The 72,089-nt window shown below is 36.2% G+C and overlaps 2 protein-coding genes and 1 non-coding gene across 4 annotated transcripts; 2 read left to right on the top strand and 1 right to left on the bottom strand.

The window, feature by feature from the left end:
• Window positions 1-31,469: 31,469 nt before the first annotated feature.
• On the top strand, window positions 31,470-40,778 carry LOC133822756 (mediator of RNA polymerase II transcription subunit 25). 2 transcript variants are annotated; one of them, XM_062255197.1, is made up of 15 exons: window positions 31,470-31,751; window positions 33,813-33,843; window positions 34,621-34,681; window positions 34,789-34,919; window positions 35,383-35,592; window positions 35,693-35,758; window positions 35,920-36,130; window positions 36,666-36,730; window positions 36,854-37,699; window positions 38,227-38,280; window positions 38,675-38,703; window positions 39,366-39,434; window positions 39,530-39,614; window positions 39,784-39,870; window positions 40,109-40,778. In XM_062255197.1, exons 1-15 carry the CDS (start codon window positions 31,654-31,656, stop codon window positions 40,607-40,609), a joined length of 2,544 nt encoding a protein of 847 aa, XP_062111181.1. In that variant the 5' UTR covers window positions 31,470-31,653; the 3' UTR covers window positions 40,610-40,778. The 2 variants fall into 2 exon arrangements, with proteins under 2 accessions (XP_062111181.1, XP_062111180.1); XM_062255196.1 differs by having other exon boundaries at window positions 34,618-34,681.
• A 1,572-nt stretch (window positions 40,779-42,350) lies between these two features.
• Window positions 42,351-45,276, top strand: LOC133822757 (lysine histidine transporter-like 6). The gene is made up of 8 exons (XM_062255198.1): window positions 42,351-42,506; window positions 42,637-42,782; window positions 42,908-43,291; window positions 43,381-43,774; window positions 44,299-44,404; window positions 44,613-44,704; window positions 44,803-44,871; window positions 44,983-45,276. The coding sequence occupies exons 1-8, from the start codon at window positions 42,477-42,479 to the stop codon at window positions 45,079-45,081; spliced, it is 1,320 nt and encodes a 439-aa protein (XP_062111182.1). The 5' UTR covers window positions 42,351-42,476; the 3' UTR covers window positions 45,082-45,276.
• A 16,673-nt stretch (window positions 45,277-61,949) lies between these two features.
• Window positions 61,950-62,056, bottom strand: LOC133827978 (small nucleolar RNA R71). Its single transcript, XR_009890625.1, has one exon. It is a non-coding gene; the product is annotated as a small nucleolar RNA R71 (small nucleolar RNA).
• Between the last annotated feature and the right edge of the window lie 10,033 nt (window positions 62,057-72,089).

Below are 72,089 nucleotides of genomic sequence, written 5' to 3'. Positions count from 1 at the left end.
AAGATATTTGAAAAAGAAAATTCCATAAACTTTGTTGCACAAAATGGGAAATCAACATACAAAATAAATACTATCTAGTTACGTATTGTTTCATCATCACCTTAATAATCTTATAAAGATTAGAAACTCATAACTAAAATAGCAAATACAAACTAAAAATTACAAACATAAATAGGAATTTGGAGGAGAAACCCCCAAATTTTTCCTCTAAAAACACATAGAAAATTTACAACAAAGAAGAAGAAGAAAATTGAGAGGTCTTGAAAGTGTAGAATGTGTAGTGTGGTAACCTCCCTTCCAAAATTAAGCACCTCAAATCCCTTATTTATAGCCAAAAAATGAGTATATTAAAATAATCAATTTAAATTAATTAACTTAATAATAATATGGAAAATAGAGGTAAATTATAGGGTGTAATGATGATGTTTTGGGGTAAAATGTGTAGAAAAGTTTGGATAAAAAAATTGTATTTTTGGCAAAGGGGACAAGGGTACAATTTGTGCCTTTGATGGGCTCAAGAGAAAATAAAGAGAAAAGTGGCTGCTGGTGGCAGGAGGTGCAGGCGTTTGGGCTGAGTGGGCTTCGCTGGCGTTGGTGAGGCTGCTGGGAGCAATTGGGCCTGTGTGTGATGGCTGAGACGTGGAGGCTTGTTGGGTGCTGATGGGTGCTAATGGAAGGTTGATGGGTGCTGATGGAAGGTGGTGCACGGCTGGGTGAAGGATATGGCGAAGCTGGAGTTTCAAGTGGCTTCGTGGGCCTTGGTGGTGGCTTGAATGGCTGGATGGAAAGGGCCAGGCAGGTGGGCCTTATTTGGGCCTAGCTTTCCAGAAATGCCACTTTCCTTCTTTTTAAACTTTCTATCATTTATTCCACTTCAAGCACGAAAATACAACATATTACCTACACAAAATAATATAAATTAAGTCATGATAAAATATTTTCAATTATAAAATAAATCATATTAATTCTTTGAAAATATTAATTACAACTTAATTTAATTTAACATTTAGTTCCAATAAAACACGCATTTTTTACTTCCCCAAACACAATAACTTAAATAATTAACTACCATATTTTACAACAAAATAACTAAAAAAACACACAAAAGTCTATAAAATTAAAATAAGTCTAATAAATTCAAAATTACTTAAAAATTCAAGAATTAAGCAACAATTAGCACATAAAAAGTGGTAAAATAACTCTATTTTGTAGAGTTATCACAACCCCAAACTTAATATTTTGCTAGTCCTTGAGCAAAAGAAAAATTAAAAACACACATTTTTTTTTAATTGGTGATGCCAAATGTTTTCGTAAAAAATTACATAATGGAAATAGTTCAAATAAAATCATAAATAAAAGTAGAGCTTATGTAATTAATTAAAAAGTTAAAATTGTTTTTAAAATAGATATTTAACACAAAAACATCAAATCATCATGTGAACATTTAAACAAGCTTATGCAAACAAAAATAAATTAAATCTCAAGAGATAATAAAAAAAAAAAAATTTAGAGATTTAAAGAATTTAATGTTTAAATAAATTATATCCAAATATCACAAATTCAAATAGAATAGAAAAGTGACATATTATGACAAATATATATTTAAACAAAACTAACTTAGAAAGTAAAGCCTAATAATTATTTATATTTTTCTAAGAACTAAGAACAATTTCAATCATAATTCTTATAATTAGGAAATGAAAATCACCAATATTTTTTTTTCAAACAAAACAAAGAATTTTTTTTTTTTTTTGAATTTTACAACAAATGAAAAACATGCATAAACACAATGAAAAACACATAAACACAAAAAAAATACATACACATTACCCCCAAACTTAAATGAAACATTGTCCTCAATGTTTAACAAAATGGAAAAAATTAAGAACTACTCCCTTTGATAAATGCTTCCTTAATTTGGCTATTTTGTTGTCTTCTCTTCTTTTCTTTTTGGGCAAGAAGTTTCCTTCAAGTTTTTTGAAAAACATGAAATAAAACCACACAACAAAAGTGAAATATAAAATGAAACATAAAAGTATGGGTTGCCTCCCACAAAACGCTTTAGTTTATAGTCTTTAGCTCGACTATAATTTTTTTTCTTTTAACCCACACCCAATCGATGGTGTAGAATTTCATTAGTAGGGTAAGTTATGACTTTGATGCAAATGCCATAAATAATAATTGATAACATCATACCTACAAGAAAGTTAAATATATGCAATTTTAAGGAAGTATCAAAAAAATAAGAAAATTGCATATTTGTATTAGACTCCTTTTCATTTTGAGTAAATATACAAATTTGTTCAATTATGGGCTCGTGAGATACAATAATATCCTTTTCATTTTCCTCATGAGCCTCGAAATTTATTTCATCCAACTTTTTGGTTTTGTTAGGGGGTTGGATGTATATTACAAGTTCTTCAATAACTTCATTCTCCTTTTCATTTTCAATTTGACTATTTGGATTGGGAATGGGTTGGTTGGGGTAAACTTGTTTTTCCGACTCTATAACAGTTGCAAGTTGTCCTACTATTGTTTCAATTTTTGAGATCGACTGAGACTGGGCTAGTAAGATTTGGTAGGTTGATTGCATAAACTGTTGTAGGGTATCATTTAAAGATGGGCTCGTTTCTTGTTGAATGGGATATGATAGGTCGAATTGGGCATGACTTTGATTATGCATGTTGAATTCATGCCCTTTTGGAGACTGGGTATGACTCCATGAAAAATTTGGATTATAGGTGGGGGAAAAATGGATATCAAATGATTCATGCATATCATACATATCATTAGTTTCTCCATAATTTAAATTTGAGTGCTCATCATAGTTGTACTTAGAATTCCAACTATAGTTAAAATGATCCATATGGTAAACTAAATGACAAAAAAAATTAATTTTTTAAAAAAAATGACAATTAAGGTAAAAAGAAAAATAAAGTAAAATTAAGAAAACAAAAACAATGTTAAGATATTAAATAATTACACGATAATATAATAAAAGATAAAGAAAAATAAGATAAAATTAAGTAAGATTATCAAAAATTAGGCAAGAGTAGGAAGGCATAGCATGTCATCAACCATAACAAAATTAAGGTAAAAAATTAGGAGGCACAAGTGTCATCAACTAAAACATAAAATAAAAGACTAGGAGGCAAAATTGTCATCAACTAGTAACTTGCAAAAATAAAATAAAATAAAAACTACAACAAGATAAATAAAGAAAATTACAACAAAGGTTAGGAGGCACAAGTGCCGTCAACTAACAAAGAAATACAAGGAATAAAACTATAACAAAATTAGGAGGCACAAATGCCATCGACTATAAAAATTAAAAAGATAGATAGGAGGCACAAGTGCCGTCAACTAAAAAAACAATAAAAATAAATATATATATATATAAGTAAGTTTTTTTTATGGGTAGTAGAACCGTCCCAAATTTTATTTTTATCTTTTTTTTTTAGTTTTTATAGATATATATTTCTTTTTTTTTTCTTTTTTTTTAAGTGCAAGAATTAAAATAACTAGTAGAAGAATTTACTAACCTTGAGATAAATTTCATTTCTTTTTTCTTGCAACTCCCCGACAATGGCGCCAAAAACTTGATGGATCCAAAACGGGTATGTTTTAAATATTTATAACTCGCAAGCACACGAATCTTATATGAAGTATATTATTCGTGTAAGCATGAGATCGAACCCAAAGGAGTTGTCTAAAATCGAAAAGAAAACTATTTTAAACCAAAATTATTAAATTCTAACCTAGCTCCAAAGATTGATGAGATTTAATGTCATGAACATAAAATAAAAGATTTAAAATAAAGATATTAAAGACAATATATATTACTAAATTAATAATTGTAAACAAGATGGTAAAATAAGATTATTAAGGATTAGAATCCACAAAATATAAGTTCAATAATATTTATAAGTACATTGATTCCCAAGTTTTAGTGATAGTTAAAATAAATCAAACTATCATTTTCCAAATAGATTTATAATTTTAAGCACAAATTACTTCTAAAAAGATAAGATTTTTCTTCACTTTTCAAAAGTATAATTTCAAAGCATTTAATGTAAATCAATCTGATGAAATAACAAATAAATCAATGAACATTATTTATAAGGCAAAACATAATATTTTTGTTCTAAGCATGGATGTGTACAATTTAATGACACATCTTACACAAAGAATATTATGTTTTTGCACTAATGAAGAACAAAGTGTAAATATGTGCTAACAATCCAAAATACATGATATTTAAGATGAAAGAAGATATTTGAAAAAGAAAATTCCATAAACTTTGTTGCACAAAATGGGAAATCAACATACAAAATAAATACTATCTAGTTACATATTGTTTCATCATTACCTTAATAATCTTAAAAAGATTAGAAACTCATAACTAAAATAGCAAATACAAACTAAAAATTACAAACATAAATAGGAAAATTTGGAGGAGAAACCCCCAAATTTTTCCTCTAAAAACACATAGAAAATTTACAACAAAGAAGAAGAAGAAAATTGAGAGGTCTTGAAAGTGTAGAATGTGTAGTGTGGTAACCTCCTTTCCAAAATTAAGCACCTCAAATTCCTTATTTATAGACAAAAAATAATTATATTAAAATAATCAATTTAAATTAATTAAATTGATTAAATTAATTAACTTAATAATACTATGGCAAATAGAAGTAAATTATAGGGTGTAATGATGATGTTTTGGGGTAAAATGTGTAGAAAAATTTGGGTAAAAAAATGTATTTTTGGCAAAGGGGACAAGGGTACAATTTGTACCTTTGATGGGCTCAAGAGAAAATAAAGAGAAAAGTGGCTGCTGGTGGTAGAGGTGCAGGCGTTTAGGCCGAGTGGCCCTGGTGGGCTTCGCTGGCGTTGGTGAGGCTGCTGGGAGCAATTGGGCCTGTGTGTGATGGCTGAGACGTGGAGGCTTGTTGGGTGCTGATGGGTGCTGATGGAAGGTGGTGCACGGCTGGATGAAGGATATGGTGAAGCTGGAGTTTCAAGTGGCTTCGTAGGCCTTGGTGGTGGCTTGAATGGCTGGATGGAAAGGGCCAGGCAGGTGGGCCTTTGGGCCTAGCTTTTCAGAAATGTCACTCTCCTTCTTTTTAAACTTTCTATCATTTATTCCACTTCAAGCATGAAAATACAACATATTACCTACACAAAATAATATAAATTAAGTCATGATAAAATATTTTCAATTATAAAATAAACCATATTAATTCTTTGAAAATATTAATTACAACTTAATTTAATTTAGCATTTAGTTCCAATAAAACACACATTTTTTACTTCCCCAAACACAATAACTTAAATAATTAACTACCATATTTTACAACAAAATAACTATAAAAACACACAAAAGTCTATAAAATTAAAATAAGCCTAATAAATTCAAAATTACTTAAAAACTTAATAAATTACTTAAAAACTCAATAATTAACCAACAATTAGCACATAAAAAGTGGTAAAATAACTCTATTTTGTAGAGTTATCATACAACCTCCGCCTCCAACTGCACAATCTTCTCCTTCATTGACCTGTTCATTTCCTCCAAAAGACGCTTGTCAACATTAACTGAGAAAATCTCATACTCTTTCTCCTCCAACCTCCTCCTCAGATCGTTAATGTAGTCGATATGTTGTGGGGGGAGGCTTGTAATTTTAAACTAAGTGAATTCATCCCAGTCGACGTCATCTAATTTTGTTTTGGGCAGGTCGTGAAGGAACTCAAGATTGCATGAATTGAGTGAAGATTCAGAATCCATACCCGTCGCGGTAGCAATAAAAATTAGATATCAATAGTTTGTAAAAGGAAAAGAAAATTTATAGCCACTGATAAAGGTACAGTATAATGTCAATTCAAGCTCCCCCTATACCTAAAAGAAATCTATGAAAATATATTGTTAAAAAAGATGGAAGTAATATCACGTGGGTCCACCAAATACATGAGAGAAACAGTGTCCCTTAAAGCCACACGCAACATTCAGGTCAACTGGACTAATATAAGGGTTGTAGGCCAAAAGTTAATAGTTGGTTTAATGGAATAAAAATGGTAATAATCAAACACAGTTTAATATATATATCACGGGTCCCACTTTTTAATTTAACCAATCATTCTTCATCTCATCAAATCATTTGGTGAAATTCCTCTTACTCCAACTTTAAATTTATGACCTATTCCTGTGTGTGGAGTGTATAAAAATAGATTATTTATCACCAAAAGTCAAATGTGAATTGTTTCCCCACTGAGTTTGGCATTACTCGAAACATGTTTTTCCTGAAATAGGGTACAATTAGTTTGGCCTTACCACGTTCCTATTAGGTGTCCAAACGTAACTTCTGACTTGCGCCACATTACTACTGATTTAGTGATATTACACTTATGCATGCCTTTCTAATTGATAAAAATATTTAAATGATGTATAATTGTCATTATTTTTAAATGACATTGCATTAACAAATTTAGCTTGTCCAGAAGTAACCCCCATCCACGTACCCCATCATCTCCTCCTACTTGTCTTATATAAAGACATATATTGATGTTTTGGAATTCACCACATATGCACAAACTAAAGTCAACATATTGAGGAGCTACAATGAAGCCTACACATTCGAAAAATCTTGTAGTTTTTCGTTGTCCAAACTTTGACGAGCTAAATGTTGACTAAATGCAGTACATGAACCACATTGCACAAGAAAACCTTAGGATTTCCACCGAGCGGAGTGATATACAGAACCAGTTATGTGCCGAGCTCCTTCATAACACCACACTCAACTCTGACGTGCAGTCCATGAAGGGGACGTTGGAAGATATAAAGGACAATTTTTCGACGTTGGAATCATCAGTTAGAAGGGACCTCAAAGCTATGGCATGTGCCATCGAGGAACTCCGCAACGACTATATCACCATGTACACGTTGTTTGCTCAAGCTCCAAAGCCACCAACTCAGTAGTATATTGTGTACTTGTAGAAGATGTGTTTCTAATAACTTATGTATATCAGTAAGTGTATAATGAGTCAGAGGTTGTGTGCTTATAACCAAACCTCGATCATGGGTATGTTCTTTTGTGGGTGGCCACTCCATCTGTTTAATATCTTCTTTATAGACTACATGCCACTTTTGTCGTGTTATATTATGTGTATCGTCTCTCTCTCTCTCTACATATATGTATATATATAAGTGTATGTCTATGTATCGTGTGCTATGGAGGTCTAGGTTGTATTAGCTGACATTTTTTTTTTGTATGAATATATATTATCGTACAGATTTAGCATAATAATTCACCTCTATCTTACTTTGTGTTGTTACCTAACAATTTTTTAATCTTGTTCAATTTACCACAATGTGAACCCTTAGAATATCTTATTATGGTTGTTATGTCCCTTTTTCTTCATTGACTTGTTCAAAATATATAGAAAATTAAATCCAAAATCAACCATGCATATAATACACCTAAGTAACTTCCTAATGGTAGAAAGACAAATAAAATTCCTACATCACAAGTTACATAAAATGACAACTCCTCCATAGGAAACAGTAATACTATTGACCCAAATGATAAAACGAACCTTCTATAAATTAACCACTGTAAAACTATGTGATGTTATTAATGGCGAATGCTCATTAAAGAAGGATGTGATGGACAAAAAAATAGCATAATTAATGCTATCAAATCTTCCCACAACAAACCTGAACCTAACAATAAATGAGGCAAAAGCCACTTTCTTTGTATATATATAAAAATATGGGTGAAACTCAAACGTGGTTTTGTCATAACCAACAGGGAAATCAGCAGAAGGAGCATCACTCCCCAGGTTTCAATTATAAGTTACCAGGAGCCATTAATTTAATCAAGGTTCATTCCAAAATAAGAGTTTCACGAGTTAAGGAACAAGGTAATTAAATACATCCCATGCAAATCTGAAAAATTACTACTTATTGTTTGTACCATTTGTTTATCAATAATCATCTAATTTTTTCTTAATTTTACCTAAAACACAAAGCTTTTGGTACCTTATTCTAGGATATCCACTTTGAATATGCTTTTTTCACTTGGACTTTGTGTGGTATTGGTGAGAAAGTTTGGAGTTGGTGAGAAAGTTTCATAGATCCTATGTGTCTTGGAGCATATGCTTCATCTACAGGTGAGACAAACCCAAGTGTACACTACTCATCCTCTACCACGTACTAGCAGCCCAACATATCCAAAATTTATTAAGTTGGGCATTCATTGTTAACTTCAGTAAAGCGATCTTAGTTTGTTGGGGGTGATTGTCATTTATGTGGTCATTCTTTCATTTATATGCTTATTCTTTCATTTATTTCACAATCTTTGACATTATATTACGTGTGATCCCATCTTTTTTTTTTGGCGGGAAATTTATAACTGTACTTGTCTATCTCTTTCTGTACATATATATATATATATATATATATATATGTATAGATATGTATGTGAAGGTCCCTCATTGGTACCCAACTTTCTAACCCCCTTGATCGAAAACTTCACCATCTCAAAACCATTTTTACCCTTACCATGTCATCTTCCAAGTTATGTGTCAATCTATTTCCTAAAGAATATGAAGTGAAAAAAGACTTGGAATCTTTAACAAAACAATTTCCTATACCATTCCCTGTGGACTTTCCCCTAACTCCATCACCACCAACTAACAACAACGAAAAGACGACCATCCCTACTCCTTCCTCAGTAACTAGTTTCGCAATAGCCTCCTGTAGTGATAATGGGAAAAAAATCCAAAAACTAAGCCTGGGTTTCGCGGCAAGTGCAAAAATTGTATGAAGAAAGATGTGAAGATTGAGAAGCTTGTGGCTTTCAAGCAAGTTGTTGGTAAGAAAGCAGCGACTTTAAGGATGAATTCAATGGATATTAAGTTTTGTCTTTTTGACCAGCGCCAGATTATGGATCATGTAGGGACTATGGTGAAATGACAAGAGACAATTAGTGGTGAGTTGTGTGTTGAAGCTACGAAGGAAGGACCGACCAAGGAGATCATATTTCTTGACTGATTTTACTTTACGATTCTCGTGTCATGGGTTTTCATTTCAGTTCTTGTATAAACTAGATGATCCCATGTGCATGTACGACTATTAGTGGTACTGTTGTTTACTTTAAATACTAAGAACCAGTAAGTACAAAAGTTACCTTAAACTATAAGTTAAGGGTAATGGATGTACCTACTATTGGTATTTTGAAAGACATAGTGTGTAGCAGGAGATATATCTCCCTTAACCATCTATCGTGTAGCTAGACATTATGTATTGATGTGTTGTTTATCCTTAATTAATCATGTTTATGTTGATTGTGGTTGTTTACGTGCCTACAGTGAATTTATCAAATAAAATGGGATGCCTACAAAAACATGATAAACCCATTAGAACTAGCTAAACAAATATATATATATATGTTAATAAAAGGTATAACTGAAATGCTTGCCAAATCAAAAGCAATTATAGTAAGGGTAGTCATATGCTTGAAAAGGTTAAGTTGAAAAAGGGTGGATGTGTGGGCAGTTACCTTACAATTTGTTAATACTTGAGAAGAATGAAGAGTTGTTCACAATCCATCCCTGTACATACCAAAATGAAACTCACACTATAGGTAGAGACATACACGGTAAAAGTACCAACCTCACTTTCAGTAGCTTATTAACCATTGCATACCTAATCCAAAGCTAAATTCCAAACCCATTGGTCAAAGAAAATGAAGTGCTGGAAAAAAATAATCTTTTTCTGGGTTGTAACTTGAAATGATATACATAGGGTGGCAATGTTATTATATATGGTATTGTTCAAATTCTTGTTTCTTTATTATCCCACCAAAACAAAATTGAAATTTTTGTGGAGGGAGAAACACCCCATTTCAAGGTGGGTACTTCAATTTTGTTAGATATATATCCCTGCCCTTCCCATTGGTAAGTTGGGTCTAACATAAACGATACCCTCACTATTTGTACATAGTTTTCACTTTAATTATCCCTAATTACTTTTGTTTTCTAATGTTTCTTTTACCATACAATAAATAGTGATTTAACATAAATATGTGCCCAATTTTAAATACATGTGAACATTTACTAATGAAACTAAAGTGTCAAGGGTGATAAACATAGACATTCAATTGCATTTCCACTCAATATAAGATTGATTTAGGTTTTTCCATCAAGCCTTATTTTGTATTTGGTATTTCTTTTCATTTCTAACAACTGTTTGTTTCGTGATCAGGAAACAAAAAACTAATTACTCAAGCAACATGGCGAATGACATGTTGGAAGCACTCGCACAACTAAATATTTCGAGCAAGCTTCCTCAACAATTAACAAAGGAAGACATTATAAACAAACACCTACCCACGGTTGGCCACTGGGAAGATTTTTACTACAAATACTCTCAGTCGATGGGGTTTAGTGTCAGAAAAGAAGATGTCCATCGAGACAATGAAAATAAAGAGTGGCAAAGAAAATGGGTTTGCTCTAATCAAGGGTTCAGGCGAAAAAAGTGGACAAACCTAAGGAACTGCAAGAAAAAACCTAGGGTTCTTACCCGCACAGGGTGCCTAGCACTACTATGCGTGAAGTTCGACAAGTTCGAAACAGTTGGGTGGTGAAAGACTTTAACCCAACGCATAATCATGACCTTGCTTTGAAGACAGATATGCAATTCTTGAGATCTAATCGTGTTGTCCTAGATTGTATGGGCGCCCAAGTAATGTCAATGAGACGGTCGGGCATACAAACTTGCCACATATTGAATCACCTTGCTGCAGAAAGAGGAGGACATGAGTATGTTATGTTCCTGGAGAAGGACCTATACAATTGGATTGGACGACAAAGAGAGTTAGAAGAGGAGGACGAAACCGATGCTGAGGGTGCCTTGGGATACTTGGAATGTCTTGGGTTACGTGACCCCAATTTTTTTTAAACACACACGATCGACGCAGAGTATAGGCTTGCTAACTTGTTCTGGGTCGATGGAATATCGAGAGATGACTATGGACGTTTCAGGGAGATCATCTCATTTGACATAGACCCCTTCTCCTATTTGTCGGCGTGAATCACCACTTCAGAACTGTTGTATTTGCAGTTGCATTGCTTTACGATGAGAAGGATGACACATACATTTGGTTGTTGGAAGAATTTTTTCAGTGTATGAACAACAGAGTCCCCCAGGTTGTTGTCACTGACGGAGATAAAGCTATGGCAAAAGCAATAGAGAAAGTCATGCCTCATGTTGTCTATCGTTTGTGTGCGTGGCACCTTCAGAAAAATGTTACCATTAATGTCCCTCACCCGATTTTCAAGACAAGGTTTAATGAGCTCCTATATCAATATTGTACAGAGGAAGAGTTTGACGAGACTTGGAGTGACTTGGTTTCAGAATTTCAGCTACAAGATAGCCAATGGGTAGCCACAACATACAACAATAGAAGGAGTTGGGCAGAATGCTTCCTACAGGGTAATTTCTTTGTGGGCCTCAGAACCACCCAAAGGTCGAAGTCAATGAATTCTTACCTGTCACACTTCTTGACAAGCAAACTTAAACTTAAAGACCTTGTTGGGCAAGTTGATAAAGCCATACAGAGCATACGACACACAGAACACGAATATGACTTCATCAGCAACAACACATCACCCCAGTTCCCTTCCAACATTCTTCAACAGCATTACCAGCAAGTTGCTTTAGTTTTGACGAGAAACATGTACGATAAGGTCACACAACAAATTGACAATGCTCTTTCATACTCAATTGATTTGACAAGTGTGGAATTTAGGTGCAGGGTTTTTTCCCTAACTCATTTCCGTAGAGGACTGGTAAGAAGTTCAGTTTGCTACCTAATTGATCATGATTACTTTGAATGTAGTTGCATGTTGTTCCAGTCAGAGGGAATCCCATGTCGACATATGTTTGCGGTAATGAAGCACTTGAACCTACCTTGCATCCCGAAACCTCTGTTAAAGGCACGGTGGAGGAAGGATGCCAAAGTGAGAGGTGAATTGAGTAGCGCTCCCCATAATAGGGTCCCTCATGATGTGTTATTATGTACCCGTTGGGGAGCATTGACATCATGGTTAAATGCAATAAGGTACTATGCCACACAACGTGATGATACATATGAAGAAGCATTAAACGAAATGTCCCGTTTGGAGGAAAAATTTAAAACAATGTGTGGTCAGCGTAATGATGAGTCTGAATCGAGTCATGTTGTACATGGGGACCACCGATCGCAACAACCACACAGAGTAATTGGGGACCTGACAATTGTGAGAACGAAGGGGAGGGAACCAAACAAAACAAAATCAAAATACAAGGGCATGGACAATGCGACCCCAAGGAAGAATAGGTGTCGCAACTGCTACCAATTAGGCCATAATAGGGCGACTTGCAAAGTTGTTCCAGAAATGGACAATCAAGCCATGGAGATAGAAAATCCAAGATCTTCCAATTGTCCAATCTACTATACTCCAAACGTGGACCACATCAACTTGCCTAAGTCAAAAGAGTGAATGAAGAGAAGATAATGGCACAAGCAAGCAATGGCATAGTGACCAATGGCCAACTATTTCGAAACATATTTTGAATCCCTCTACAAATTGTTACATCCTATAGTCGTGCGAATAGTTTTATTCTAAGGATTTACGCAGGGTTTATAATTAGTTTGAAAAAAATTTCATGAATTATGTGTAATGCTTTGTATGTCTCATTTTTTATCAGATGTAATCTTATGGGCGTCATGCTCGTTTACTAAGTTTTACCATGTGGTATGCTCTTACTATGCTTTGTAAGAGTGATTTATGGATGGATCGTTAAAGGGATGCTTTGTTGATAGATAAATTTAAGAAAATTTGTGGAAAGAAGCCTAGAATAATGTGTTAATAACAAAATTGAGGCTTAATTAATTGAAATTGAGGTTGTTTAGCATCAATATAGATGATGTTCCTCGGTATATTTTTTTAGTGTGGCCACATTACTACTATCATGTGAGGATAAATTCTTTGGTATATTATTAGGCCCCACTTGTCCAAACATTATGTTAGTGAAATTTTACACGGTATGGAGTAAGTTGTTCATGATCTTGCCTAGCCTATATCATCATTAGGAAGGTGAGGGCAGGTGTAGATTGAGTGAAACAAGCCATTGCGTGTATTTATAATTGATGTATAGTACGTTCACTATTACACATTATGCAAAAGTATGATTGGATTGGAGACATATGAATTGATTAGTACACATTATGCAAAAAGTATGATTGGAATGGAGAAATATGAATTGATTAGATCTATGATTTGACAAACCAGCTGAGTTGCTCAATGTAGAATAGTGGAAACAAATATGGTTACTTACATCTTGCAATTAATAGGACTCGACATATATCTAAAAATTTGTAAAAGTTAATTGCTACTTTTGGAGAAATAATAGAACCATAAATTTATTCTTTATTTAAATAAAGTCTTCATTAATCAATGATTCGTTACAAACATGTTTAAACCCTTAATAAACTAAAAAAAAAAGAGAAACAAATTGCACCACTCATCTGTAAGGTCAATTAAGAACCACCACGCCATCGCACTACAAGGCTTCAGATCTTCATGTACTTCTACGTCCAAGTGGAGCAACATCACCAACTATATTGTTAATTTTTTTCCTTGAGGTAGTCATCGTATCTACTCACTGCTTCTGCCTTAAGTTCCTCTAGTGCTTTCAACACCCTTTCATAGGCTGCCATGAACGCCACATCCCTCAGTTCCTCTAATTTCTTAGTCTTCTGTTCAAGCTCAGTTTCCAGCTGCATTATCTTGGCTTTCATGGAGTCATTATGTTTCTCTAGCATGCGACAATCCAAATTTCGAAAGTACATTTCTTCATCCTTCCTCTCTAATTTGAACTTGAGATTGTTTATATAGTCTATAGGTTCAAGGGGGAAGGTCTTTATGTTGATGTTGGTGAACTCGTCCCACTCCGGTCGGTTTACTTGATGGTGGCCCCTGTCAGGAAATACCTCAATATTGCATGAGTTAAATGAGGAATCTGAATCCATGAGGTATGGGTGGAAGGAAAAATTATGGGGTGGAATGGATGAAGGAAGAGATGGCTGCCAAAGTTGTTGGTAGTGGTTTGTGTGGTTTGTTGGTAGTGGTTTGTGTGATGGAGAAGTTGTTGGGGGGAGTTGTTGTATGGTGTCTATATTTGAGCAAGGGCCCCCCATATAGAGGACATTTTTTTGATAGTGTGACATGCCAAAGTTCAATTTGACAGTGAATGCTTAGACATAGAGTATAATGCCTTATTTTTTGTACAAGGTATAATTCCTTGTCTAGGGAATGAAAACATGCCAGCTGGTATGAGAAAGTGAATAACTTGAGAATTCTATTTGAATTGGGGATTGGTATGGAAAAAAAAATGGGCCACAATGAACCACAATACAAAAAACAAGATTATTGATGGTTAAGGTATATGTGTACTTGTCAAACAAACTTAAAAAATAACCTATATGTGTAAATTGTCATGTCATCAATAATGGAAGCACTTCAAACAACTATAAAAGTTCATTTATTAGGCAACACAATTAGTTTATGTTCCATGACCAAATATATTATCTCCCTATTTTGTACTATCAATGTAACGTCCTAAATTTGCTAATAACACTTAGTGCCTTCATTGCTGTGTCTAGAGGGCATAATTGGATGTCGATGTGTTAGTATAATTTAATTGTGATTATTTATGTGAATTTTATGAGTTATATTATAATGTGACTACTTATGCATGTTTAAGTGTATTAAAAATGCTTAAAGGGTCGTATCTGTTAAAAATGGTATTTTAGTAATATTGCCCTTCTAAGGGTATATCTGTAATTTTATGTGCTTTCTGAGTAGGATCACATTATTATGTGGATATCTTTGAGATGTATGGTTGGAGGTGATCCTAGTGAGCAATTTGGCAGAAAGTCGCATTGGGGATTACTACCCAGCTCGGGTTGAGCCTACATAAAGCCCTAAAGCCCAATAAGATTTTGGGCTTAGTGAATTCAAAATCAACCTAGAGAATTAGAGTTTGTTATTTTATAGTTAGTTAGGATATTTGTGGATTAAATTGTTATTTAGATAATTAAATAGAGTTTTCGTAACTTTAGGGTATTATAACTTTGGACCTATTTTTAACCTAGTTATGTTATGATTTTTGAAAAATATTATTTCTAAAAAGTTGTAGATAATTGAATTATCTTTCTAACGGTACATATATTGTTGAAATTGGACTTCTACAACTATAGTTATGTTTATATTACTAGAAGTGAGTCTACAATTACGAGATTTAGGTAGTTAGAGGTTGGGATATTTTTCCTAGTTTGATGTTAGATTATTTTTTCAATTTTTTAATAAAAATATTAATAAGATAATGTAGAGATATTTTCTATAGAAGTTAGGATTTTATTTTATTTAAATTAAATTTTGGATTATAGTTAGAATGAAATTATGATTTTTGAGAGCCTATAAATAAAGCTCATTCCTTCTCATTTTTCTCTCATTCACTCTTGCTCTTCTTTAGACCCTCACACACTCTCTTTAATGCCCCAAAATCTCTAATGAGGTTTATGGTTGGATTAGAAGGCCAGGAGGGTCATAATTGATTTATTATGCCATTAAATGATTATATGCATGTTTATGAATTATATTATTATATGATGATAAATGCATGCATGTGGGTCCACATTTTATTATAAGGGCATTTTGGTAATTTGGCCCGTTGAGGGCATAATTGTATATTTTCATGCATGTTGGTGAATAATTGATGAGGCCATATTGTAATGTGAACTTGTTCGAGCTATTCGGCATGAGACGATCTTTGAATACTAGTTAGTGGTTTGGTCATAACGGGGCTAATTTCGGGGCCCGGGGTGAGTCTCGGGGTAATTTGATGATTAGTACATTATCGGGAATTAAATGGTAATGGGATATGATTCATTATCATTTGATAATATTGGGAATAACGGAAATTGGAGGACGTTAATTATGATTAACGGGATTAGAGGAGAAAGGACGGTTTTACCCTTGGTAGCCTTAAGAGGGAATTTAATGACCTAGGGGTATTTTTGTTGAAGCTATAGAAAGCTTAAGAAAAACAGAGCTTGTTCCTTCTTCATCCGATCATCATTTCTTCTTCTTCTTCTTCCTTTGGATTTTTGAAGCCCTAATTGAGGATCAAGCTAGGGAATCAAGCCTTGAGGGTCTAGGGTTGTGTTCCACCATTGAAGAGGGTTCTATATTGAGCTTGAGGTAAGATTCTAACCATAGAAACTCTGGTTATGCTCTGTTTTCCTTTTGATTTTTAGTTGGGATTTATGTTTTGGATAGTGAGAATTCAATGGAGTTTTTGGCAAAGATTGATTGGGTTATGATGCCTAGGACTTGTATGTTGGGTATTTGGGTTCATTTGTGAGTTTGAATGAAGTTTGTAATCAAGTTTTGAAGGTTGGAAAGTAGAGAAGTCGAATGGGGAAAAACCAGGGCTGAATCACCCTGGCTCTAGTGCTACAGCGCCCAAGGGAGGGCGTTACAGCACTGTCCAGGGCAAGTCATCCCTGTTTGTAGCGCTATGGCGCTAGGGGGGCAGCGCCACGTCGCTACCCTATTTTTTCTAGGGTCCTATTTTGGGCACTTTTGAGGGTTTTTTGCTCGGGGTTTCAATTCCTAAGGCTCGGGATCGAATCTACTAACTATTTGGGTACGATTCGAGGTCTCGGGAGTGAGGTTTAGGTCAAGAACCTTTTATTGCTTATTTTCATTGATGGGAGTTATATTTGTTTATGACTAGGTGACCGCTAAGGAATCAAATGATCGATCATTCTCAAGGGTTGCTCTTTTAACTTGTTTCACGCTCGAACCAGAGGTAAGAAAACTACACCCAGTATGTGACATGCATGGTTATTAATGAGGCATGTTGAGTGTTATGTATGTGGACATTGATTGCATATTAAATGCTTAGAAATCTCGCTTATCTGTGAATGGCACTGACCTATGAGTTAGGAATCGACAATGGTGTCAGTACTGACTGTGAAGCTGTAACTCATTAGTCAAGTTCGACGGTAGTACTGGGCACTAGTCGTATGGTATTTACTTATGAGTCAAGAATGGTATTAGAGTGTTTAACGCAAGCCGAAAAGATTAGATATAATCGACATAAGCATTATCATCATAAGCATGAAATGCTTGACCGACCTTAAGTTCGATGAAAACAAAAGCGCTTGTCTAGTCTAAAGGCTAGTTACTTAGAGTCAGAGCCAAAAGGCTAAGGTGATCGACATGTCACATGGCTTAGGGAGCGGATCCCCAAAGATGGACTTATTAGCCATCTATTTAAGGAGCAGAACCATAGAGATGGACTTATTAGTCATCTATACAGGGAACATATCCTTAGAGGTTGACTTATTAGTCACCTGCCCAAGGTTATGACTCCATAATCACTCATCTGATTAGGATGCAGAGCCTTAGAGATAGTGTGACACCCTAAACTCCAGGGACCGTTACGGTGTGCCTTATAAACAGTGCTAAACTCGCTAATCAAGTCATTTGGCCAAAATCGTGTAACTAAGTATGATTAGCGATTTAGGGATTAAAATTTTTGGTTAAGATGTAATGTTTCATTATAACATTTACTGTATACATTTATGATCCCAAAAATATAATTTAAAGGTCTATTACAAGAAAATATTTACAACAGGCCGATCTAAGTAGCAAAACAGGGTTTAACCCTAGTTCCTTTTTCAACCCTTGGTCGTGGCGGTCGAGCAGCTACATATGTACACATCGTCACCTAAGTTCTCCAACTCAAGGATGGTCCAGCTTTCTTTTGCCTTTACCTGCACCACATAGCACCCGTGAGCCGAAGCCCAACAAGAAAACTCAATATGCTCATGAACATTCATATCATGATATCAAATTATATCTGGCATGCCTAGCAAACATAGCTCTATTCAAGCATGCAAGTAAATTCAAATAATTATGGGGAATCTAGGATAAGAAATCCTGCCATCCTGATTGGATGACTATCAAGTCAATCCTAATCAGATGAGTGATTTAAGACTTAAGGTTCTGGTAAACCATACTGAGTGACTGACAAGCAAGTCACCACGGGGCTCAGTACCCAAAGCCATGAAAATGATGATCAGAATGATCATACAAAGCTTATAGCTCTGAACAGATGAGTGAATATCACTTTGTGGTTCTGTTAAACCATAATGAGTGACTGACAAGCAAGTCACTATGGGGCTCGGTGCCCATAGCCATGTAACAAACCCGTTACCTGGGCTTTCCTGCAATGGCTCTAATCAGATGAGTGACTGATGGGTAGTCACTAGCTTAAACAGATGAGTGACTGATGGGTAAGTCACACAAGCGCTTTTAGTTTTCATCGAACTTGAGGTCGGTCCAGCATTAATGCTCTTGTTGAGTCATCTAATGCAGATGTCATTAGATCTAATCTTTTATCGGCTCTGTGTTCATGACGCTTATGCCGTTTCTGGCTCCCAGGTCGGTAACACACGACCAATGCCAAATCTGAATGCTCAAGGCCATGCACAAGTAAGCAATGCTACCAAACATATATCATATGTCAAATATCGAAATACAGGGCATTCAACATGCTTACTTAACAATTGCTAGCATAATTGGAATCACGCATAAACATAGAGACTCAAGCTTTGAACAATCTCATATTCAATATTCATGGCATGCCTTATTCACATGTTTCTCATGCATCACATTTGAACATCCAACATGCATCAAGAATAACCATGCATGTCATATACACAGGGTGCAGTTTTCTTACCTCAGATTCGAGCGAGAAATAATATAAGAACGACCCTTGAGAACAATCGATCCCTTAATCCTTTAGTGGTCACCTAGTCATAACCAAATCCAATCTCTAAATAATGAAAATCAACAAAGATAGGGTCTTGACCTAAACCCCACTCTCGAGACCCTGAAATGTAACCACACGGTGAGTAGATTCGATCCCGGGCCTTAAGGATTGAAACCCCGAGCCAAAAACCCTTAAAAACACTCAAAATAGGGTTCTGAAGAAACAGGGTAGCACTACCCTCCTAGCGCCCCAGTGCTCTTCACATAACGAAAACCGCCCAGCACCTCTTCAGGTAGCGCTGTAGCGCCCCTACTAGGCGTTGTAGCGCTACCTTTAGCTAGAAATTGCCCAGAAACCTCTTCATTCAATTCCACCATTTCCAACCCAAACCAAAAGCTTCCAAACATCAAATTAAGTCCCAAATGAACCCAAAAACCATCCCCACATATCCTAGGCACCACATCCCCAAGAACCCTAGCAAAAACTCCAATAAATTCCCAACTTTCCAACTCAAAAACCAGCTGAAACCCAACTAGGAAAACATAGCAAAAACAAGAGTTCTAATGGCTAAAAACTCACCTCAATCTCAGCAACACACCCTCTTCAATGGTGGAGCATAACCCTAGCTTATCACAGCTTGATTCCTTGGCTTGGTTCCTCAAAAAGAGCTTGAAAATTCAAAGAGAAATGATGTATGGGAGAAGGTGATTTTGGTGCTCTGTATTGAGAAGGTTTCTACAGCTTTCTAAGCTTAAATGGCTGAAACAAATCCTTTAGGGTGAAAAGACCTAAATGCCCTCAAGTCTAAAATAAACCTTAACAGGCACCAAGGGCACAATCATCCTTTCGCACCTATTTCGTTAATTATAATTAACGCCCTCCAATTCCCGCTATTCTCAATATTCTAAAACACCAATAATCCATATCACGTTACCCTTTAACTCCCAGCAACGCTCTAATCATTAAAATCACCCCAAGACTCACCCCGAGCCGCGAACTTAATCCCATTATGACCAGACCGAACACTTGCATTTCATGATCGTCTCATGCCGAAAGGCTCGAAAAAATCCACATATAATGTGGTACCATTCATAACTCACCCACATTCACAAATATACACAATCACGCCCTCAACGGGCCAAATTATCAAAATGCCCTTATAATTAAAATAAACCCATATGCACGTGTTTATCATCGTATTATAATATAATTCACATAAACATGCATATAATCATTTAATAACATAATAAATCAATTATGGCCCTCCCGGCCTCCTAATCAAGGTCCTAAACCTTATTAGGGATTTTGGGGCATTACAAATAGACTTATTAGTCATCTATTCAGAGTATGACTTAATAGTCACTTATCTGATTAGGGCTACACACCCCAGCATGATTATTAGAATCTCAATATTATCTGATTAGGGCTACAAGCCCAGTATGATTATCATAATCATCATTTGATATTGTATACATGCAGTAATGAGTTTTCTTGCTGAGCCTTGGCTCACGGGTGCTATGTGGTGCAGGTAAAGGGAAAGAAAAGCTCACCCAACCTTGAGTGGAGAGCTTAGGTGGCGATGTATACATATGCGGCCGCTTGACCACCATGGCCAAGGTGTTTCTCAGGGGAATTAAGGGTTAACCCTATATTTTGCCGTTTAGGTCAGCAGGTTGTAATTTTTACATTGTAATGACCATTTTGAATTGTAAATAACTTAGTAAATGCTTTTATGGGCCCATGTACGGTTTTATGTTTTAAATAAAATATATCATTTCCTTTTGATCGAGATTTTTCACCTTAGCCTATTAATAACACCTAGATGCACGTTTATAACCAAATGACTCGTTTAGCAAGTTAAGCACAGTTTAAAGCTCATAGTAACGGTCTTGTAGTAACCAGGGCGTTACACTCTCTCTCTCTCCCTATTGTTGTCGTGCACCACCATCAAAACACAAACCCTAAGGCCAAAATCATCATCACCATCACCTCTTCAAATCTCTAAAGTGTCCACACGACCAAGGCTATCTTTCTTATTGTTGAAACCCTACAAGCAACTTTTTAAGGATCTAGGGTTTTTCTTCAAGATCAAGGTTGAGGTATAGTTAAGTTTTGAATGTTTTGAGTTTTAGATCTATTAGTTTATGTTTTAATAATGGTATTATGTTTATGAAATAGGATTTTAAGCGGGATTAGCATATAAATGTTAAGCATGTTGTATATGACTTATATTATGTTGGTTAACTATTTCTACTTATTTGGGTTTTCTTGCTGGGAGGTGGCTTACGGGTGCTATGGGGTGCAAGTAAGGGCAAAGAGAAGTTGGACCAACCATGATTTGGAGAGCTCTAGGGGCTGTGTGTACATATGCAACCTGCTCGACTACCACGGCCGAGATTTCTTTTAAGGATTATGGTGTATTTTGTAGCTTAGCATGGCCATTTACTACCCTTTTACTTTTGTATTTTGTTACAAACTCTTTTTTGATCCTTTTACATAATGAAACCTTCTTAATGGATTATATTACTTCTTTGGCCCAAATTAATGAACAAACTTTTTTATTTCTTCCCCACTATTCAATTGTCATTACGCATTAGAGTCCATATTAAACGTTTAACTAGAAAAACTGGGTTATAGTGCAAAATGTAATGGTGTTGGATTTAGTACGTCGTTAGACACATGGTTGAAGTGTCATGTATTTACATTTTCAGAGGACGAAAGAATAAGTGAACATATGAAAATCATAAACACACACGATCGATGAAAGAAATTGGAATATAATAGTGTTTTGATTCTCTTGATTCCGTCTGAGGGAATTATGCAATATATTATCGCAATTATAGGGGGTTCATTCTCTGCCATTGATTTTTTTCAAAAATGAAAATCATCAATTTCATGATCTTTAGTATGGATATTACGAAATTAGTGGCCGATTAAGAAATTAATGAAAAATAACATCAAATTGTAATTTGTTTTAAGCATATATAGGAAAATAATAGTTTCAATGCCTAAACCTTTTTTTTAGTTGCAATAAATAGGAAATTTTTATATGAATATATAACAACACTCATATTTACAATAATTAACCGATTAGCACAATTTTATGTTATAAATTTAAAGATGTGGGGTAATTTACCATAACAAAAAAAAAATTCAATTGTCACCACCCTTTTAATATATTCTTTATTGGTTTTCTTATCGTAAACTTGAATTAAAGTGGTATTAATGCAGTAAAAGTGAGCAAAAATTTTCCTTGTTCTGCATAATTTTCCTTAAATCTTCTTCTTTGTGGTGTATTTGAAAGACTCAAACGTAAATTGACATAATTTGGAGAATTTGTTTTATTAGGATATAGAAGCCTGAAATGGTTTTTCAAACTTGGGACCCGAACCCATTGTAGTCGACCCAATACAAAAAAATAATTGATTGGGAATATACCAAGGAATTTTCACTATTTTTTTTAAAAAAAAAATTCAGAAAAAAGTGTGAGGCAAAATTTAGCAAATCATTGTCAGGGCATTGCGTCTTTTAGTATATCACCACGTTTGGTAGAAGTGAGGACATTATGTGCCTATGGTACTAGACCTATAGGGACTGTTCAGTTTCTCTGTGTGAAGACCAATGCTTCACATTACTTAATAAACTTGAAAATGTACTCATGAATTCTTTCCCCCTGGCCAAATAAGATGAGATACAAAGCCTTGGCCACCCGCTCCCCCTCAATGACGGGCAAAAAAATCGAGGACTCTCACAGGCCTTGTTCCCTCCGACGGGTGGGTCGTCCCAAGAAAATGACCATCAAAAGTGATGCAAGCCCAGTGGAAGAAGGCGTACAATCACAGAGTGTGGAAGGTGGCAAACTCCAAGGGCATCCTTCCACCACCCAACCACGGGGTAAGTGAGGTAAAAACTTTATGTAGCAACTACCCTTCCTCTTGCTAAAGAACTTCTTTTTTTTCAAAGAGATGAGGGTAGTCAATGCACGTTAGGGTAAAAAAAAAATTTCAGATACTGATTTGTTTTTTGTTTACTATAACAAAGGAAGACCCCGAAAAAACCCCATCCCTGCGAGTTCTGTTCCTGCTGGAGGGGAAAAGTTAGATGCAAAAATGGTGCCTTCCTCCTCTTCAGACTCAAAGATCTCGGACCCTGAGATTTACATGAGCATGAGTACATTCCAGAAAGTGGCTTTCAGCATGTTGTTCAATCTCCGAACGGACATTGATGAGATAAAGAAGAGAAGGTTTTGCCATTGCTGCCAAGGGGCCAAAATGAAGAGTGTTGACTTATTCAGGGAAAGGTCTCCAAGTCCATCAAGTCGATCTAGCCCTAAGTTGTAAGGTGAGTCGATGTTGAATTTTTAAATTACTGTACTTTCATGTAGCCTTCACTCATTCAGTTTTGTTATTATGTTATTAGTTCCAAGTACAAACCAATCAATGATGTTGTTAGTTATTATTGAAGTTTAATTTTGAAGTATGAGAGTGGTTGATCATGTTTCCAGGTTCATCAATGGGTCATTTCGCCTGTGTTTGGTCAAGTAGAACTATCATATATTGTGACATTGTTTGGTTCCTTTCCTTTCAAGTAGAATTATCATATATATTTTCGTGTTCTTTGTTAAGTTTAAATTTTTTAAAAATTCATACTGTCTTGTGGGTTTCTGTATGGATTCCGTTAAAAAATTTCATCTCTGTCGCCGAGGATATTGGTAAGGGTTTTGATCTAATGATCAGTTTAATAAGAATGGACGAATAAGACAAATTACTTTTCAGAAAAATGATTAGCATGTGAATTCGAGGACGACTTGTACTGCATTAACTGGAAAAATGATACAATGGCATGCCTAATTTTACTGGCAATTTATTCAAGAATTACTGTTATTCAAATACAACCTGCACATGCAAGTTTGAAAGTAATATTTTTATAAATCAACTAGAACCATAACATCAGTTTTTGTTGTGTCAGCCTTGTGCATTTATTCTCGACCAACAAAGAAAAATTATCTGTGCGTGTATAAATTTTTACGTCCATAATATGTTTACTCCGCTTTCTAATATAATTTAAAATGGCAAATATTACCCAAACGTCCATAGTTGCACTAAATTTTTCAATTAGAAGGTTAATTAATTACTGTAATACATGTGGCAACTTACAAGTATTTCATTTGGATTGTTGATGTACAAGCAAAACCATGGAATTAGTTTTTGTTAAGTCGACATTTTTGTTTTCATATGCAACATTTAAGAAAAGTTACATTGGCTCATTTACATGGTTATGTGGTGTTTAACGTCCAAAATGTGACAACCACCAAGCGGTGGTTGTAGTATAATCGGGCGGTCGATCCACAAGGAGGTAACCTAAAATCAAAAGATTAGTAGAAAATAACACAAAAAGTTAGTAACAAGAAATAAATAAAATTGTAAATGGAAAGAGGTTTGAGACTTTGGTATTGTATTTTTTTGATAAAATGATAAAGTGAGATAGGTGAGATAAATGTAAGATGTAATCAAGAGTTTGAGAAATGGAAAGGTTTCAAGAATCCTCCATATGCTTGCTTAGTTACTTGGTTACTTGATTTGCAAAAATACACAAGTAAATAGTTCACATCCCAACATTTACTTGGAAAATCTAACATTAAAGTCCATATTCTTTTCTAACAAAAGTCCATTTGAGTTATAAAGTTCTTTACTTTAAAAACACAAAGTTAATCTTATGAAAAATCTAAAAATGACAAAATACCCAAGGGCAATAATGCAATAGAAGATTTGACATAAAATAATGTATCAATATTACTTTTACTAATTAGAAGCACATACAAAGAGCATGAATAATCCTATATACTATTAGCATAAGTAAATAAAGATAACAAAATAAAGATAAAGATGAAAGAACATAAATAACTCAAATATATTACATTAAAAACATAGTAAATCAAAGTAGCAAAATAACATCACTTGCATATGGAATCATCCTTAACCTTCCTAGGAAGATTAGGCCATTATGCTCATGATTCTCACAAAATTCTAAGAAGAAAATATGAGAAGAAAGTGAGTGGAAATTTTGCTTTAGTTTCACTACTCTAAAAATTACCTACCAAATGTGAAGAAAGTGTCCCTATTTATAGATGGGGAAAAGGACTAAAAAGAAATTAAACAACAAAATGAGGTTTACAAAATAAATCTGAAATATGAATAATAAAATATGATTTTGAAAAATCAAATCTTATTATTAATATTACCCTAGCTATCTTTGTGTATAGTCAAAATGATCTTTTTCTAAAATACCACAAAAACATGATCTTTAAAGCTCAAAATAGCAATTTACAAAGCCCAATACCCACAAAACATGGATGGTGACACAAGAGGGTTTTCACCCATTTTCAGCCAATGAGAGAGTGCCACGTAGGCAAGCTGCTGGAAGATGTTATTGGGTCACGGGCCTGTGTTGTGGCAGCTGGGAAATGCTTGATAGAGGCTGGGCCGAAGTGCTGAATGTGAGAGGATTGAGGAATGGCTGATGGAGGCTGGCTTTCGTTAGGCATATTGGGCCTCGGCTGAAAGGGCTGTGAGGGAGCTGCTGTTGAAGTCATGTTGGGCTGAGGGAGGCAAGGTGATGCTGAAGCAGGCGGACAGGTGGCGTGCGCTGGGTGGCTGGCTGGGTTCTCCTGGGACGCGTGGCGGCTTCTGGCGATGACACCTGGCGGCTGGACAAGGAAAGAAAAATGGCAGTGGCCATATTTGGGCTTGGGCCAAATGGGCTGAACCTCATTTCTTCAAAAATACCACTTTCTTCATTTTCTTTTTCAGTTTTAACTATTTCTCTATTCTCCATTTTGATTAGTGTCCAAATGCAATTTATTTCCTTAAAATTAAACATAAATTAAATTAAAATTAATATTTTCAATTATAAAATATATTACAATAAATTCATGAAAATATAAATTAAAACTTAATTTATTTTACACTTTAAAACTAATTAATTTGCATTTTTGAGCACTAATCATGTGGACAATTAGTTCATTCTTATAAAAAATGGGAAATTAAAATTCAGCAACCCTCCCATCAAAGAACTTGCATACGAGCTCAAACTTTTTTCATGCAACTACAAATTATATGTGCCAAAGCCAACTTCTCTTACTCTGTTATTGAAGTAGAAAGGGTACACACAAAATTATTGAACATATGCGGCTGCTTGACCAACACAGCCAGGGTATCTCATAGGAATTAGTGTCAAACCTATTTTGCCCCTTAGGTCGGCTGGTTGTAACTTTTCAATTGTAATTAGCCTTTTAAACGTTATTTTTGGATCCCATGTATGAACGTAAACATTTTAGTGAAATAGTTATCCCTTTTGACCAAATTTTTTAATTGTTAATCACGTTTAGTTACACGTTTATGGCCAAGAGACTTGTTTAGAGAGTGTAACACTATTTAAAACACACAGTGTAATGATCTTCGCTATCAGGCGTTACACAAACACTATTGGCCAAGGTCCCCACCTTTTTTTAATGTACAATGATCATTACAAAACAAAAAAGCAATGGATTTGGAATATCCCAATTTTCTTAACAATATAAAAAAAATAACTCTTCAAAAATGTGTTAACCAAGATTGAAATTCAGAATATTCTGTCAAAGCCTTGTGTCTCTTACTATCTCACCACGTTTGGCATAGCACTCATAATGAATCTATGCTACAAGGCTTATAGGGACTATTGACTTTCTTTGTGCCATGAGCATGGTCATTAAATTTCAATATATCATTTCTAAATCTAACCCTTTTTTCAATGAGCACCTTCATCTCTTAAATATTTTCCTAGTTGGAAGATGAGGAGATACATTGCCTTGGCAAGCTAACCCTCTTCAATAATGGCCGACAACTCTCACACCTATGAGGATTCATCTCCCCCGCTAAGGGCCGCCCTTTCGAGGAAGAGGAACAATGAAGTCCATAAAAGGCCAGCAAAAGAGTTCGTACATCCACAATCTTCACAAGGTGCTGCAATCAAACAACATCATTCCACCAGACAGCCACCCCAGAAACAAGGTGATAAGTTTATGGACCAATAGTTCCTCTTCTTTTTGTTAATGTGTTTGCATTGCTAAAGATAATAGGGTTTTAACATTACGTTAGGAATGGTTACAACTTTTCAGACACTGACTTTTATATTGCGTTTATACCATAATGAAGGATGACCACGCAAAAATCATTTGCCTGACACTAATGGAACTGTCAATGAGGTACCGCTGGTGGAAAGAAAATCATATTTGCAACCGGTCCCCTTCACCTCTTTGGACTCTGACATCTCAGACCCTGGTATTTACATGAGGAGGAGTATATTCTAAAATTTGGCTTTGAGCATGTTATTCAATATTCGAACTGACGTTGACGAAATAAAGGACGGAGGATGTTGCCATTGTTGCCACAGGGACCAAAATAACAGTCCACCTCGTCATTCCAGCCCTAACTTGTAAGCCAAGAATACTGAAGGTTCTATTTTGTATTACAAGTAATCTAGTGTTTAATTAAGCTCTTTATTATGTTACAATTTTAAAGTACAAACCAATCAATGAGGTAGGTAGATATTGTTGTTTAATTTTGCATGTACACAGTGGTTGCGTTATGTTTTCTTTTAGGGGAAATGACTCCTTCACCTCTTCTAAACCCATGTATGAATTAGTATGTATTATATGGTGATAATGACTTTCGTTACAGAGCTTGTTTTTCATAAGTATGAAACATTTTATTAAGCAAAAGAAAAATTACTAACAATATGATTCCCATGCCTATAAATGATATAAATCTATGCCTAATATAGATGGAAATATAATATTCAGTTTACTATAAATGCTCCTTGATTGACTGAAACACATCCAAGTGGACTGTGGAAAATGACATACTATTTAACACAAGGTTGTACAAGAAATAATTTGTTAATTACACTGGTGATGAATTTACTGTCATCGAGTTCTAGCTTAACTGGAGATAGGTTTACCACTAAAGGTCTTCCTCTCCAATTTCGATCCTTTCATATTAATAAGAACCACCACAAGAAACAAACAAACTTGTCATAAAAGGTAAATATGTCCAACAGGTAACGACTTCTAGTAAATCAACCCAAAATATGATACAATCCCAAACCTAATTTAAATAGGAACACATTCAGTGAAAATTTTAATTGATATATAACCTGATCGTTTTAGTTTAATATAAACATGTTTTAGAAAAATAGACAACCATAAAATAAGTTTATGTTACGTGGAACTTTCGTTTTGTTCTCCAATCATTAAGAAAAATTACGTAGTCTAATTGTCTCATTTATGTGGATAATTGTACAGTTTGTTCTCATAACTAGTCTTTAACCTAAAAAAAAACAACTATAACTACTACATTAAACCAAGCTTGACATATAACCTGTCTATTATTATCACTGCTCCATAGTTGATGTACATTGAAATGGGATTCATTTTCTCACTCACATATGTGGTTCAGTACCAATCATGTGGGACCCCATGAGTACCCTACCTCTTAAATTACATCACTAGTGTTGACTATGTCAGAGAAGGGGTAGATGAGTACAATCCAAGCCAAATATATTAGGGAATGTAGTTATGAGAAGTAACCATGAGAATATTCTAAACGAAGATCCTCAAATCATTTAGTGCAATCTTTTGTTCACCTAACACTGATACTAAATTCATTTAAGAAGAGAGGGTACAACACCGGGCATATTGGTTGGAATCACTTCTGTCTGACCACCTACGGAGTTAGCCTCCAACTAACAAATAATCCATCATACTGTAAGAACTACATACATGTCTCCACGTGCCCCTCCCATGCATGACCAATGATCTTTCTTCTAAGGAGGGGTACTAGACACTTTCTACCATTATAAGAGTCAGATGATTTGGAAAACAATCAAAGCAAGCACTATTCAGCGAAATCATTTTGGCTCTTCCACTAATAGAAATAGATACATCCAATAAGACATATCTTCTGAAAATAACCCGATGGCTTGCTCGAAGGAGGATGAAGAGTTACACATCCAGTGGATCCAAAAACAATTTAAAAAGAACCATAACTTTAGCAAACCAACCATATGAGCTGTATCATAGGCCCAAAGCAAATGGTCTTACTGTTTGCGCAGCCTAAGGCTTGAACTCACCCCATTTTCACTCAAAGAAAATTAATATGCATGTGCCAGTACACCAAACAAGAAAAATGAATGACGCATTAAGGAAGTATAACAGACAGTGAAGCAATAAATGTACATTATTATGGCTTCACTGATTGTGATGTACTATATCAAATATAAAATCATCTCAATGCCCCATGTTGTCCCTCTGGTTGTTAGGATGAAGGTCATTCACATTCATACCAACTTATGTAGTGGTGGTGGATGATCTCCACTACGGTCTCACAAATTTCAAAGCAATACCCCGTCCACTAGGGTGAAAGCCGGTAAAAATTTGAGCTAGTGCAGCGGCAAAGCCAAGGACCCCGTGCTAAAGCAATATAAGTTTTTTTTTTCTACCAGGGTAACTAACTAATTTAAACGGTATTATGTAATGGTTCATAGTACGGGTACTTCTCTAAAAATGGTCGTTCAACTAATAGAATTCCACTATAAGTAATTCATTAAACACATTTGAATTTCACTTGACTTTGAAATGTGATTTAGTACTCCAAAACTTGATTTATATTCAAATAAATTTCATCATCTCACTCAACTATTTTTTTTAATAGTTTGGACCTTATTTTGGTAGCCCACATATAAGTGGCCTACTTCATTTCCTCAAGGGGGTCATAATTTTTTTTTGAATGAAACTACATGATTCATTGTTTCCGAAGTTGGAAAAGAACATGTAATCGTAATATTCCAAAATTGCTCACTGCACTAATTAAGCTTTGTTATTAGCTTAAAATAATAATATAACCAATAATATTGTCATAACAAACTTTCAGGGATCCTTATAATCACATCAACTTATGCAATAAATGGGGGAGCCACAACACAAATAATTGGAAACAAAACAAGCTTGTGTAGTAGACAATATCAGAAAAGAAATTTGTGCTTACCACCCACAGAGAGACAAGATTCCAACACACCTACTACGCCATGTTTCACTTCCAAACTGCCATATAGAACCAATACCTCTCCCATTTCCACAACAAACAAACTCCAAATTTATAAATGCAAATGGAAACCTTGCCATGATTGTGTTTGACGAAGGACAGTGCGTTGTATACAACCTTCTCACAGGATCAGTAAGTCCTTCAAACTAGAAATTGAGATTTTATTGATTCAATTTTAATATCTAATTTTCTTTAACCTGTCTATGTACTCATTTAGACAATGCTCCTTGTAAGTTCATTTATGACTTACGAGGAGTATGGAGACAAGGTTGTGAATATAGACATAAGGGGTGGTAGCAAAATGACAACTTACATACTCTCAGGATCCTCAAAAGACTTGCAATCAGATACAAGAATTAAGCAAGTGTGGTCATATGGTAAAAACATATTACCACTAAACCAGAAGGGTGTCTATGTTTACAACCACTCTAGCATAGAGTACAAAAGCATGATTTGGGACGTCCTACTGCATCCAATACGACATACTCATACAATCGATACTTCTCAGTTGGTTGACCCCATCTTCAGTGCAATCAATAACAAAATAATAATTTCCTCGTCAGCTAAGCCACCAAATGTGGTGTGCACTTAACTCACATATCTCACCATGCATTTCAGCTGAACCAAAAGAAGTGTATTAGTGATTATTTTACAACCATTATATCATAAATGTTATCACTTTTTCTTTGTTTCCACTAAATTAACTAGAAAAAAAAATATAAGCCAAGTGCAATAGTACTATTATTATTTTATTTAAATATTGTCATACATAATTAGACGTCGATTATGAAGTCATCAAATACTAGAAGAAAAATAACTTCAAACAAAAACCAAAGCATTGAAACTTAATAGAAAAAAAACTGTACAAACTAACACTGAAATATATGTTATCGTTGTGTTGTACTTTAATTTTCTTACTTAACAAATCCTCAAAAGTTACTTACCAGAATGAAACTTCTTACGTAGCTAATACATATACTAATATGCCTAATATTTATGCAAAATAAAAAGTTCATGCAAAAATTAACTACTAAATAGTAATACAGTGTGTCATTCAATAATCTATACATTTAAAAAAATTATTATTAATATTAAAAACTTTCCACCATATTATATTCATTTCTTATACTGCATTAAAAAAAATAAAACAGCTTCAATTTTTGTTATGTTATTTTATTATATATTTATGTAAGTCAATTATAATAGTAACAGCAATCAAATATTTATGTGTCCTCAATCATAAATAAGTCCTAACTTCTATTTAAATTTACTATAAAACCTTTAAGTAAAGAGTTTAGTAGTCCTAAAATTACCCCGACATATTTAGACTGTCACTCAAAAAACACACCCGGTTGTTACATCCGGTTACACCGAATAAAAATATTAAAAAGTCAACATTACACATGAAGGAGTAAGTGGACGGCAGAATTCTCGTAATAATAATAAACCCCAAAAAATATGTATAAGAAAAGCTTGTTTTCCCCGAAAAAACCAAGGAAGTGTACTGGTTGATCCTTTTCCAGGACCAGAAGAAAATTGAGAAAACCCAAACTAGGAAGACTGAGAAAAAGGACTCTCCTCTCCTTCCTCCACCCTCTCTAAGCTGACTCCTTCGCCGGACCCGTAGTAATGGCGGATAAGCAGCTGATCGTCGTCGTCGAAGGCACTGCCGCCATGGGCCCTTATTGGCAGTCTATTGTCTCCGATTACCTGGAGAAGATCATCAGGTTTATCGCTTCTTCTTCTTATCTATCTTTACTTTTATAATTCAAACTAAACCTCTTTGTCTTTTTATTCTGATTTGTTTCTTTTTCGAATTGTGATAGTTTTATGTTTTGGTTTGGTTTTTGCTGAAAAGTTTTGGCTACTGGTGAAGATAATTTCCATGTGTTAGAGAGAAACGGTCTGATTTAGGTTTTACGTTTCGCTTGCTTTTAGACGTGTTTCGTGCTATAGAATTCGGTTGTTCCGGCTCTTGGAATGCTGGGTTACAAAATTATTGTTTTTGAAATTTGTTTTGGGATCATGAAATTTTGGTCCTTATTTGGTTTTGTTAGGCTTATAATTGTGTATTACGTAATATTGCCGATTCCTGTATGGATGAAGTCTCTATTCTTTGAACTAAGGATTGCAATTGCTTTTCTAATTCTTGGTACACTGGCCAAACTTTGCATAGTATTAGACTGTAGTTAGTCCTGGGAATGAACAGTAAAGCATTTAAATTGTTTCCCAAAGCTCACTTCTGATTTCTGTGCATTGTTAATGTTCTGCATGGCCTTTAGCAAAATTAAATCCTTGATACATTGGTGAATGCTAGATTTTAGAGTCACTTTATTTTTCTAATTTAAGTTAGAAGTTGCACTGGTGAACAATCAACATAATTATTGGCTTTGGTTTAAATGTAAAAAAGAAATGTTTAATGCTGTACAAGCACCAAATCTAAATAGAATAATTGATAGTTCGATGTCCACTGTATGACATGAGTTCTTCATCTTATAGGCATTGTTTTGCTGCATTTTCTTTCATTGGGAAGAAATCTGACCATCAACACTGCTATCGTGACATTATATAAGTTAGTCTATCTCTAATAGCGGTTTAATGTTAAATTTTTTTTTAGGTGAGCTAATACATGGCCTCTTATTTTTATTTATTGTTTTGGAGGTTTTCACATGTATTTGTAATCATCTAATTTGTTTTAGGTAACTAGCATTTTTGAAAAGATTCATGAAGTTTTCACTATTTTAAATCTTGAAATCAAACCAAAGACCTTGTTATAAGAGTTTGGTTTGGTAGTTTTACAGTAATTATTTCATTTGTATAGTTCATTGTTATAAGTTATATGACATAAGTATTATGGTGTGCAATGAGGTGAGACTCAGAACTTCTGATAAGGTCTTGAAAGCTTAACTTGGTTGTGTCTTTGATAATTTATAGCATAATGAGCTAATGGCAATGAACAGGTTCTTTGCTATGTTTCTAAACTTGAGCATCCCCTTTTTTTTTCTTTCTTTCTTTCTTAATGTTCCTTTTTATTAATTCATGTATGTTATTTTTATCTGACAAGAAATAAGGAATGCTCTTTTGCGTATGTATAACTTCAAAACATGTAAGTTACTATTGGAAAGGAACTTTGAAATACTATAGAAGTAGGCATTGGGCTTTGCAATTGTGTGTCAAGAGATAAAATAAAAATCTCATGATGTGTAGTTTCCTAAGGGATAGTATCCTTACAGTTACATTGTTGCGAGGCCAAGGATCTGCTTAATTTGGTAGTTTCAAATTTGAAATAAAATAATACGGCTTTTAAAATTATCAATGATGCTTAAACATTTTCAGTAGGAATTTATTGTAGGTTTTGTTTTCTAATTTATGTGTTCATTCTAAATATTCTGGTCTGAGGTTTTGTTTTCTAATTTAAGTGTTTATTCTAAATATTCTGGTTTGAGGTTTTGTTTTTTAATTTAAGTGTTCATTTTAAATAATCTGGTACTGTATCTTTGACACAATTCTTTATGTGTCAAGTAACTTTTATACACTTGAAGCTTTATTTACTTGTATTTCCCTCTTAGAATATATTTGTTTAGCGGGTGCTACTTGGTTTGGACTTTGGCAAGCACAATTAATACCGCATGAACTACAGGCTATTGAACTAGCCAACTGCTCAAAAGCTCATCATTTGTTGTGGAAACAATTTTGTTATTTAAATTGAGAAAGCTTTTGTTATTATTATTATTATTTAAACTGAGTTGAAATTGTATGCATACTGATTTATTTTGGCATCCTTGCAGGTGCTTCTGTGGAAGTGAATTGATTGGGCAGGTCTTTTTTTTTTTCCTGCCATATTGATATACTTTGTCTGAAGCTTTTCTTCAATTTGAAACTAAGTATTTCCATGTTAGCCACTTAAGCAAAGTCATATGCCAAGATTGCTAATTTCTGTATGATCACTTAGTAATGAGCACTTTTAGTTTTATTTTTGTTTTCTTTATTTTCTTATTTCTCCGATGTATTCCACCCAAGAATCATGGCAGAGACTTGAGCTTTGATGCAGACACTTCCATGAGATTTAAATTTTAACTTCCACATTCTGAAAGTCATATTTCACTTGTCTCTTTTTGCGTGTGTCGACTATCTTATTTTTTGTTGAACATGTGAGAAATACTCATTTATGTGTGCTAATTCACCTTGATATGATTCACTTTTTTTATTCCTTTAAAAGTATTAAATATATATGTATATAACCATGCATAAGGAGCTAGGCTGAGAGAGAAGGATGAAACAAAGTGGCTTTTACCAAGTTTTTTTATCAATAACAAGCTTTAAAGTCTCCTTGCATATTCATCAGTTGTGTGCAAGAAAAAACCAGGGTTCAAAAGAACAGCAAAATCAAATGTTTCGTGTGTACATTTTTACAGTTTAAAATTAAATGCATGTGTTAACTTAGTTATAAAGTTTTGTTTGCTGATGTACTAACAAACATTGGTTGAAATTTTAAAAAACAGACTGTATTGCATATTCGCAAATTTTCTCATTGTGGTGTTGCTTTCTAGCTTCTTTGAGTTTCTTATTCATTTAATTTTTCTTCAATCACAGAAGACATCTAATTCTAATTTTGAGCTTGCACTAGTCATATTCAACACTCATGGATCTTATTGTGGTAAGCATTTTGTCACTATCATTCTTTTATTTTGCCCATAATTGTTGTTGCTAATTTTTAATAATTAACTGGTAGCAGTAGTCTTACCATATTTTCCCCTTTTGCAGGTTGCCTTGTCCAGCGAAGTGGCTGGACTAGAGATATTGATAATTTCTTACAATGGCTTTCTGCCATACCTTTTTCTGGTGGTGGTTTCAATGATGCTGCAATTGCGGAGGGGCTTTCTGAAGCTTTAATGGTGTGTTGATTCTGTTTGGCATAATTTTACGGGCATCTTATTCTTTTTGTTTTTATTGTACTGCAGTGTAATTCTGCCAGGCTGTGCATTGTCTCTTCTCAAATTTATTTATTTATTTTTCTTGGATCCCTCGAGACATTAAAAAATTGGGGAAGTAAATCATACATAATTCTTTTTTTCCCTTTTCTTTTCGGCCTTTCATTGCTTGCATTGAATGGAACTCTGTGATAAATATATGGAAAATTTAACATCTGCTGTCCAGCCTGTCCCTAATGTTTTTGCCGTCTATATTTTCATGTTTATTGAATAGGAAGTGCTTTACTTGTAAAAGTTGATCTCCATCAACTAAACTGAAAACAAGTTAATTTATGCATTATCCTATTTGTTAGTATAACTTTGGCTGCTATATTGAGCCCTTTTGCGTGATCTTGTGCTTATATATTTTCCTTAATGAATATTCTAGATGTTTCCTAGTGCTCAAAATGGAAATCAGAATCAACAAAACGTGGATTGTCAGAGGCATTGTATTCTTATTGCTGCGAGCAACCCTCATCCCCTGTCCACTCCAGTCTTTAGACCACAAATTCAAAGCTTGGAGCAGAGTGAAAATATTGATGCCCAAACAGAAAGCCGTCTATCTGATGCCGAGACCATAGCTAAATCATTTTCTCAAGTAGGCTAGTTATTTTTTCTTGTATGCGAGTGTTTTTTACTTCACAAGGGTTCAGCTTCACAATAATGCTTTTTCTTCTTCTTTTTTTTTCTCTCTGCAGTGCTTGATCTCTCTATCTGTCATTTCTCCAAAGCAGCTTCCTAAACTTCGAGCAATATACAATGCAGTAATGATGATAATTCAACTCAATTTCTTACTCTTTATTGTCACTTTATTTAATGCTTTATTGTTCATTAAATTTTTAACAGACTCCATGTTTGAAACTTGTCAGTACTTTAAATTATGTGCTTCGATGATGGTATTGACTGTTGCACTACTCCAATGCAGGGAAAGCGCAATCCCCGAGCAAATGATCCACCTGTAGATAACGTAAAGCATCCTCATTTTCTTGTTCTATTATCAGAGAATTTTTTGGAGGCCCGTGCTGCTTTAAGTCGGGCTGGAGTTCCAAGTTTGCCTTCTAATCAAAGTCCTGTAAAAATGGACATAACTCCTGTTACTTCTGTTACAGTGACACCTCCCACTTCTATGCCATCAGGTTGTTTATTCCAGTCAATTCAGTTATCCTTTTCCTATTATTGGATATATCTATGCATTCAGCCTTTTTATTATACTTTTTATTTCATTCCTCTCAGATGTATTAATGACCAAATTTTTTTGTTTACTTAGAAGCTTTACAAAATTTCATTGTAGTTTTATTAAGCCTCACGTATGCTGTTAATCTGCCCTTCTATTTTTTCCATAGCCTTTTAATTTTGCTGATAATAGTTAATTGGGCTTCTTTGAGTTTTGGTGCTCTAATATCAGTACTTTGCACTTCAATTAGGAAAACAAGCATCTTAGGAATATACTCATTAGAAGGTGAAAAAAGGAAGTAATTAACTTCCGGGAAAATTTGTTTATTGAAGCCTTCAATAATGTTAATAGGAATGTTAATTATCATGTATGATAAGTTAAATGGACTGGATGTTTACCAAGTCAATGAACTAAGGTCATAAATGGTAAAGCTTCTCGTAATTAGATTTATATTATTTTTATTGGTGGAAGACTTACATTATTTTTCTTTAACATAGTGAACGGATCTGTTATGAACCGGCCTATTTCTGTTGCAAACATGCCTCCTGCTACCGTAAAAGTTGTACGATCCATACACTCTTTTATTTATTTTGTTACTTTTCCAAAGGATGAAGATTGTGTATAATATAGCTTTGCTGATTTAATTGGTGTGTAAAAAGCCATGACTTTATAAATGTATCTTCAGGAGCCAAGTACAGTAAGTTCCATGATTCCTGGGCCTACCTTCTCACATTCGCACCTTCCATCTGTTGCTCGTGCTGCTTCCCAAGGAGTCCCGTTGCAGACTTCTTCACCATCTTCTGCTTCTCAGGACATGCTTACAAATACTGACAATGTGCCAGATTTGAAACCTTCAATAGTTGGTAGTGTGTCCCAACCCATGCGTCCTGTTGGTCCTGCTCCTCCCGCAAATGTGAACATCCTAAATAATCTGTCACAAGCACGTCAAGCCATGCATTCTGCAGCCTTGCCTATGGGTCAAACTCCTATCCACATGCATATGTCAAACATGATATCAAGTGGAATGACATCTTCTACACCTGCTCAAAATATATTGCCATCTGGTCAATCAGTTATCACCTCAATATCAGGGTCAGGGAGTCTTACACAGGTCACTCAAAACCAAGGTCTTACACAGGTTACACAAAACCCAAGTCATCCTCAATTCACTGCAGCTACTTCTAATGTTTCTGGAAACTCAAACATTGGGGTCTCTCAACCACTGAATAATCTGCAAGGAGGTGTTAGTATTGGTCAGTCTGTACCTGCGATGAGCCAAGGAAATCTCTCAGGAGCACAAATGGTACAAAGCGGAATGGGCATGAATCAGAACATGATGAACGGTCATGGTTCATCTGTTGTCTCATCTGGAACTGGCACGATGATTCCTACTCCAGGAATGTCTCAACAAGTACAGCCTGGGGTGCAGTCACTTGGTGTGAACAATAATGGCTCAGCAGCTAGTATTCCGCTACAACAAGCATCTAATGCTCCACAAGCATCACAATCCAAATATGTCAAAGTTTGGGAGGTAAGTAATAAATATATGTGGTACCACTGGAGTTGGCTTTGCAAATTTAATAGTTTTATCATTGTGCTTTTGTCTATTGTATAGTGAATTATCGGCACAAGAATTTCAGTTTATTTCCTTTTAAAGTTCATCCATCATGGTAATCGTCATTTTACCAAACCTACCTTTACTTTCTGGTCACACAGAAGTCCCTATCAGGCAGGTGTGATAAATCAGGATTTTCGATCCAATCAAAGATTTAAAGCTCATAGTATCTTGTCTCAATTGGGAGATGGATTTTTCTTATGAGTTTACATAGTTAAGATGTTTAAAATATAACTGTGACAAAACATAATTAGAATGTGCATGCATGCTACAGCTTTCCACATTACTAGAAAAGTAAGAGGGAAAATAAGTAAAAGAATATTATCTTATCATTTGTGTCGTTAGTGAAAGGAGTTTAACTTGTCAAGAAAGATATCTTTTCCAAAGAAGCTATGATTGTTTCTATTTTGATTGCTTTTGCTAATATATCACCATACATGCAGGGAAATTTGTCAGGGCAGAGACAAGGGCAACCTGTATTTATCACCAGATTGGAAGTATGTTATTTTAACCTGTAAGGATGTGTTTGTTGTGGGGGTTTGGTGTCTTGGGAATGGGAATATGAAATACAACCTATGTTTGGTATAATTTTTTTTTTTTTCAAGTAAAGCCCTTATACCACGCACCCCATAAAAGGCTTACTTAATAGTCAGTTCTTTATAGGTTTGGAGTAGGATATAGATATAGATTTAGATTTCAATTTTTTTTTCTTTTTTAATGTGTTCTCTATTTTGTATAACAAATATTTGAAGCTTTAATTCTGCTTTATGATGTTTGTGTTCCTATTAATTTTACGTGCTTATGTTTCAATCTGTTTGTACATTATAACCTAGATGTATCACTTGGGCTACCTTTTTCAATACAAACTGATGCGTACTATCTTTTCTTCAGGGTTACAGGAATGCTACAGCTTCTGAGACGTAAGTTCATAGAATTTTAAATAATCTTTCAAATATAGTTCATGGTTGAATGTTTCATTAATAAATTAAATACATAGAAGAGATCAAATGCTAAAGTGATTTCAGTAAAAATGAAAACTGAAGTTGCAAACTGCTGACATTGTCTATCAACTTGCTTAAAGTCCCAGACTATGTTGGTTTCAAGAAATAATGGTGACTAATTGCTTTTGCAAACTTTGGATTCTAAATCTCAGTCAGAGTAACTTTTGCCTCGTTGTGAAGTAAATTGTTAATCTTGTAATAATGATCTCAGTTGTGTTCTGATGGGGAGGTTGATGAAGGTTACTCAGATCCATGTATTCCATAATCAGATTTCAGTTTCCATGTCTTGTATCCACAAAATTTTGGCTGTGAAGCTCTCCTAAAGGCTCTTTTCTGTCTATAATTGACACCTATACATTGTAAATTAAACATTATCACCTTTGTGACATTACTGGCTTGGAGGCTTTCTTCTTTAAAACTGGGAAATATATATATATATATATATTTAATATTTACAAATTTTAGAAGGTTTTTACTTTGCTGAAATGTTGTATTCATTGCTGCTAAAATTATATTGCAGTTATTTTATGTTACTAAGCGCACTTGTATTTATTGCCATTTGTCTTTCCTGCCTACCACAGGCTTGCGGCAAACTGGCCAGCTACAATGCAAATAGTTAGGCTAATATCTCAAGACCATATGAACAACAAGTAATTTAAGCTTCAGCAAACTTTTCCATTGTTTCTGTTTTTATGTTTATCCTCAGATTTCTGATCTTAGTTAATTTAATTGCATTTGATATTAGGCAATATGTTGGGAAGGCAGATTTTTTGGTTTTTCGAGCAATGAATCAGCATGGATTTCTTGGTCAGTTGCAGGAAAAGAAGCTTGTAAGTTTGATTTCTTTTCTCTTTCATTTATTAAGTTGCAGGTTTTTCAATTTCATGGATCTTTCAAAGTTTGAGCTTCTCTTTTCATAGCAGAATTTGCATTTACATTGTTTCTATTTTTGTTGATATTACTTTTCTAATATAGCATTTACCATCTTCATTTCTTCAGTGTGCGGTCATTCAATTACCATCTCAGACCCTGCTGCTATCTGTTTCTGACAAAGCTTGCCGCTTAATTGGAATGCTTTTTCCAGGGGTGAGAAATTTTAAATCATTAAACATGAAATTTTAGTACACAGACTCCCTTTATGCTGCCTACATTGTCAATAAAATCCTGAAGGTTGCTTCAAACAAAAGCAACGATAGTATTAATTATCAGGGGAAAAAATACAACAATTTTTTTTTGCACGACCTGGTTGAGAATGTTTTAAGAGAGTTGATTCTGAAGGTTCCTGGAGTATTTATGTTTATGTTTTTCATGTATCTACAACTAGGACATGGTTGTATTTAAGCCACAGATATCGAGCCAGCAGCAACAGCAACAGCTTCAACAGCAGCAACATCCCCAACTCCAGCAACAGCAGCAGCATGCTCAACTCCAGCAGCAGCAGATTCCGCAACTCCAACAACAGCAGCAGATTCCGCAACTACAGCAGCAGCAGCAGATTCCGCAACTCCAGCAGCAGCAGCAGCAGATTCCGCAGCTCCAACAACAACAGATTCCACAACTCCAGCAACAGCAACAAATTCCACAACTCCAACAACAGCAGCAAATTCCACAACTCCAACAACAGCAACTCCAGCAGCAACAAATTCCGCAGCAACTGCAGCTGCAACAATTGCAGCAACAACAGATTCCCCAGCAGCAACAAATGGTTGGTGCAGGAATGGGTCAATCTTATGTTCAAGGTCCTGGGCGGTCCCAGTTGGTTTCACAAGGACAAGCATCATCACAGGGGCCTCCTAACATGTCCGCAGGAAGCTTTATGAATTAATAATTGTTTTTGCTCTTTAAAAAATCTAAAAAGAAAATAGAGAATAATGAAAAGGTAGTGCCGTCACAACTAATTAGAAATGTCAGTAGCTCTCATGTAATGAACACTTAAAAGGCATATTTATATTTTCAGGTCAGTCAATTTATGGAAGTACATGATTTGTCCCCAACGGATTTTTACCCCTTCTGATACGACCATTAATGGTCGATTGTTGTCTACGTGGATAAGCTAACCTCAAGGTGAGGTGCGAAAATTTTAAGCTTTGGTAAACGATTTAGTGACTCCAACCTTTTATTTTGGATTCATTTGGTATTAAGGTTGAGTGGGAGCTGTTCTACCTTAAAATCTGGTTTTTGTTTTTTACTTTTCATTCCCAAAGATATAGGAAGCATCTATCAATGATGCAAGCATGACGCTTTATACATAAAAAATTTCTTGGTTAAAGAAAAGGGTTTTACAACATATATGATATGTTGATTAAATACACATTCGATTAATTTATATAAATTATTAAGGTAAGCTGTTCTTGGCAGTCGCCTTGAGAGTCCATGCCAGTGGGGTCACCACCAGCTAAAGAGAAAAGATTGATTCCACCACCAACTTTAACATTACATGCATCCTTCTTAATTTTAATCATCATTCCTGAAACTAAAGCTCATTTGATAAGGCCACTGGTGCAAGTGTAATCATTTGTATTAAGATAGCTACAATTCACCAACCAATAATAATTCTCATCAATGTGTTAATTTAAAAAAATGGAATAAAAAACGAAAAAGAAGGGGAATTCCCTAGTGCAGTTTCATCCACACCTTCAGAAAAAGAAAAAAAGAAAAAAGTGAGAGCAAAAGGTTCTTTGTAAACTATTATTTTTGTAGAAAGAACACTTACGGAAGTATTTGGACTATCACTATCCGTTTAGTGAACATGAGAAAATTCTCATTTTATATAATAACCATTCAAGATCTAACTTCTAGCATCTATTTAAAAGTCACAATAGTAGTTCGAAAAGAAAGAAATTCAGAATCCCTAATAAAGCTTCGTAGAAACAAAAGTTCCTTGTACACTAATAAAATTATAGTAAAGCTTCTTAGTAGTTGGCTGGCATAAGAAAATGGCTAATTATTCACAATTAAGAATCGCGGGGACTCGATATGAAATGGGTGAGTTTATTACTCTTTCCTAGTATGTATAATGATAAAGAATAAGTTCATTCTTACTATGAACATTATCGATAAACAGATTTCTATGGTCAAATGGGTAGCTCAATGCTCTTGAATTTCCTGCATATTACTACTATTATTAATTTCTCGCCAGGTTATTTTCTCGAGGACATGATGATATACCTAAAGGATTAAGTCCCCAGTGCATATTGACTATTCATTGACTAAGAATTAATGCACCATATGAGCATGCCTATACCTTAATGCCACGCAATACAGAACGGCTAACTTTACTCAACATTTTGAGTAGTGGGTTGACGGTTTTTTTTTGTTGCCTAATCTATGGAGTGGGATTTGCTACGATCGAGACCTGACAAAAATGTGATTTCAATTTGGCTTTAATTACACCATCTTCCTTCCTCGTCTTGTTCAACTGGGTCACTCCTGAAAAGGTGTAGTCCCTCCCTAGCCCAACAACGCTAATCAAAATTGGGTAATGAATACCCAACTCATCAAGTGGGCCGTACAGTCTATTTGAATGTATATAACCCACTTTACTCTCTATATTCCTTCCGAACACTTTTTCATCACCAACCGCTATATACATCGTGACAACCATAACTTAAACGCTCACACTGTCACACATACTGAAAAGAAAGAAAAAGAAAAAGAGAGCTCTTTCTCTCTTGAACATCAGCTGCAAAAGAATGGTTTCAGCTTCTTCTCCTCCTCCAAAGGTAAAACTCATGCATATATACCTATATAGTCTATACTCTATAGTGATCATGTTGGCTATGTATATATATATATATGTGTGTGTGTTATTATATACTTGTAGTTTAATGTTCTTAGTTACACTAATTTCAGGACCTAGTTCCTTCAGACAACAAATGGACGGAGGAGCAAAACGCCTCTCGCCGAGCCAAATGGTGGTACTCCACCTTTCATACCGTCACGGCTATGATAGGGGCCGGGGTCCTCAGCCTGCCTCTAGCCATGGCGTACTTAGGATGGTATAGTCGCAATCTAAACTATATATATATATATATATATAAATCCATTCATAGAGTTTAATTCCTCATCAATTGAGTAAGAACTGACATTGATTTGTTTAAACGTACGTACTCATAATTTTCAGGGGTCCAGGGATCATGGTACTGGTGTTATGTTGGTGCCTGACCTTGAACACGATGTGGCAGATGATACAACTCCACGAATGTGTTCCGGGGACTCGCTTTGACCGATACGTAGATTTGGGCCGACATGCATTTGGTCCGAAACTTGGGCCGTGGATCGTGCTCCCACAGCAGCTGATTGTTCAGGTTGGGTGTGACATAGTGTATATGGTCACCGGGGGAAAGTGTCTGAAACAATTCGTGGAGATGGCCTGTACAAACTGCACGAGGGTCCGTCAGTCTTACTGGATTTTGATTTTTGGTGGTATCCATTTCTTCCTTTCCCAGCTTCCCAATTTCAATTCCGTCGCTGGTGTTTCCTTAGCAGCAGCTGTCATGTCACTAAGGTGATTATTTTTATCTTATTTCGTCTCTTTCTTTTACAAAAAATAGCTACTACTAATAATTGATAGTTTTGTTTCTTGTATATATGAAGCTATTCAACGATAGCATGGGCAGGGTGCTTAGGCAAAGGACAAATCGACAACGTGAGCTATGCATACAAAAACACGGGCCCAGCTGACAACATGTTCCGAATTTTCAATGCTTTGGGCCAAATCTCGTTCGCTTTCGCAGGGCATGCTGTGGCCCTGGAGATTCAGGCCACTATTCCGTCCACCCCAGAAAAACCGTCTAAGGTTCCGATGTGGAAAGGGGTGGTCGGAGCCTATTTCATCAACGCCATCTGTTACTTCCCGGTGGCACTGATCGGTTACTGGGCTTTCGGCCAAGACGTTGACGATAATGTTCTTATGAACCTTAGAAAGCCCGCATGGCTCATCGCCTCTGCAAACTTGATGGTTGTTGTTCATGTCATCGGCAGCTACCAGGTACCATACATATATATATATATAATTTAATAACATAATCAACCTGTAATGTTGTTAATGAGATAAGAGACATTTCTAGCTTTTTGTCTTTATATTTGGTTTCAAGTAGGCCTTTTGGCTTGTTTTGACCATAGAGTACATGCATGTTTGATCAATAGTAATAGTCTTTTTAATTCTAAGACTTTGGAAAAGTCCTATTCTCTTGGAGATCATCAAGTAGAATTTTGTAATTATTGCTATGTTATCACTGGAGTATCATTACACAATACCCCCAAAGCTTTCAAATTGGTAATGTAACTCATAGTAATTCTATCAAAACTTGGTTTTAGCAGGTTACTAATTCATAGAAGTGTATTTTGTAAATAAGATGTATATGGGAAACAAACTAGAAATCTACAAGGGAAAATTTATAAAAACACACAAATAATCAAAATAGAGGGGTCATTTTAAAATTAAGTCCCATAATTAGTACGTATATCGGTTTGTATATAAGCTATCAAGTTAATTTTTTTTTTTGTGTATAGGTTTATGCTATGCCTGTGTTCGACTTGCTGGAGAAGATGATGATGAGAAAACTGAACTTCCCACCAGGAATTCTACTTAGATTGATTGCTCGAACAGCTTATGTTGGTAAGGATATATATATATATATATGTGTGTGTGTGTGCGTGTGTGTGTGTGTAGACAAATATAGATGGTGGCTATATGTGTGTGTGTATAGGTTGATTTGATTACTTAGTAAATAATGATGATAATTTATATCTCCAAATTATAATGATCAGTTTATTATTGGGTTAATTTTGATTCTAAATATTATTTTATAATAAAAATTATGCAGCATTCACACTATTCATTGGAGTCAGTTTCCCTTTCTTCGGAGACCTTCTTGGTTTCTTCGGTGGATTTGGTTTTGCCCCCACTTCTTTTTTTGTAAGTATTTTTATGTGTTATATGTTAAGGTGAATATTAAATGTTTTTAATATATAGTTAATTAATCTACAATTTTTTTTTATTTCTAATTATTGCAGCTTCCTAGCGTTATGTGGTTGATAATAAAGAAGCCTAAAAGATTCAGTGGCAAGTGGTTTGTCAACTGGGTAATAATAACTTCTCTCTCTCTCTCTTTCTCTCTTTTGATATTATATAATTTGCCTTAGCCTCCTAAAATTAATAATTATTTTTTCAAATGGGGTATTATTGTTTTACAGGCTTCAATATACATAGGAGTGTTCATAATGGTGGCTTCCACAATTGGTGGCCTACGGAATATCGTGACAGATGCATCTACATATAGTTTCTACACATGAATGAGCTAAAATAACTATATATTTTTATATTTATAAATTGAGAAATTGGATTCCTCCTCTTATCCTATGAAGCTTTACATTAAATTATTTTGAAGTCCAATGTGCTCTAATGTAAAAGTTATCAGGTACTCTACTTACTAGCTAGTTACTACTTAGTTGTAATAAAACTTCTTTAACCTTTTATGGTTTTGATTATATTTGTTGTTTGAGACAAACATAAGTACTTTAATTAGAATTTATTGTTAGGGTATGTTTTCGTCACAAAAACTTGCGAGGCCAATATAATTTCGACTTAATTTTTTAAATTAAAATAATGAGTGATAAAAACTGTATTATACACAATGATTTGAGTTACACTTTCTATTCTAAAAAATAAACTTAATAAATTCGATCTAGAAGTATGAAAAATTGAGTTTCTTAAGATCATCTCTAATCAAATTTTAGGACTCTATTGTTAAGTAAACTTTGTATTAAATCACACTCTAATCAAATAATGAATTATGTACTATTTCAATATGTGGACAACATTGCGCTATATTTGATGCAATATTATTCCTATATTAACTTTCACATTATTTCCTAATCTATTATATATATATAAATATACTAAGTAAAAACAACTTACAATTTTAAAATAGTAAACATTATTTATAATTTAAAAAAAAAACTGATTTACTGATTTTTAAATAGATATAATAGAATTAATTATAGTTCTATAGAATATATAAATATTTATATCAATAGTCTCTACATATATAATATCTAAATACAATATTGACATATATATTTATATGACTACATGATATATATAAATTATAATAATATTTAAAAAAATAAATTAATAATAAAAATAAAATAATAATAGAAAAAGTCATAGTGTGTACAGTAGTATACATGTATCAACTATTTTTAGTTTCTAATGTATCTCGCAATGTGCTTTGATGAATTTGATGAAAAAAAAGATCTTCAATTACTTGATAAAAAATAAACTATCACACAAATTTATAAAATAAAAAATGATATGTATGTCATTATTATTTTTAAATATATATGATTTAATTATTTAAATTATCATAAAATATCTTTAAAATATCATATTTTAATTAATTAATTAATTAATTTTTGTTTAAGTTTATGTTTGGTTTAGTTTTTGAATTTGACAGTGACAACAAGAGATTAATTATTTATTATATGTTTAATATAATATTAATATTATAAGTAAATTTTTTTATTTAAGTTTGTCGCTAGTTGATAGTAGATTATATTATATTATATATTTAATATGATAATATTCTAATACCTAAAGTTTAAGTTTAATTAAATTTTATTTAAGTTATAAAACATATAGTTTTATTATTTTTAAATAATTATTATTGTAAAATATCTAAAAAAATATCTTGTTTTAATTTGTTTAATTATTTATTCATTTAATTTTATCTAAGTTTAAGTCATATTTACAAATTACCCTTCAATATAAGAATATTTTGTTAAATATAAGAATATTGTGTTAAAGCTAACGAAAAGAAAATAAAAAACAGTTAAAACCAATAATTTCCTTTATTTACACACTTTTTATATAAAAGAGATATATATATATATATATTAAGGAATTTCATAATCTATTAAATTCATTCTTATCATAATTTTGTCATTCTTAACAAAAGATAATACTATACTTCTTTTAGATTGTTATTAAAAATAAAAAATTAGAAATAAAAAATTAAATAATATGAAGATTATAATATTTAGTGTTAAAATTATCATCGCTAAAACAAAGCTTTATTTGCAATAGCAATACAATATTATACTCACCAATTTGTGTGCACATATTATTACTCTAAATAGAATATAGTTTTTCTAAATTTTGGACTCTATTTACACATTTCCACGTTAAGTACTACCTGAAAAATAAAACATTATCAAATTATGTAAACAAGCAATATACTTATTTCAGTAACTTTTACAATATTAAGTTATCTTATGTTTAAATAATATGATACATTATTCTTGAAGTCTATATCAACAATTATGACAAAATTGAGAGTTGTTATAGACTGAAAATATAGAGCAAATATACAATATAGGAGTAAAAACAAGGGGTGAAACGAAAAGTGAGAAAAATAACATATCTTACATACTTCAGGGTATATATATTTGCTTTATGAAATTTGCTTTTGTTCACTTTTCCTTTTTCTTTCACGAAAAGAAAAGTAAAAAAGTAAAGGCGAGAAACAATTCCTTATTCTCCTACTTTGATTTTTTTTTTTTTTTTTTTGAGATGATTTGAAACATAAACTTTTAGCGAAAGCGAAAGAAGAGGAAGAAGAAGCAAAAATATTTTTTCGAAAAAAACATGAAAAAAGAACATAAAAGAAAGAGCCGAATATATCTTTCATTTTTTCTCCGTTGCCTTTAGGCCATGCTTTCACTTAAAATTTATCAAAAAAATACATAAGTATACACTACCAACTCGAGTATTCATTTTTTTTTAACTGACCAAACTTATTATATCTTCGTACTTGTGAAGATTTTCTTTATTAATAAGAGTATTCAATTAATAATACTTACAGAGGCCTACAAAGTTTATTAAAGTATAAAGCCACCCCAGACCATGTTTAATGTTACATACATGATACAATACAAGCAAGAATGAAAATGTCCACGCCATCGGCCATCTTCTTACCATTTGTGTTTTTTTTTTTAAATATATATTTTGAATCCCAAGGGAGACATACTGATATTGTATATTTGGAAAAAAGTAGCACAAAGAACTAATATTTTACGTTTGTCACTATTTAATACTCAATCTTCTTTTATATTGAAAAAATAATCAATATCACTTAAAATGTGTTTTTGTTACTACCTGTATAGTCATTGTTATTAATTGCTAACTGGGTACAAACGTGTTACCACATAATTGGTCCAACTCGCTCCGAGAAACAATTGAGTTTTTACGTAGTTCGGTTGTTAATGAGGCCTAATCCAAGAGTTTTTTGTATTGTTAAAGGCTTGCCGGAAGCATAAGCTTCTTAGGTTTACAACTTGGGTAGAAAATAGTCTTGCTCCAAGAAAGCAATAGTGGATCAAAAATAGGGTTTCAAATCCTTACAAATGACCCTTCCTTGCCTTATTTATAAGCGACACAGAAGAATTAATACAATGAATTTAAGCAATATGCTTAGTGCTAATCCTCTGATTAGGTGGGTGTCGACGCATGGGATGCATGACATTTGGCACTGTGCTGGAAGCTCTGTGCCTGATTTGGCGAGGCTGACTGGGTTGTTTAGCCTCACGAACTTCCCTTTAATTTGTGGAAAAGAAGTGGTCTCCATGTGCATGGGAAGTGCAAAAGGGACATATAGGTGGTAGTGCCACAACTCAGCTGACACTGTACATGGAAAAGTGGCAAGTTGCCATGTCAAAGGTAGGTGGGCACGCGAACTGGCCCGGAGTACTCCTTATGGGCCCCACTATCTGGGAAATACGTTGACGTGTCTCTTAGTAGGACTTCAGGCTGTGCAAAAGTTTTTGAAAACCACCAAACCCGAATAAACTGCCCAAAACAAATCGAAAAAAACCGACAAAAAATGCAACTCGAATAACCCGACAAAAATTCAAACCGCCCAATATTATACCAACCCGCCCAAATAACCCGAACAAACCGATTACGAGTTCTTTTTTTTCATTTACACATACATATATTACGTATTTTATTATTGTTGACTATTTTTTTCACTACCAACCTAATCTAAGAGCTTGACAGAAACTAGAAGAAAATAACACAGATATTTTACATGGTTTAGGCTATAAAAGAGCCCTTGTCCACGAATCTTTGGTATTAGTGAGTTTGAAGCTTGTTTGAACAAGCTTCAATGGAGTCTCAGGCAGTGTATATATTGCTCTGAGTTTACAACGCTTAACTAGCCAAAGTTCTGAACCCTTTACAAGGAGATACCCCAGCCCTATTTATAAAGGCCTGAGTTATTAATGCCCTTAATGAACAATTAATACAACATTCCCCATTATTTGGGGAGTAAACTGCTAATTAATTACATAGGGATGCACTAACAAAGACCGTGAGCCCAAGCGGATCGCACGTGACCCATTTGTAGAAAGCTGCCTACCAACTTTATGGGGAATAGGTATCTGACCGTGTCATGATATGATGCACGTTCGCCTAGGTCAAGCGGCGTTGTGGAAAATGTCGATTGTTGGGGGTGCAAACTCGACACCACTAATCGAGGCTCTTCAAAAGTTGTCAGATGATCTGGTAGGCCACAGCTGTAGCGACTGACACCTGGCAACCACTCCACGTCCGGAGACAAGAATCCTAGACATGGGAGATTGGCGAATGAAGAGAACGAGGACCATTTGTGTAGCGTCTCAAATTTCCTAATAAGGCTTAGGGCCTTGATTAGGGGGCCAGGATGACAAATTATGGAATTATGTGATTATTTGTGTAATATTATAATATGACTTGATATACATGTTTAGGTGCATTAAATATGCATGTGGGCCCATTTTCTGTTTAATTGGGAAATTCTCATAATTTGGCCCATTATGGGTATATTTGGCATATATGTGGTATGTGTGTGTCACTTCATTATTATATGATTATGTTTGGGTTACTCGACACGAGACGATCCTAGGGAGCAAGCTAGTGGGAAAGTCACAACGGGACCCATACTTGACTCGGAGTGAGTCAAGGGGTATATTGGGTATTTAGCACATTACCGAGATATTGGGGTAATGAGAATGATTATTTGATGATATAATGGGAGTTAGTGAGATCAGGAGGGAATTATGGGAATTTTGACTATTTTACCCCGGGGGCGTTTTTGGGACCCCGAGCATTAGGATTTGCTTGAGGTTACTTAAACTCGAAGTAACTTGTCAGAAATATAAAAGAACATTCAAAATGTTCTCTTTCTCTCTCTCTCTCTCTCTCTCTCTCTCTCTCTCTCTCCTGTTCCCTTTTTGACACCGTTCGCATTTTCAAAGGAAACTAGAGTTTTAGGACTCGGATTCAGGCAAGGATCTAGGCATATCAATTCTAGGGAAGATTAGAAGCTTATTAGCCAGAGGATTTAATTGGGAAACGACTCAATCAGAGGATCCAAGCTTTAATTTTTAAGTTTTCAAGTTTTTAAGCCTTGATTGGATTTTTACATTTTGAGGAGTTTTTGATTTGATTGGGACTTGGGTTTTCATGGTTTTGGGAAATTAGGATGTTTGGAACTTTGTTTTGGGATTTGGATATGTTTGGAGAGGTTTTTGGAGGATTTTAAATGGGAGAAAACGTAGGAAATGGCTGAGTTTGAGGTTGGGTCGTGACCTTGTTCCAGCAGGTCGCGACCTGGGTGAACCCAGAACCAGGAAGGCTCTGCCTGGGGGGGGGGGGGGGGGGGCAACGTGACTCTAGAGGGCCAAGTCGCAGCTTGCACCCTGAAGCCCAGGAAAAGGGCTCTCTGTCAGGGAGGTGTGCCACGATCCCCAGGGTCAAGTCGTAGCCCACCTGTGCAGTTTTGCCCAGGTTTGGTTTTTAGTCGTGGGAACTTAACTCTAAAGGCTCGGGATCGATCCTACTACCCGGTTTGGTAAGATACAATGTCCCGGAGGCTAGGATTCAGTCCAGAAGTATTATTTACTCATTTTGATGGGATTCTATATTATGGTTGTGACTAGGTTGTTGCTAGGGGCTTGGAAACAGGATCGTGCATGAGGGTAATTTATTGGTAACCTGTGCTTGGACCGAATGTAAGAAAACTGCACCCAGCATGTGATGCATATGATACATGTGGTTATGGCATGGCATGAATGTTGAATATGGAATTGATCAGAGCTTGAGTCTCTGTAATTGTGCATGATTATGATTATGCTTGTGATTATTGATTAAGCATGTTGAATGCCTTATATATGGATATTTGACATATGATATATGCCTATTTGCATTATTTCATTGAGAAAGCACTGACTTATTAGTTAAGAAACGACAATGGTGTTTAGTACTGTTCGTGAAGCTCTGACTTATTAGTCATGATCGACAATAGTACTGAGTAATGGTCGTATGGCATTGACTTATGAGACAAGAGCGGCATTAGCACATTCAACGCAGGCCGAAATGATTAGATCTAATCAACATGAGCATTAAATACTTGACCGACCTATTGGTCGAAGAAAACTAAAGCGCTTGACTAGTCTATGGCTAGTTACTTAGAGCCAGGGCTACAAGGCCCAGTTGACTTTTTGGTCACATGGCTTAGGGCACAGGACCCCAAAATGACTTCATAGTCATCTATTCAGGGCACAAGTCCCCAGGTTGACTCCATGGTCATCTATTAAGGCAAGGGACCCAGGTTGACTCCATGGTCATCTATTAAGGCAAGGGACCCAGGTTGACTCCATGTCAGGTCATCTATTCAGGGCACAGGACCCCAGGTTGACTCCATGGTCATTTGATTAAGGCTGCAAGCCCCAAAATGATTTCATAATCATTTATTTATACTTGCCTGCATGCATGAATAGGGTTATTACTGCTAGCATGCTTATTATGATTTGGTGACACGTTATTATCTGATTATAAGCATGTTTGAGTTTTCTTGCTGAGCCTCGACTTACGGGTGTTATTACAGCTAGGCATGCTTATTATGATTTGGTGACATGTTATTATCTGATTATGAGCATGTTTGAGTTTTCTTGTTGAGCCTCGACTTATGGGTGCTATGTGGTGCAGGTAAAGGTAAAAGAAAGCCGGACCATCCTTAAGTTGGAGAGCTTAGGTGACGATGTGTACATATGCTGCTGCTCGACCACCACAGACGAGGGTTTAAAGAGGAACTAGAGTTAAGCCCTATTTTGTCGCTTAGGTCGGCTGCTTGTAAATCTTTTATTGTAATTAACCTTTTAAATGTATTTTGGGATCCCAATGTATACAGTAAACATTTTAGTGAAACGTTTGTATCCTTGACCAAAATTTTTAACCCTAAACCATTAATCACATTTAGTTACATGATTATGGCCCAATGACTCATTTAACAAGTTTAACACTATTTAAAATGCATAGAGTAACGGTCCCTGGGTAGTATGGCGTTACAATTTGAATGGCCCTCGAGGCGTGACCTCACTTGGAGACATCCACACCTTAGAGATGGGTCACGGGACGTGGCCTCACCTTGAGACATCTGGGCCTTAAGGAAAGACCTCGGGGCATGACCTCACTTGGAGACATCTGCGTCTGGCCAAATCATAGTTAGAAACCTTACTAGCGCTCGAGGAGCTTAATCACTCCTCTAATGAATGCCTCATGTCCTCTGGTTGAATACACGGACAAAAGTTACATATATTATATGTAATATTAAATATTGTTTTTATATTTTTAACAATGAATTTAGATTAATGTTTTAAAGTTTCAATTTATAATAATATGTCTAAGTTTGGAAGATGTATACTATTCTTTTATTTTGTTGAATTTAAATATTTGAACATTTAAAAAAAAAATTAAATTGGTTTGGGCGGGTTGACCCGACCAAACCGCCTATAACATTGGACAGGTTAAACTTTTTTTTTCTTAATTAAACGGGTTAGAGTTTGATTTTTCAACCCAATTTTTACACTGGATTGATTAAAATATGTTATAACCCGACCACACCGACCAACGAACACCCCTAGTAGGACTCATCAGGCTTTCGAGGAATTCACGTGCATTGAACTTTCGACAAGGTGTTTGAGAATCTCTCTGGCACATGCTGCCGAGGAGTCTTCGGGGACCTTATTGATGTACATCTCGGATGGGGGTTCGACTACCTGTTCTCGGGACACATGAAGTCGAGGTATGATACTTTTTCGATCTCTTTCTTGGGGAGTCACCGTTTGGGATGGACGACGACCATGTGTCGAAGGTCTGCTGACGTGGCATTACCCTTCAAGAAATGCCTAAAACATAGAATAAATAACGTTTTTGTCCCCTGAACTATTACCACTATAAGATCGAACCCCATTAAAATTCTCTCTGAATTATTCACATTACTAAAAACTGAGAATTCTGTTAAACTATGTCAAATGTGGCTTACTAAATGATGACATCACATTTTGGGCGATAATGTGGCATTGGCACATGTAGCACAATTAGAATTTGTTTTCCCATGAACTTTGAACACTACCAAATCGTAACCCTCTTATAAAAAAATTAGTTCAAACCTTAAAAAATAAAAATAAAATCATTTTAAAAGATTAAGAAAATAAAAAAAATTACTAAATTTTTTTAAAGTAATTAAATAATTTTCAAATATTAAAATTAATTTAAAAATAAAAAATCAATTTTTTATTAATTCTTAAAAAATTAATTAAAACCTTAAAAAATAAAAATCATTTTAAAAGAATAAAAAAATTAAAAAAACACTAAAATTAATTAAACAAAATTTTAAATATTAAAAAATTAAAAATCAAAATTAATGCAAAATTAACTAATATTGTTTTTACTTGTTTTTTATTTTCTTTTCTTTTTTAATTTTCTCCTTCCTTCTCTCCTCCCCCCTGGGGAGGATTGGGGCTGGGCTCAGGGTAGAGGGAAACGACGGGGCTAGGTGAGAGTAGAGGGGAACATCATGGCTGGGTTAGGGTGGAGGTAAGCGAGGGAAGGAAAAGAAAATAAAAGAGAATGTTTAAACAAATAGTTATTTTCTTTAGCATGATTAGATTTTTAATATTTGAATATTTGTTTAATTAATTTTAAAATTTTAGTATTTTTTATTTTCTTAATCTTGTAAAATGATTTTTAATTTTTTTTTAAGATTTGAATTAATTTTTTAAGAACTAATAAAAAATAGATTTTTTTGTTAATTTTTTTAAGAATTAATAAAAAAATAGATTTTTCGTTAATTTTTCTATTATTTTTTTAATAAAAGGGGAATGATATGGTAGCTGCCAGTTAGAGGGAAAAAATACTAATTATTCTAGGAGTTTTTTCTTAAATACATTTTTTTTTGTTTTACTATTTTACTGTTCTTCATTTATTTTTAAAAAATATGTACTCAAGTTTTCAAAAATATGATTTTCAAAGTGTTGCACCCTAAAAACACGAGCTCAACTATCTAGGTTGGGATACAGCTGACGCGAAATAAATAAATGTGGCAAGATTTCAGAGATGTTTCGTTGACTCCGGACTAAACAGCTCAAGGCTGTGTCACTGAGTCCAGGATAACCCAGGATCTTCCAGATTGTTAGAGATGCAAGTGATAGAGATCGAGGTACCCAGCGTCCAAATCGCCTGCATCAAGCCTGAACATTATCTAAGTCAAGCCATCCTGTTCCAATCATGTCCAACTCGAGAATGACATCTAACTCGGGGTGGTTCAATGACGCACATGGAAGAATCCTTACATACTTGGATGCCTGATATGCGCAATAAATGCACATAATCGTTATATACATTTATTGATTGATGTAAATGGCAATAGGCTTAATTGGGAAATTTAAATGTCCATTAATTTTGGAAGTTACCCAATGTTGTACGTTACCATTTATTGTACGGTTACCCAATATTGACCATCATAATTCCCTATAAATACAAGGGGAATAAACAGTAGAAGGGATCGACATTCGGTATGAAAAAACTCTGCTGAAATTTTCATAAACAATTTCGTCTAGCCTTCCTAAATAGATCAATAATAGTGACTCGCGAATTAGGTGTGTTGTCCGTATTTTCACCTCCGACATGTGGAAACCCCCAATGACCAGCTTAGACGTTCATAGACATCATCGAGGCATGTTACTGCCTGAGGCCTCTAGTCAGAGCAGGGGTCCTCCTGGGTGAGACTGCCTTTGACAGAGGGTCGTGGGTGCCTTAGTAGATTATTCTCTGAGGTTTGTCCTCGTAGCAGGAGGTTCTCCAGCTTGGGCAATTAAGGAGAGGGCTCTCGTCCCCCAGTCGTCTCCCAGATCTGAGGTTCTAGTTCTCGGATCTAAGATAAGGCACAACGTGTTAGCAAATGCGGGTTTGCAGAGGTAGAGGATCGTTTCACAACCTTTATGGGCGATCCGTCAACAGTATTGTCGAGTGTACGACTCGACAATTCGCACTCCCATTACGTCATCTGACATGGAGGTACTTACAACACGCCTTAGTAGGTGCTTTTCTGCAGTGGACCCCACAGATCTCTCTTGGGTCGTGGTCTCTATCCAATGCAGCCCAAAGCATTGAATCAGTATTAATCCCCCAATAATGGGAAGAATGTGTATTAATTATTGATGATTAGTATTAATGATCCCAACCTCTATAAATAAGGCTGGGAGTCTCATTGTAAGGGGTTCGATTTTTTAGAGAAAAAACACCTTGTACTCAGAGCAATCTAAACGCTGCCTGAGAATACACCATTGGAGCTTGCTATCACAAGCTTCCAATCCTCTTAATACTAGAGAATCGTGGACTAGGGTTCTTTTATAACCTGAACCACATAAAAATCCTTGTGTTCTTATTGCTTATTTCTTTAATTTGTCTTCTTAAGGCTGATAGCGAAAAAGGCAGTCAACATTTTGGTGCTTTCGTTGAGAGCTTGAAGAAAGCATTTGAAATACTTACAGCCATGGTAACTACTCAAAGAAATGTTATAGATGACGTGCTCCCTCCTATCGGAGTTGAAGGAGGAGAATCCAGTCGGAAGCTACCTCAGGACATGCTTGAGATGATGGAGGACTACGACGAAGATGCCGAGTAAGACGACGAAGATGATGGTGTCGACCGGGAGTATTATGAGGAAGAATACCATCAGCCCATGGATGCGAAGGAGACACCGGAGGTGGTGGTGCTTTGTGAGCAGGTGGCCACCAGCAACAAAAGATCTATGTTCAAGAGGGTAACATCGCCGCCCTACAGGAGCTGGTACTTTCCATGAAAGCCATTCTTGTAGCCCAGGGGTTGCGAGTGGACCCCAATGGAAACGTACCTGTTGGGCACCCAACCAACGTGCCATCTGCGCACCCCGTAGGAGTGCCACCTGTCAGTGTCGCTGGAGTGCCTTTTGAGCACCCGACTGCAAAGACACGAGATCTGGCAGCTGAGGTGCCCGACGGGCACCCAGTAGGAGTTGGAACCCTGATGCCACTGCAAGAATGTGGTAAGGGAAAGACTGACGATAATCCTGCTCCAAAGTAGAAGAGGGCTCGTCAAGAACCCAGAGGCCACCAAGTTCCTCGGCAGGTTGGCAAATGTAACGACCCAAATTTGCTAATAAGGCTTAAGGGCCTTGATTAGTGTGCCTGGAGGGCATAATGGGAATTATGTGTGACTTTAATTAGTAGAATGCATGATTATGATTTAAAGCATGTTATATGACTATTTGAATATTCGAGATGCACGACTATGTGTATTAGTATGCATGAAGGCCCTGATTAGGTTAGAAGGGCGTAATCGTAATTTTGGCCATTATGAGCATAACTGTATTGATATATGTGATAATTGTTGAGACCGCATTATTATGTAGATATATCTGTGATCTGTGACTCGAGATGATCCTAGTGAGCAGATTAGCGAAAAAGTCATAACAGGGATTTATACCCGGCTCGGGGTGAGCCTAGGGGTATAAATGGGAATTTGGTGAGTATATGGGAGTCTATTTTGACATCAAGGAATATTATTGGTGATTAATTAGGTATTGTGAAGCAAACGGGGAAATATTAGAGACACTTGAGGAATTAGCGGGAATTGGGTAAAATGACTAGAATGCGCTTAAGTGGATTAAAGGGTTAGAAATAAAAGGGAGGGCATTAAGGTCATTTGGATTTTTAAAGATGGGTATTACTAAGGCTTTATGTTAGTGGACGTTGTAGAAAAGTATAGAAGTCTGAAAGAAGGAAAAGAAAGAAAAGAAGGAAAAGGAAGAAAAAGGAAAGGGAGAAAACAGAGAGTTTCCTAAGGTCGGTTTATGCTTTCTTAATCAATTTCTTGAGTATTTTTGGGGCAAAGCTCAGGGAGGAGCTAAGTTAGGCTGAGCATCAAGAATCCTAAGCTAGGCTTGGAGAATTGGCAGAGGTTTAGCAAGAACACTCTAACACTTGAGGTAAGGCTTTGTAGTTTCTTCAGTTGCTGGTTTTGGTTTTTGAACTATGTGTATGAGCTGAGTTTGATGGGAACTTTAGGGAATTCAGGCCAAAGGGTGAGGAAGAGTGAGCTAATGAGGTGTAGAGGTTATCTTGAAATCGAATTCCCGTTAAAGGTATGAATTCTAAGCTTCTAACTTTGATGTTTAACTGGTTTATGCTGAGTTTTGATGTCTAGAAGTGGCTATGGTGAATTTTGAGATTAGGGATGCATGTGCTTGAGTTCTGGGTATTTGGGGTGCTTGGGATGAGTGGAGTGTGTTAATAAGGTTTTTTTTGAGTTTGGTGAAGGTTTAGAGAAGTTTTGGTTGAGTTTGGTTCGAGGAAATCGCAGGAGGGAAAATTTGGAGGTTGCCTATCTGTGACTAGCGCTAGCCTTTGGGCGCTGTAGCGCTAGGCCATGCATGCTGAGGGTGTTTTGGTTCTTCTTGTAGCGTTGTAGCGCCCTCCAATGAGCGTTGTAGCGCTACCCTATCTTCAGAAAGGGATTTTAGGGTTATTTTCAAGGGTTTTTGACCAAGGGTTTGGGGCTTGTTTCCACCACATTGTTTGGTGGAACTAGAATTTTCCGGGGGCTCAGGATTGGTCCCGAGGCTAGGTTTTGGACTTGAGGTTTGATGATGACTTTGACCTATGGTTGTGTTTAGGTGAGCACTAGGGCTCGAGAGGGATTGTGCTCAAGGAGTCAAGTGATCAACGCTAGCGAATCGAAAGGTAAGAAAACTGCACTCGGTTATATGTTGTGATGGGACTAAGTGCTCCCGATATTTGTATTGTGTCAATGATGGTATTATGCCATGGGACATGTGATAGTGGCCTAAGGGTGTCGTACACAATATTTGCGCACAGGGCGCGGCTTGGCCACTGGTAGCCGAGGACAGCTTAATATTCACTGAGCTCTGTTTAAGCGGGCTGGAGTCAGTGGGATAACGGAGGGAGTGACCTGAGGGCGCTAGCCTTAGTTATCATTTGTGAATTGATATATGATATGAGTTGATATGTTTAGTATGTGGAATACTTGATTATACTGAATGCTTATATGGTTGAGAATGTGTGGTGCAATATGAGATATTGATTTGTCTGTTGATTGCTTATGCTCTGTTGTTGTGTTTCTTGCTGGGCCTTGGCTCACGGGTGCTACGTGGTGCAGGTAAAGGCAAAGGCAAGCTGGACCAATCCTGAGATGGAGAGCTGCGGGGTTGAATGTACATAGCCAGCTGTTCGATCGCCATGGTCGAGAAGTGGATCAGGACAGGGATTGCCTAACTGTCTGTTTTGCCTTAATATGGCTTGATATTGTATTTAAACCTTATGACTTTTGTAAACGGTCTTTAAACTTAATATTTTTGGGATCCTGTGTAATCAGGAAACGTCTCTTTATGGAAAATGTGACTTTTGAGACCAAAACATTTTAACCCTAGCTCCTTTATAGTTTCAATAACACGTTTTTCATTAAACAACTTGATTAGCAAGTCTAGCACTTTATAATCACACAGTGTAACAGTCTTGGCTATCCAGGGCATTACAGCAAAGGCAATGACCCAGGGGCCCGAGGGCACTGCCAGACAGTTAGCACCCGTGAAGCTCAGGGCGTCATCGCCACCGCCCCGACGCGCCCATACGGGCCGCACGAGGCTTGGAGCTGGTGTCCCCTTGGGACCTAACCTACCCCATATGAATAACAGTTCAGGGATCCGCCCAAGGAATGCCCCACAAAAACGAGAACACGATATCAGTTGCTTATTAGTGGTGAAAGATGCATATTTATTGATTTTAATGGTCAAAATAAATTAAGTTTAATTAATATTTTCATGGAATCAATATAATTTATTTATAAATGAAAATATTTGATTATGATTTAATTTATTGTTATTTTGTATGAATTAAAGTTGCATTTTGGCGTAAAGAAAAAGAAAGAATCAAAAGTGAAAAAAAAGAGTTGAAAAAGTGGCATTTTTTTAAGGGAATTAGGCCCGAAATGAGCCAAAACAAGCCCAAACCCAAGCTTGCTACCACCTGGACACGTGGCGCACCTCTATTGGCTGCACTTGGTCAACACTTTCAGCCACCTTTCAACCCAATTTTTGTGGGTTTTGGGTCTTGTACCTTTCCATTTTGAGCTCTTAAGCTCATATTTTGTGGTGTTTTAGAAAAATGGCAAAATGATCATTCACTAAAGTAGCTAGGTTAATATTAATAATAAGATTTGATTTTTCAAAATCATATTTTATTATTAATATTTCAAATTTATTTTGTAGACCCCATTTGTAATTTAATTTCTTTTTAGTCATTTACTCCTTCTATATATATAGACTCTTCTTTCACATTTGGTATGTAATTTTGAGAGTAAAGAAACTATATCAAAATTTCTACTAACTTTCTTCTCATATTTTCTTCTTAGAATTTTGTGAGAATCATGAGCATAATGGCCTAATCTTCCTAGGAAGGTTAGGGATGATTCCATATGAAGTGATGTTATTTTGCTACTTTGATTCACTATGTTCTTAATATAATGTATTTGAGTTATTTATGTTCTTTCATCCTCATCTCTATTTTGTTATATCTATTTACTTGTGCTAATAGTATATATGATTAGTTATGCTCTTTCTATGTACTTCTAATTTGTAAAAGTAATATTGATACATAATTTTATGTCTAATCTTCTATTGCATTATTGTCCTTGTGTATTTTGTCATTTTTAGATTTTTCATAAGATTAACATTGTGCTCTTAAAGTAAAGAACTTTATAACTTAAATAGATTTTTGTTAGAAAAGTATATGGACTTTAATGTTAGATATTTCAAGTAAATGTTGTGATGTGAACTATTTACTTGTGTATTTTTGTAAATCAAGTAACTAAGTAACTAAACAAGCATATGGATGATTCTTGAAACCTTTCCATTTCTCAAACTCTTGATTACACCTTACTTTTATTTCACTTATCTCATTTTATCATTTCATCAAAAAGACAACACCAAAATCTCAAATCTCTTTTCATTTCCATTTTTATTTATTTCTTGTTACTAACTTTTTGTGTTATTTTCTACTAATCTTTTGGTTTTAGGTTACCTCCTTGTGGATCGACCGCCTGATTTTACTACAACTACCGCTTAGTGGTTGTCACGATTTGGGTGTTAAACAAATTTTGGCGCCGTTGCCGGGGAGGTAGTTTTCAAAGGTTTAGTGAAATTTTTACCAAAATGTTAGTAACTTTATTTGTATTTTTGTTCGTATAAATATTGTGTTAGTATAGTTTTTTTTATTTTTTTATTTACTAATTTTTAGTTGTATTGATTATTATTATTTAAAAAAACTAACTAAAAAAATTTAATTTTTTTAGTTATATATATTTTTTCTTTTTCTCTTCCTTTTCTTTTTCTTTTTCGGTAATATATATATCTATAAAAAAAACAAAAAAACATAAAATGAATATTTTTATATATTTATTCTTTTTTTTTTCCTTTTCCTTCTTTTGGGTTACAAAAAGAGAACCATATATATATTTATATAATTATTTTTTTCCTTCTTAGCTAATTCTCATTTCATTTCTCTTTCTTAATTTCTTTTCTATTTTTTTAGTTTAATACATATTTGAAAAAAAAGAATTAAGCTTTCTATTTTATCTTCACTTCACTTCAATTCTCTTTTCTTTATTTTATTTTTGTGTTGAATATTTTGTTGCTTTATGTTCCTTAGTTTAGACTTTTCTTTTTTATTTGCCTTAGTTTTCCTTAGAATTTAGGTTTTCCAAAAAAAAAAGAAACATAAAATTGCATAAAATTGTTCATAAAATTTCGATCATAAAACAATTAGTATTGGGAACAATTGTGTAATATTACAAATGGTAGAAATCGATATTGTTCTGTCTAGAAAGATTGGTTGTTAAATAAGGTTTGTGATAGCGTTACTCCCCACACTTACCTGGGAACCTTGGGGAGTTCTGTCTAGGCAAGTGTGGGTCTAAAGTGGTACCTTGACAACCTTCCCAATCGGCCTGGGAATATTTCAAGCATATACCTTTGCACTATTACATTGTTGAACTTATTACTATAAGAAAACCAAGTTTGTTCTGTCAAAATAAACAATTAAGCAATTTCACTCTGCTTAAAGGTTGTTTGGTCGAAAGGGTTAACTTGTGATCCACCATACTTACCTAGTAACCTCAGGGAGTTCTAGTAAGGCATTGAAGATCATCCCAAAACCTCCAAATCTACCTGGGAACAAGTTTAACAAAAAAAAAAAATAAATCAAAGAAAAAAAATAATAAAATAAAAAATAAATCTTTCGAGAGTGGATGAATCATCACGAAACTTCTAGTGACACTTCTTCCAATTCATCCAGCACTCCTTCCAGAACTCCTTCCACCAATCCCGCTTCTCCACAAACTTTAGTTGATAATAATCCATTTGCAATGGCTCGCAATGATGAAATCCAACCAAGAACTCTCAATGATTACCTCCATCCTACTCACACTTCCACGCCTTCATGCATGATCTTCCCTCCTAATATGCTCGCATTAAACTTTAAACCTGGCATGATTCAACTCTTGCCCACATATCATGGAATGGAAAATGAAAGCCCATACGTGCATATTAGAGAATTTGAGGAGGTAGTAGCCACGTTCTATAACCGAGCCAAAAATGTGCGACTAAAATTCTTCCCTTTAGGACAAAGCCAAAAGTTAGTTATACTCTTTGAGACCTAGGTCTATTGGAACATGGGAGGAAATGAACAAATACTTCTTTCTGAAACACTTCCTCAGCCATAAGACCAACAATCTAAAAAGACAGATTTCCACATTTTCCCAAAAGGATAATGAAACGTTCTATCAAGTCTGTGAAAGATTCAAAGATCTGTTGAATCAGTGCCCGCACCATGGCTATGAGAACTGGCGTTTGGTTAGTTACTTCTACGAAGGCCTCATGAGTCATGAACGCCAATTTGTAGAAATGCTATGCAATGGGGAATTCCTCGAAAAAGAGCCAGATGATGCTCTTAAATATCTCGAAGAAACCACGAAAAAGTCTCACACCTGGACTGGTCCAAGTGCTGCAGATAGCACCAACCGACACAAACCATTTGGGATCTATCAACTTCGAGAAGAGGATAGTGTTAAGGCCCAACTCGAAGCTTTGAAAAAGTAGTTTGAGGTCTTAATGACGAAAAATGGCCAAAAACCGCACATGGTTGCTCAAGCGGAACCGCAAGAACCTTGCTTTGTTTGTGGAGGGACGAAGCATTTAGCTAAGGACTGCTTAGATTTGAATGAAATGAGGGGGGTTTATGAGGAGCAATGCAATGCATTACAGGCATATAACAAGCCATCCTCCCATACGTACAACCCTGGTTGGAGAAACCACCCAAATTTCAGTTGGAGAGATTCCAACCAAGCTCAAACATCTGGAGGCCAATGGAGAAATGAGCAACAAGTTCAACCATCAAAGGCGTAATTTGCACCTCAATATAATGCTCATCCACGACGAAATTCTCTCGAGAATACCCTTCACGCATTCATAGAGGAACAATCCAAACTAAATCTCCAAATGATGGAAGAAATCAAGGAAATGAAATGTCAATTCTCAAAATTGACTGAATCCTTGGCCATTCCGGAAAAAAGGCAAACTTCCTTCCCAACCGAAATTCAATGTGCAAGGCCAACACATGGCCCAATCTTCAAATTCTAATGATAAAAATGTCAAGGAAGTAAATGCCATCACGACTAGAAGCGGTAAAACTTTGCAAGACCCACCCATGAAATCCAACTCTCCCAGTACTCCAAAAGTTATTCCCGAAAATCCACCACTCAATGCCTCTCCAAAAGTACCATTTCCCCAGGCTTTGAAACCTGTTGGGAAACTTCCTGATAACCGAGCTGAAATCCTTGAGCCCTTGACACAAGTTAAGATTAATCTTCCTTTGCTTCACATCATAAAACAAGTGTCGGCTTAAGCCAAAATCATCAAGGATCTATGCACTGCAAAAAGGAAGCACCATGTCAAGAAGACTGCTTTCTTAACTGAGCAAGTAAGTGCGGTGATTGAACAAAAGGCACCGCCGAAATAAAAAGATCCCGGTTGTTCCACCATTTCTTGCCAAATTGGGACCCATGAAGTCAGCCAAGCCTTACTTGATCTTGGCGTGAGTGTAAACCTTATGCCTTACTCTGTATACTCGCAACTCGGTCTTGAAGAAATGAAGCCAACATTTGTTGTGCTGCAACTTGCTGACCGTTCCACCAAAAAGCCTAGGGTATTGTTGAGGATGTATTAGTTCAAATTGAAAAATTCTATTACCCTGTGGATTTTCTTATTCTTGATACCCAATCTATGGTAAACATGGAGTCTAAAATTCCTATTATCCTCGGAAGACCATTCCTTGCTACAAAAAAATGCTTTGATCAATTGTCGAAATAATCTAATGAAGATATCATTTGGAAACATGACTCTTGAAGTCAATATCTTCCACATCGGGAAACAACCCCGAGAAGATGATGAATGCTATCAAACATTCATGATTGACTCTTTAATTTCTGAGGAGGTCCAATTGTGAAGCAACTTCGATAATCGTGATGAAATCCTCCTTCTGTCTGACAACGAAAGTCCCAGTTCTATTTAGTCTACTCTTGCAATATCAGATCACACAGACTCACGCAATAGAAGGACTCAATTTTGGCAACCTCGCTTTGAAGAGCTACCTAGTGAGAGGGCATAGTCAAAAACTTCAACCGAAGAGGTTCCAATTGTTCAATTGACCCAACTTCCCTAGGGTTTGAAACATGTCTTCTTAGGAGACGATGAAACCTTTCCAGTTATCATCTTGTCCAACCTTCAAAATTCTCAAGACTTGCAGTTACTCAAGCTACTGCGAACGCATAAATCTACGATAGGTTGGACGCTTGCTGATATCAAAGATATTAGCCTTTTAATTTGCTCCCATCGAATCAATTTGGTGGACGAGGCTATCCCTCGAAGAGACCCTCAAAGGCGACTGAACCCCACAAGAAAGAAGTGGTAAAAAATGAAGTTTTGAAATTGTTAGACGCTGGTATTATTTACCCAGTAGGTGATAGCAAATGGGTCAGTCCAACTCAAGTCGTGCCCAAGAAATCTGGTGTCACTATGATCCAAAATGAAAAAGGGGTCCTTGTCCCCACAAAAATTGTGACAGGGTAGCGTATGTGCATTGATTATAGAAAATTAAATGCCGCCTCCCGTAAAGATCATTTTCCACTCCCATTCATTGATCAAATCCTTGAACGTGTAACTAGTCATCCATTCTATTGCTTTCTTGATGGCTAGTTTGGCTATTATCAAATTGAGATTGCATTAGAGGATCAAGATAAGACCACTTTCACTTGTCCCTTTGGCACTTTTTCTTTCCGGCATATGCCATTTGGCTTGTGTAATGCACCAGCTACTTTCCAAAGATGCATGATGAGCATCTTTAGTGACATGATTGAAAAATCAATGGAAGTATTCATGGATGACCTAACCGTTTTTGGAAACTCCTTTGACACATGTCTTCTTCATCTTGAAGCTGTTTTAAAACGATGTATTGAGAAAGGACTTGTGCTCAATTGGGTGAAATGCCACTTCATGGTATCTTCTGGCATAGTCTTAGGCCACATTGTTTCTGAAAGAAGAATTGAGGTTGATCAATCCAAAGTCGACCTTATCTCCAACCTGCCTACCCCTAAGACTATCAAAGATGTTAGGTCATTATTTGGTCATGCTGGTTTCTATAAGAGGTTCATACAAAAAATTTCAATGATTGCTCGTCTGCTAAGCAACCTCCTAGCCAAAGATGTTACCTTTGAGTGGACACCTAAGTGTGAGGAATCATTCCGAATGCTTATAAATTCACTCACTTCCGCTCCCATCATTCAGTCACCCGATTGGAGTCTTCCTTTCGAGATCATGTGTGACACCAATAACTTTGCTGTGGGAGTTTTGCTAGGACAACGAAGGGAGGGGAAACCCTTTGTTATCTATTATGCAAGCTGAACTCTCAATAGTGCTCAAGTGAACTATTCCACTACTGAAAAAGAGTTGCTTTCCGTCTTCTTTTCCCTTGACAAATTCCAATCTTATTTGATTGGATCACCTATTATGATCTTCACAAATCACTCCACCCTTAAGTATCTCCTTTCCAAAAAGGATGCTAAGGCGCAATTAATACGGTGGATTCTTCTCTTGCAAGAATTTGATATAACGATCAAAGACAAGAAAGGTGTTGAAAATGTCGTCGCAGACCACTTGTCACGACTTGAATTCAGCAATCTTGTTGATGGTCCACCTATTCATGATGATTTCCCCAATGAACAATTGCTTTCTATTACTAAGTTACCGTGGTATGCTCACATTGTAAACTACTTAGTAATAGGTGAACTCCCATCTGAATGGAGTTCATAGGACAAACGCAAATTTCTGGTCAAGGTGCGTAATTTCTTTTGGGATGACCCATACTTATTCAAGTATTGCCCTGAGCAAATCATGCGAAGATGCATCCACGGTGATGAGGTGTCTAGTGTGCTGAATTTTTGCCACAATGATGCTTGTGGTGGTCACTTTTCTGTGAATAAAATCGTTGCAAAAATCTTACAATGTGGTCTTTACTGACCCACTTTGTTCAAAGACACAAATGATTTCTGTCGTTCTTGTGTAAGATGCCAAAAGTTAGGTTCCTTATCCCGTCAGCACATGATGCCCTTGAACCCAATTCTTGTTATCGAAATATTTAATTGTTGGGGTATAGACTTTATGGGACCATTTCCACCTTCTTTTGGCTACCTTTACATTCTTCTCGTTGTGGATTATGTTTCCAAATGGGTCGAGGTTGTACCCTATTGAACCAATGATAATGCTACAGTTGTCAAATTCTTGAAAGAAAATGTGTTATCAAGGTTTGGTACTCCTCGCACTATCATCAGTGATCAAGGCACTCATTTTTGCAACAGATCTTTTGAAGCTCTTATGCGCAAGTACGGTGTACTTCATAAAGTTGCAAATGCCTATTGTTGACCCAGATTTTGGCCAACTGACACGGAGTCAGAATATGCTTGATGTGAATTAATGCGTTGAGAAGGACGTAATGACAAAAATAATAAGACACGATATTTTATAGTGGTTCAGCCCCAGGATCTGGTAATAACCTACGTCCACTTAGACTGTTATTGATGTAAGAATCAAAGGAGTGATCAAAGAACTAGGGTTCAATGAGTTTCACCAACCTCTGAAGAACAATACAATATTTCAGATAGAATTGCCCTAGTATCAAGTAATTCGAAAGCCAAAAGTCCCTTCCTTGAGCTATCTTTCTCTATTTATAGGCTCAAGGGGGATTACATGATTCAGTTGCCGAGATTCTCTCCTAAATAATCGGATATTCAAGAGATTGTGTGAGTTAAATTCGGGATCTTCAAAGATCTTTACATTAATATTACATTGCATGCGGAACCATCGACCAGACTAGTCGCAGGTAAGACTGGGCTGCTGACCGTTTCTAATACGTCTTCTGGTCGATACACTAACAGTGTTCCTCTAGGTGTCAGCCATGTGTCCAGGGATCAGTTGTCACGTCATCAATGCCAATTTTTTGGATAACATTTGCCCCCCAAGTTTATTTATTACTAGCAATAAATAAACTTTTGAGCGAACGACCCTTCGGTAACCTCATCATGCGTGTCAGAACCCTTCGTGTGTCCTTGGAAAAAACAACCTACTCCTGTCTAATCATGACCTTTCGGTTTCCCAGTAATAATTCGACGGCTATTCCACTTCCCCATACTTCGAAAAAGAGAAACTGATGATTACACCTTTTTAATGCCACAGACAAACTTATATAATATCTCCGAAGTCTTCCTTTTCTTTTTACGCACGCCACTACTCACTCCAGAAACCCTAAAACCAGAGCTCTTGTCTTCTCCCAGAGACCATTCTTCTGCATTTTCAAGACTCAGCCCGAGAGTTCCCCGACTTCCGAAGACTCTTTACCATTCTCAACGATCTTCTTTCCGGTAAGTCTTCGAATCTTTATGTTTTGTATTTTCGTAATGCATGCTTCTGTATGTTGACTGTTTAAGTTCATCTACTTCTGGTTTGAGATGCTTGTGAGTAGAATGTCTTGTAGGCAAAAAAGGTTACGAGTTAGTTTAATAGTCGGGATCATACTTTTAGGACGCAAAATCGAAGTAAAAATTCGATCTTTAGGCTAGTTGGAAAATAGGTTTTTCCTGCCCTAAGGGGAGTTGAAAAAGCTTTTTTGAAAACCTTTTTACTTTCACCCTTTGATCCGTTTCTCAAACTGTTCGTGTGGAAAAATTTAGCTTTTTGTTAGAATGCTGTTGTATAAAAGCTTGACTTTTATACTCGACCAGCGTAATTCTAAAAATCCTTTAAAAATTCTCTATCCTCACCTCCCCATTCTTCTGTTTGCAGACTTTGATGCCAGATTTGTGGGGAGGTGAACGACCCATCGACGACGATCTTCTTGCCCAGCTGCTCGAAGGCGAAGAACAACCGGCCGACCGAATCCACGAAATTCCCATCTCACGATCCTCTTCCAGACCTCGTCCTTCTCCTCCTCAAATGGCTCGTTCCAAATCTCTAGGCAAGAGAAGGCCTGACTCTGACGATAGTCCAAACCCTCCTGCCCAGCCTGATTCGCAGGCTAGTGTTCCCTCGACCAGCGGCCGAGACAATCCTGTTCCTGACCCTAACATCCAAATTAGAGCCCGCCCTCGCCATCAGAATCTGCTTGATGTCGAGTGGTATATCTCCCCGACCAGCCTAGTGACCCCTCGGATGGTTGCTAACTATTTCAGGAAGTATCCTCTCACAGGGGTTACCATTAAAATTCATGTCGCAGACCAAAGGGCTAACCTCCCCGGAGGTATATACAGCGCCTGGTCTTGGCATCACATAGAGGCGGGGGCTTTCCTCCCTCTACATCCTTTTTATCAGGGGGTGGCTAATTATTTCGATGTCGCCCCTTTCCAAATTACTCCAAACGGATATAGAATGCTGGCCGCACTCTATATCCTGTACAAACTTAAAAAATGGCCAGAACCTACCCCCCACGAGGTCAATTATCTTTTTGACCTTAAATCCAACCCGCAACAATATGGACGGGTTTCTTCCATCTTTGTCACCAGGAGACAAACCGGACGTTCCTGAGTGACACTACGCACATATCCAACATGGGGCAGTACAGTAAGGAGTACTTCCTTACTCCGGACATAACCAGCAACAACCTGGCCTTCGCTCGAGGAGGTAAGTGCTGTCTTTTACTGGTCGATACTTTTAATCAAAGAGTCTCCCTTCATTCTTCTCAAACTATACTTTGTCTTTCAGGCCCATGGTTACGTCCGACCCCAACACCAGACATGGTGTTGAGGTCCAATGCATTGGCCAGGATGACAGACGCAGAAAAAAGCGTCAAGTCCTTGGTTACTGATGAAAACCTGAGGCTGTCTGGCCTCCTGGCTCCTCGCCATGAAACAAGAGGACCCGTGGTAGCCGATGCCACTGCCGAGGGGGTTCCTGAGCAGCAATCCCCTGCGTCCCCTCCTCGAAGGAGGCCAACGGGGGTTACAATTAGGGAGCCCACGGGCAATCCTTCCGCAGAAAGGCCTTCTGCTCCCCAAGGCAAGGGGAAACAAAAGGCCAAAGAGCCGGTTATGGACTTGGGGGAATCCTCTGATGAGAACGGTAAATTTATTTTGCTTTTAAATAGCTTGCCAATTCCCTGTCACTTGTTTGACGGGGAGGGCAACTTTACATATACTCCAAATCTAGGGCCAGACTTCTTCGTGCTAAAATAGTGAGTGTGTGACTAATAGAGTCAATAGTATAGCGACCAGTAGTTGTAGCTCGGGTATTAACTTTGTGACCTTCTTTTCCGTTGGAAAAAGAGTCTTCATCTGCCCTTATCTTACCCTTTGCATGTGTTTACTTGTATGCAGATATGGCCACTCCCAACGTCTTCGACCTATACCAGGCTGAGGAGGAAGAGGAAGTTCCTCAGCTCCGGCGAAAGTCGTCAAGGAGACACAATGGCTTAACAAGCCAGGGACCTGCCAAAAAGAGTCGAACAGAAGACCCTCCCAAGGACGTGCCAACTGGGCAAACTTTTGCTCATCCTTCGGCTCCTGCTGAGAAGCAGACTCCTCCTGCTGCGTCAAACCCTCCGGCTGCGCCCACCAGGGACCAAAACAAGCGGGAAGAAACTCTTGGGGCCAAACTCTCGAGTCATGCCTTACGAGCAACCAAAGACCGTCTTGCGCACATCATGAAGAACGACCGCGTCAAAAATGCAATGGTTGAGGCAGAGAGTATGGGGGTCGACCAAATTCTGAACAGGACCCTGAACGATATAGCCAGCGTAAGTGCTTCTTTATCTTTTTGGCCTTAGTCTTTTATTCTTTGCAACAGGTTCTAACTTTTTCCTTTGTTCACAGGCTTTGCTATCTGCAACTGCTGCTCGTACCCGTGCCCAAGCCTCTATCGAACAGGCTCGGGCAAAGGCTATCGAGAGGCACCAGGTGAAAGCGGCCGAGGAACTTTCGGCTGTAGAGGCCAGGCATGCAAAGGAGTTGGAGGCGATGGTTCAGCAGAGGGATGCCGCGGTGACAAAGCTATCGGAGGCTGAAGCTTCGAAGGTAGCTATAAGGAAGCAGAGGGAGGAGTACCAGGAGTCCAGTCGAGTCCAATTTCGAGAATGCAAGAGACTGGGTGAGGAGCTCAAGTCCAAGAACGAGGCCATCGCCACTCTTGAGAGCCAGGTGGAGCAGCTGAAGCTTGACAACTCCAAGAATCTGGAAAGGTATAAAAGGACGACGCTCCGGTGTTTTTACAACTTCTGGAAACACAATCAGGGCGCCGACTTCAGCTATCTTTCAGAAGATGTTAGGGCTGCTGAGCTGGCTCGCTGCACTGCTCAACTGGCTGAAGAGGAGGCCAGAGCAATGATCCCTGCTTCCCCAAGCATTGATGGTGTAGAGGAAGAAGGAGTTGCGGAGGATGCTGCCAACCAGAATGCTGATAAAGACCCTCCTGCTCTCAATGCCTCTTGAGCTTTTATATTATTTTTTATTTCTTTTGATTACACGACTCACGGGTCGTGATGTAAAGACAATATCTTTTTTGAATTTGCTACATGGGCAGCAAACTTTTCCTTTTATTTGAACAGTTACATCCAAGCAGTGATGCTTGCGGTGTAAAAGATTGCATCATGGTGTTATAACATTTTCATTTATTATAACATTTGTCCGTATGACCGAACTTAGCATAGTACTTTGGCTTGATTTAACAAAATATAAAATTTGAAAAATACTCTAAGTACCTTAGCATGCTTTCACTCATTTTGTTCATGTGTTTACATACCTTATGGTACGCTTTGCTATCGATGTGCCTTATATGCCCCCCAAGTGATCGAGGAGCTTTAGGTCCTTGGTCACTTGCCTTGACCATGACCTGTTCGAACATTTCTGCTCGGGTGAAAAAGTAATAATTGTAATACAGCAAAACAACACACGTAATGAACAAATACTTGTAAATATAAATTTACAAAGGTTGGTAAGAATGACTGGCTGCGCACAGTCCCTTATAATCTCGTATTAAAAATGGACTAAACATGTCTTTACGAGTGATTCTAAAATAGAATCTTACATATACAAACGATTAGCCACACAGCGTGGCTAACCCTCTTTGCTAAACTTGTAAAAAGAAAAATTTAATACAAGCCAGTCCTTTAAAAAGGACTGTTCACTGATAGTACTTGCGCAGGTGTTCTCCATTCCAATAGCGTGGAATGAGATCTCCGTTTAGGCGTGCAAGTTTGTAGGTGCCCGGATGAAGGACTTCTTCAATCTGGTAAGGTCCTTCCCAATTAGGTCCGAGCACTCCAGCAGTAGGGTCGCGGGTATTCAAGAAAACTCGTCGTAGCACCAAGTCACCGACGTTGAATTTTCTTTCTTTAACTTTGGAGTTAAAGTACCGGGCGACTTTTTGCTGGTACGCAGCAACTCGGAGTTGGGCCTTCTCCCGTATCTCGTTAATCGAGTCTAGGAACTCCATCATCAGTTGGCTGTTCTGGTCCTGGTCGTACGTTATACGTCGATGTGAGGGGGGATTTAATTCGACAGGCAACATCGCCTCATATCCATAGGCTAAGGAAAATGAGGTATGTCCTGTCGCTATTCGGTGAGACGTTCTATACGACCAGAGGACTTCAGGCAGCTGCTCTGGCCATGCTCCTTTAGCTTCTTAAAGTCTCTTCTTCAGGGTGTCTTTAAGAGTTTTATTCACGGCCTCGACCTGCCCGTTTGCTTGGGGATGTGCAACTGAAGAAAAGCTTTTAATTACTCCATGTATTTCGCAGAAATCGGTGAATAAGTTGCTGTCAAATTGGGTTCCGTTGTCTGAAACTATCTTTCTAGGAAAACCATACCAGCAAACAATGTTCTTGATGACAAAGTCAAGAACTTTCTTGGTCGTTATGGTAGCAAGCGGTTCAGCTTCGGCCCATTTGGTGAAGTAATCAACTGCCACGACTGCATACTTTACTCCGCCTTTCCCTGTAGGAAGGGATTCAATCAAATCTATCCCCCATACTGCAAAAGGCCACGGACTTTGCATCTGTTTCAATTCATTTGGAGCTGCTCGTAGAATCTTGGAGAACCTTTGACATTTATCGCATCTTCGTACAAACTCCATCGAATCCTCGTTCATAGTTGGCCAGAAGTAGCCTTGCCTTAGAATCTTCTTTGCCAAACTCTGCCCCCCAGTGTGATCCCCGCAGAAGCCCTCATGCACCTCTTTCATGAGTTCCTTAGATTTTCTGGTGTAATGCATCTGAGTAGTGGCATGGAATATCCTCTTCGGTACATAACACCATCGACCAGTATGTACCTAGCA

Source organism: Humulus lupulus, chromosome 3 (genome assembly GCF_963169125.1).
Source record: "Humulus lupulus chromosome 3, drHumLupu1.1, whole genome shotgun sequence".
In the NCBI taxonomy this organism is placed as follows: domain Eukaryota; kingdom Viridiplantae; phylum Streptophyta; class Magnoliopsida; order Rosales; family Cannabaceae; genus Humulus; species Humulus lupulus.
This window is presented reverse-complemented; position numbering and strand designations above follow the sequence as displayed.

Excerpts from the sequence above, each read along its gene's own strand:
- LOC133822756 (XM_062255196.1), top strand. The coding sequence starts at position 31,654 with ATGGCGGATAAGCAGCTGATCGTCGTCGTCGAAGGCACTGCCGCCATG. Across the intron at positions 36,731-36,853 it reads CTCCTGCTACCGTAAAAGTT|GAGCCAAGTACAGTAAGTTC; the intron begins GTACGATCCATA and ends ATGTATCTTCAG. Across the intron at positions 39,871-40,108 it reads TTGGAATGCTTTTTCCAGGG|GACATGGTTGTATTTAAGCC; the intron begins GTGAGAAATTTT and ends ATCTACAACTAG.
- LOC133822757 (XM_062255198.1), top strand. The coding sequence starts at position 42,477 with ATGGTTTCAGCTTCTTCTCCTCCTCCAAAG. Across the intron at positions 42,783-42,907 it reads GCCATGGCGTACTTAGGATG|GGGTCCAGGGATCATGGTAC; the intron begins GTATAGTCGCAA and ends CATAATTTTCAG. Across the intron at positions 44,405-44,612 it reads TGCTCGAACAGCTTATGTTG|CATTCACACTATTCATTGGA; the intron begins GTAAGGATATAT and ends AAAATTATGCAG.